Source organism: Trichomycterus rosablanca, chromosome 9, assembly GCF_030014385.1.
Source record: "Trichomycterus rosablanca isolate fTriRos1 chromosome 9, fTriRos1.hap1, whole genome shotgun sequence".
Lineage (NCBI taxonomy): Eukaryota > Metazoa > Chordata > Actinopteri > Siluriformes > Trichomycteridae > Trichomycterus > Trichomycterus rosablanca.
Genome location: NC_085996.1, coordinates 23,278,185 through 23,350,273, shown reverse-complemented (window position 1 = coordinate 23,350,273; position 72,089 = coordinate 23,278,185). Strand labels below are relative to the sequence as shown.

The following is a 72,089-nucleotide window of genomic DNA, read 5'->3' as shown; positions in this document are numbered from 1 at the left end:
CTCTAAAACACTATTCCAGAGTATGAGAAGAAAAAAACACCTTTCACTGGAAGAGCTGCAAATAAACCTAGGTAATAAACATAAGTACTGCATCAGCTGAACAGTGACTGAAATGGGCCACAGTCATGGCAAAAATGTGCTTCAGTATTTTTTTCTTTTGTTTGCATTGTAACACCACAAAAAGCTGAGGGAAGAAAATTAAAATCTGCTATCGCTCCACATGAAATGGTCTGGACAAAATTACTGGCATCTTCTTAAACTTGTAAGGAATGATTATATTTCAATCATGTGATGCCCCTTTAATTTGTACTTAAACTCAAGTAACTACTAGGTGCTACAATACAGAAACCACACTTTCAATCAGTTTTAATGAAAGAAATTCGACTCAATCTTTGTCTGGTAAACCACAATGAGAAAACAAAGAAGAGCAAAGAATTGTAGCCTTAAGATTCTTTCGAACGATTTTGGTACTCACAAGTCTATTTCTATAGAACTTAACATGCCTATGTCCACTGTGCACATCATTATTAATAAGTTTACAGCCCATGGCACTGTAGCTGACCTCCCTGAACGTGTACAAAAGAGAAAAGCTGATAAAAGTGCAAAAAAAAAAAAAAGATTATTCGAATGGTGAACATGTAGACACACGGTACAAGTGTCAGCTGCACTATCTGTCATCAACAGAATGAAATATGACATGATAGGAGGCCCAGGAGGATCCCACTGCTAAAAAATGCCACATTTCAGTTTGCCAGAACTTACAGTGCCTTGCAAAAGTATTCAGCCCCCTTGAACTTTTCAACCTTTTGCCACATTTCAGGCTTTAAACATAAAGATATGAAATTGTAATTTTTTGTGAAGAATCAATAACAAGTGCGACACAATTGTGAAGTGGAACGAAATTTATTGGATATTTTAAACTTTTTTAGAAATAAAAACCTGAAAAGTGGGGCGTGCAATATTATTCAGCCCCTTTACTTTCAGTGCAGCAAACTCACTCCAGAAGTTCAGTGAGGATCTCTGAATGATCCAATGTTGACCTAAATGACTGATGGTGATAAATAGAATCCACCTGTGTGTAATCAAGTCTCCGTATAAATGCACCTGCTCTGTGATAGTCTCAGAGTTCTGTTTAAAGCGCAGAGAGCATCATGAAGACCAAGAAACACACCAGGCAGGTCCGAGATACTGTTGTGGAGAAGTTTAAAGCCGAATTTGGATACAAAAAGATTTCCCAAGCTTTAAACAGTGCCAGTGATAGCTCAGTGGTTAAGGTACTGGACTAGTAAACAGAAGGTTGCCGGTTCGAGCCCCACCACCACCAAGTTGCCACTGTTGGGTCCCTGAGCAAGGCCCTTAACCCTCAATTGCTCATCGTGTTCCACTCATTGTGTAAGTCGCTTTGGATAAAAGCGTCTGCTAAATGCTGAAAATGTAAAATGTAAATGTAAACATCTCAAGGAGCACTGTGCAAGCGATCATATTGAAATGAAGGGAGTATCAGACCACTGCAAATCTACCAAGACCCGGCCGTCCCTCTAAACTTTCAGCTCAAACAAGGAGAAGACTGATCAGAGATGCAGCCAAGAGGCCCATGATCACTCTGAATGAACTGCAGAGATCTACAGCTGAGGTGGGAGAATCTGTCCATAGGACAACAATCAGTCGTACACTGCACAAATCTGGCCTTTATGGAAGAGTGGCAAGAAGAAAGCCATTTCTCAAAGATATCTATAAAAAGTCACCTGGGAGACACACCAAGCATGTGGAAGAAGGTGCTCTGGTCAGATGAAACCAAAATCGAACTTTTTGGCCACAACGCAAAACGTTATGTTTGGCATAAAAGCAACACAGCTCATCACCCTGAACACACCATCCCCACTGTCAAACATGGTGGTGGCAGCATCATGGTTTGGGCCTGCTTTTCTTCAGCAGGGACAGGGAAGATGGTTAAAATTGATGGGAAGATGGATGGAGCCAAATACATGACCATTCTGGAAGAAAACCTGTTGCAGTCTGCAAAAGACCTGAGACTGGGACGGTGATTTATCTTCCAACAAGACAATGATCCAAAACATAAAGCAAAATCTACAATGGAATGGTTCACAAATAAACTTATCCAGGTGAAAATGGCCAAGTCAAAGTCCAGACCTGAATCCCATCGAGAATCTGTGGAAAGAGCTGAAAACTGCTGTTCACAAACGCTCTCCATCCAACCTCACTGAGCTCGAGCTGTTTTGCAAGGAAGAATGGGCAAAAATTTCAGTATCTCGATGTGCAAAACTAATAGAGACATACCCCAAGCGACTTGCAGCTGTAATCGCAGCAAAAGGTGGCGCTACAAAGTATTAACGCAAGGGGGCTGAATAATATTGCACGCCCCACTTTTCAGTTTTTTATTTCTAAAAAAAGTTTAAAATATCCAATAAATTTCGTTCCACTTCACGATTGTGTCCCACTTGTTGTTGATTCTTCACAAAAAATTACAATTTCATATCGTTATGTTTGAAGCCTGAAATGTGGCAAAAGGTTGAAAAGTTCAAGGGGGCTGAATACTTTTGCAAGGCACTGTATCTGAGGTAGCCACAATCCTTACAGGAGAGTATCCTGTGGAAATAAGGCCTTCGAAAAAAAGAACAGTGCCTAATGTCAAACATAGTGAAAATTCACAGATGGTTTGGGGTTGCTTTGCTGCTACCAGCACTTCATGCCTTGATTGTATGCACAGCATTATAAAATCTGAAGACTAGCAAAAAATCCTGGAGCATGTAAACTCCACAAAACTCCATCAAACGGTATGGCTCGTCCAGCAGGACAATGACAAAAGTATACTTTAAAGGCACCCAGAAATGGATTAATCCAAAAAGCAGAAAAGATCTAAGAGACCTGGAACAGTTGACAAAAGAATAGTGATCCAGAATTTCAATAGAGAGGTGTAAGAACACATTTATAGTTACAGTTAGAGATTGATTCCAGTTACTGTTTCCAGTTACTGTTAAAGAGTGTAACCAAATATTATATAAAATATAGTCGTTTAAAAAAAAAACCTAGATTCAGTTTAGTGTTGCTAATATAAACAAGCTACTGTACATTTTCTGAAAGTAGCAAAACCAGTAATGTCTACAACCAGGAGTTCAAAAGACCTAAACTGGTATTGTGTTTTATTCTGTAATGCCATTCATGTAATGCAAAATCATACAAAAGATAAATACATTGGCTTATTCACATGTACAAGGAGTAATCTTATAATTATAGCCAGACTGAGTAGTCATTTAAAACACTAAAACCTTGTGGCTTAAACCATGTTTCGGCTAAACTAAGAAAAGTAACGCTATAATCTCAAAACAAGTCTGTGTAATTTTAAGTGTCATTTTTTACAATAGCACATGCACCATCAACTGTATATTTACTGACAAACAGTAGACCCTTAAATCCTATTTAACCTGTTACAACAGAAACCACTGACACACATTTAGGGTTTTCATGTACCGACATTCACTAGTGTTCCCTGCTGGCCGACACTTAGTTTTATGTTATAAAACAACATAACCTCTTTTACATAGGTTTACCCATTTTTATGGTTAAAAATATGCATCTATAGGCGCCTAGGTGGCGCAGCAGGATATTCCGCTAGCACACCAGCTCCGAGATTCTGAACTCCTTGGTTTGACGTTGCCACCGGTCGCCATTTAGCGGGCATAATTGGCAGTGCCTGCAAGGAGGGATGACCGGAATATGTGGGCAGGTCTTCAAATGCTGTATAAGAACCCTGATTGGTGGATAGAGGCGCCTGTACAGAGTGCATGGGTGGAAAAGGGTTTCGTTAAGCAATATACCCTCATCAACCACAAAAAATCGGGGATCCCCAGCAGCGGAAGAAAAATGGACTATGCTAAATTGGGAGGAAATAAAAGGCATAAACATATTAAAAAAAAAAAAAAAAAAAGAAAGAATACGCATCTAAAACACAAGTCAAAGTTATATTTAAAGCCTGTTACATACGCCCTAGTCCCTCAGCCGTGTATAATTTATGTATTAGGATTTTAAATGTCATGTTTTACACTCTTTGGTTACATTAATGACAGGACCGATAGTTACTGGTAGCAAAAGATTCAGGTTCAAGTCTTTTATTGTCAAATACAGTCATGGACATTTTTGTATCTCCAATTCATTTACATTTACATTTTCTGCATTTAGCAGATGCCTTTACCCAAAGCGACTTACAGTAATGTGAAAGTATACAGTCTGAGCAATTGAGGGTTAAGGGCCTTGCTCAAGGGCCCAACAGCAGCAACCTGGCAGTGGTAGGGCTTGAACCAGTGACCTTCTGATCACCACTCCAGCACCTTAACCGGTAGGCTACAACTGCCTACAATTCACCTCACTTGCATGTCTTTGGACTGTGGCAGGAAACCAGAGCTCCCGGGGGAAACCCACGCGGAGAACATGCAAAGTCTGCACAAAAAGGACCCGGGCGCTCCACCTGGGAATCGTCCCAGGCGTATATTAAAGAAAAGAAATTAATACAACAAACATGGATAGGTGGGGCAGTGGGCAAGAGGCACGTTTAAACCTCCACACAACACTTTGTTTCCCAACCAGGATCCTAAACTGTCCATTCAAAACTTCACACTTGCTATAAACGTAGTAATTTGTACCTGCATGGATAACAGAATGGAGTGTTTTTTTGTATTTAACAAATAACAAAGCTGCATATAGATTCAGTACACTGGCTTTAGGAAAACAATAAACATCTGGGGCATTAACTTGCTCATTCTCACAGCAATATCACCAAGAATCAACACTAAACCCTTTATTTCTGAGTGCTTATTTACCTCCAACGCCTGCTACCACAACTTTAACCGAACAAACAACTTACTTAAATCAGGCCTGCAAAATTAAACAAACATGTGTTACCTGAATAAAACAGTTTACTCAAGCCAAACAGGCAAAAATTAATAAAAAATAAATTAGCTAATTAACACAGTGCACGGTAGCACGAATTCAACAAACTGTATACATATATTACAGGCCAACTAGGCTACAAAAACAAATTAGGGCAAGGGCAGCTAGCACCAGAGCTTTCTAGCTTAGCTTACTAATATTTAGTTATAGCTACCCTCAGACTTAGCGAAAGTAAAAAATAACACTCACATAAGAATTAAATGTATAACGCAGAGGAAAAATCACTCACATAAGACTTAAATAAATAACGCAGAGGAAAAATATATCACTCACCTCATTCATTACCAGTAACTTGATGGAAAAAGTAGACGAAGCTAATAACAACAAACTAATAAAGGACACAAAGCTAATAACCAATGGAGGTGTTTACTAAGTAAACCTTAAAGATTTAAATAAACCTCATTTTTTAATGTTTTCTAATTAAAATGCTTAATTGACTCCAATTCACTCACCAACTCACCAGCTTACAAAACCAGTAAATGATCCTGTTTGACAAAGTAACGGGATTTGACCATCCTCATCTACTATTTATACCCCAGTAAAACAAGAAATCATAGATGACAGATAATTTGACTGGCTGTAGAAAAAAATAAAACTACTTGCACTTAAATTACACAAATACTAATACTGCTGGGTGGTTTGGTGGGTCGATATGAAACACTGTCACCTCACAGCAAAAAGGTCTTGTGTTCGATTCCCAGGTGGAGCGAACCAGGTCCTTCTTTGTGAAGTTTGTATGTTCTCCCCATGTCTGTGTGGGTTTTCTATGAGGGTGCTATGAGGGTGTTTCAACCACGGTCCAAAGACATGCAGTCAGGTTAACTGGAGATACAAAATCATTTTAGGTATGAGTGTGTGTGTGTGTGTGTGTGTGTGTGTGTTTGCCCAGTGATGGACTGGTGACCTGTCAATGGTGTTTCCTACCTTCGCCCAGTTAATTTGATCCACTGACCAGGAAAAACTGGTGGTAAAACAAACAATGAATAAATGAATGAACGAACTAATGCTGCTATTTATTAAAAGCAGCTACAGCTACACAGGATATTAGAATGCTTTTATTTGTCATATATACACATACAGGTGTACAGTATAACGAAACTCTTTCATATCCCAGCTCAAAAGCTGCAGTCAAAGCGCAGGAGCAGCCATTGTACGGCGCCCCTGGAGACGAGAGGATTAAGGGCTTTGCTCAAGGGCCCAAAAGTGGCTGCATGGCAGACCTGAGATTTCGAACTCTAAACCTTTGGATTGATTGCCCAAAACTCTACCCACTAGGCTACCACTGTCCCGACATATATTGTGATATATGTTGTGATTATAAACTTGTCCTAAGTTTGTGTGCCCTACCAAATCAAGCATCTATGCAAGAAGGGCCCTGGTCAGGGAGGTAAGAAAGAACAGAACTCATAAAGTGCTGAAAAAATTCAGTGCAGAGATTAAAGCACATGTTGGACAACAACCATCTCTGCAGCACTTCATAAATGAGGCCTCTATAGCAGAATGGCAAGTGTGGCCAATGTTAAGTAAAAGGTGTGTGACAGCCTGCTTGGGAGTTTTATAAATGGCATCTAAAAGACTGGCAACATGAGGAAAAAAATCTCTGGTCAGATGAGAGAAAAACCTTGGGTGGTTAAAATCAGGCAACAATCAACATGTTACGGGTGTGTTTCTCAGCAGCAGGGACTTGAGGGACAGATAAAGGCAGCCAAATACAGGAACATTTTTAAAGAAACCCCCTCCAAAACACACACACAAACTCAAATTGGGGGCAACAGTTCACCTTTCAATAGCCAAAACAACACTGGAGGGGCCTTGGGGCTGGTCTCTGAATGTCCTTGAGTGTCCCAGCCAAAGGCCACACTTAAATCCCATTAAACTCAAGATCATATGAGTTCACATAAGTTCACATATGATCTCTATCCAGTCTGACGAAATTTTAATGTATCTGGCATGATGAATGGCATATTTCCAAATCCAGGTGTGCAAAGATTGTAGAGATGTATCCAAGAGGAGTTGCAGCTGTAATTGCTTCCAAAGTATTGAATAAACGGTCGTATTACTGTTGTAAAAAGATTTTAATACATGGTTTCACTTTGTCATTAGTAAGTGATTATGTTTAGATTTATGTGTACAATGGCAACTGTATTCATTCAAAGTCAAATTCACAACACAGGAAAGTGCAAAAAGTCGGATGGTCTTAATAATTTGGCCCACTCTTACTAGCAGAATTGTTTTAATTAAAAGTAATTTGATTATCTGAAACATGTGGCTAAAAAGGATTAACTCATTCTGCATGGAAAAAAATTAAATAGCTCTAGTTTCTAACTTTACACCTTCAACAAGAGATAACAGGTTATTTGGTTACACCCATTGCTACCAGGTGTTTAAAATCAATTGGAGAAAATACGTTATATGTTACCAACTTTGCAGCAACCGTATCAAACAACTTTGTAATATAATGGGATGCCAATTGTAACATTAGTGCTTGACTTTTTTAACAAAAAGGCAAAAATTTCCATAGACAAGCTCTAAAATCTTGTAAAACATGTAAAGAAATCCTACAACAGTGGGGGTTGTTATAGCTGCAAAGAGAGGCCAGCTCATTATTAATGCCTGTGGTTTTGGAATGGGATGTACAATAGCTCATGGTATCCACATACTTTTGGCCATATAGTGTTAGTATGTTTAATTCTTTTAAATAATTATTTTGGCAGGACTAGAAAAGCATCTCAGAATTCACAACACACAAAATTTTGAGATATTGCCTGTTTTATATAACGTTATACAATACTTTTTCAAGTATTCGAGTATTTGTAGGATTCCAGTAAGTTCAAACCAGTATGTCCAGAATATTTTCCGCTGACCTTATTCATCAACATTTCATTGTTTCTCCTAGCAAAAATGCCAGTCACTGGTTGTTTTTAATCTAGACATTTGTATGTTTAATAGGCATGCAACGTCTAAGTTACCAGTGTGCTGATCAATATTATTTTTATCATCATCATCATCATATTATCAGGATAAAGACATACAGAAAAAATTAAACAGCAATGCCTCTGTTATGTGAACTTTTGTAGCTTTTAAGCAGAAACCTAAATCTGTCCCTGTATCAATGCAATATTATGATAGCTCTGCACATCCACACACTACTGTAAAATCTGTTTTTTTAAAAAGGCCATTTTTAGGGCATCACATGCAGTTAAATTGCCTTTGGAGACACATTATTAACTGTCAAATACACAATAAATGTTTGTTCTTAAGTACCTTAGTGAGTCTGAAGCAGTACAAATGAACCTATTGTATGAAGTAGAATCAACTGATCTCTCGTTTCCTGACAAACTTCAGCAGTAGAAGTACAAAAAGAGTGTTTCAGAACTAAAAAACATCTGAACATTGATTTGGAGAGCAAAAACATACTGTTTTCTAAACAATAATTTAATGACATAAAATAACATTAAATTACACTCATCTTTAAAGTCAATCAGTCACTACAGAAACACTATACCATGATGTAAGGACATTTAAAAGAAGTGTTTGTTTGTTTATTAAGTTTATTAATATCATGTTTTACAACTTTGGTTACGTTCATGACGAACGGTAGTCACTCATTACACAAGGTTCATCAGTTCACAAGGTTATATCGAACACAGTCATGGACAATTTAGTATCTTCAATTCACCTCACTTGCATGTCTTTGGATTGTGGGAGGAAACCGGAACACCCAGAGAAATGCCGAGTTCACACTACATGATTTTCCAAGTCGTCAGGTTGCTGTACAGTTCACACTACACAACTGGATCTCTTGTAATCAGGAGTCTTTCAAGTCGGTGTGGCTTTCACACTACACGACTGATCGGCGTTAGTGGGTTTTACAGTACACGATCTGTTACCAAGTGGAATCGCAGGCGGGCTTCTCTGGTCTCCCAAACTACATTTTGTCATGAAAACAAATGCGAGAAGTGACGAAAGGTTTAATGATACCACGTCCAAAAATGCACTTCAACAAGTAGCGAGCGATCAAAATTTGTGCACTGATGTGCAGCGTAAAATCAAGGAGAAAAATAAATGAATCCGAGTTGATTTGGCTACGTGAGCAGCATGGATTGTTCTATAATGAGTTGGAGGTTAATAAATATTTTTTTGCAATGCAGCGTTGGTGTTATGTTTTGTAGAGAACGATAAGGTCAGAAATACTGTAAAACTTGTGTGTGTGCTGATGTATTCTGATATAAACTACAGTATATTACGCCCCTGTTCCACCTTTTTACAACTCCTTCCCTGCGTTTCCCCTCACACCGTATCTTGCGTTCTCATTGGCTGTTCGACATAGCACTCAATGCCAGTTGGGCGACTCATATCCAGATATTTAACATGCTAGATACAGTATATTTCTTCAGTCACCGAGCGTTCGGTGAGCATTTGGCGAGCCGCTTGGATCGAGTTGTTGAACAGTTCACACATAGCGATTGAGAGCCGAGTTTCGATCACCGAGCGAACACTGAGTTGCTTCCGAGCCGGCAAATCTAGCACCGACCAGTCGACGAGCGAAAATCAGGGCAGAAATCGTGTAGTGTGAACTAGGCATAAACACACGCAGACATAGGGAGAACATGCAAACTCCACACAGAAAGGACCCGGACCGCCCAACCTGGGGATCAAACTGTGGACCTTCTTGCTGTGAGGCAGCAGCGCTACCATCTGAGGACATTTAAAAGAATTGTAAAAAGCTGTTAAAATCAGTCTAAAAAGGGGTTACAAAGTTATTTTTAAGGCTTCAAAGCCCAATGAGAATAACTTCCTGTAATCAGAGGAAACTCAGAACATTGGTAAACTATTCTGGAAATGTCTGTCCTAAATTGTTCAAAGGCTTAGTGACAACTTACAATATTTAGGAAGTTACAAATTATCCCAGAACTTTAACTTAAGCTACAATCAGTGTTCATAACACCACAATGCAAAAAAGTGCAATGCAAGTGAACATGTGAACATGGGAACATGAGAGGGCAGCAGTTGGGATACCCTTGCAACATAAATGCTGATCCGACACATGCAAAAAACACCTGTATGGAACCCAAACCTTTCATGCTGTTTTATGGTTAGACTAATTAAAATGTTAACATTTTGGCAGCAAGGATCTTAATCTACCTGCTGCTAAAGCTGAGCCAACCAGCTGTTAGGGGTCATCTGAACTTTTTGCAAGGTTAATATGCATGTTCGAGAACTGTTTATTAGATTAATTCAATTATGTTTAACCAAATGTGTTGTTTTGACTCATAATCCCATAGTGCAATATCATGTTTTATTTAAAGTTCTGAAATCATGTAGTGTAATTAATGCAATTACAAAAGAAAAGCAGGAGGTCAGTTTCTTTCTGCAAGACTACAGTGAGACTACAGCTGGTTTCAACTCCCAGGTGGAGTGGTCAAGGTCCTTTCTGTGTGGAGTTTGAATGTTATCCCTGTGTCTGTGTGGGTTCTTCCGGGAGCTTTGATTTCCTCCCACAGTCCAAAGACATGCAAGTGAGGTGAATTGGAGATACTAAATTGCCCATGAGTGTTTGACATAATTAGTCATGTGTAACCTGTAACTACCCGTCCGGTCATGAATGTAACCAAAGTGTTAAAATGAGATTAAAATCTTAATAAAGAAACAAATACACAAACCTTCTGAGCTTTAGCTAATTAACATTAAGTGTATCTGTTCTATTTTCCAGAATAAATGCTTCACTGTATAGTTTATACAGACCATTTGGTAAAAATTTCCTATTGACCCTTTTGACCCTTACTATTGCTTTCCTTATAAGCATGCGTCACCCTGGGCTTTAGCCTTGATGACCTAATGTAGCTCTGCGTCACTCTCTAGAGGTCTTTCACATCAATCTCCCGGTGAGAAGAAACCACATTAGAAAATAAGCAGTAAAGGTTTATGCAGGTGTTTCTTCTGAGAAAACATGACGTGCTGGTAAACTCACTCTCTCTCAGCCAGTTATTGAATTAAGCAGGATTCAAAGGTGCTGCTTAGTCACTTTGTGTTTTCAGCAAGTTTCAATAGTGGGAAATCCTTCTTGTCTTATCAGATGGATGAACAAACAATAAGCTTGGACTGCACTTGGATGGTCAAAAGCACCGGATATGGGACAGCAAAGGTATTTTAGCTGATATTTTATCAAGCAGTGAAGACTTTTTGCAGCAACATTATGGTATAAATAAACATTGCAGATGCAAGACAGGATCTTTCCACAGTCAACACTTTAAGGATCAGTAAAAGTGTCCTTGAAAAACACTTTAAATAATACTATAGTTTGCTTTTGGAAGCAGATGTCCAGCCTTGGGATTGAGCCAACATCCTTTTGTCATTATACCTTATAGCCATTTATTGGAATCACAGGTGAGGATTTTGGGCTTGAATGTGGTCATTTAGTTATAAAAACCCATTCTGTTATGTTGTGGTTTTTGCGACATTGCTTTTTTGAGTGTGCTGCAGAGTACAACTGATTCTGTTTTACAGTAGCACTTCACACAAAGCACAATACCAGTTGACTGAGCTTCAGCAGGGGAAAAACTGGTTGACTTGTTATTGTAAATAATCACATCCTATGAGACAGTAATGTTAAAAGTAAAATGTTTGTCCAGGGAGATTGCATTTCCATATGCTATATGCACCTGTTAGCAATAGCAGTGTTATTGGTACACCCTGTGAGACATGTCAAGCCTTTTATCAGTAGGTATGGCTTGATAGTCTTATACAAGGGCAACACTTTAGGGGCATACTTTCTGCATCACTGCGGGCAGCACGGGATGGTCCTCCCAAATAGATGGTCCTGGATTCAATTCCCAGGTGGGGCGGTCCGGGTTCTTTCTGTGTTGAGTTTGCATGTTCTTCTGGTGTCTGTGTGGGTTTCCTCTGGAAGCTCTGGTTTCCTCCCACAGTCCAAAGACATGCAAGTGAGGTGAACTGGAGATACAAAATTGTCCAGGACTGTGTTTGACATTAAACTTAAACTGATGAATCTTGTGTAAGCAGTAATTACCTGTCCTGTCATGAATGTAACCAAAGTGTGTAAAACATGATGTTAAAAATCCTAATAAAATAAAATAAAAAAAATAAATTCTGCATCCCTGCAGTGCCCAGATGTTTTTTGATCTGATGCCTGTAACTAAACTTGATCTAATTTGATCTTCAACATCCCACACAAGACTATACCAAGTCCTGTTCTATAAGTCTCGAGTGTTTATTTACAGTGTATATTAACAAGACATTACAGACACATGACAAATCTTATACAATAAAACATGTCAATGATTTGCAAAATAGTAACTGTAAAATAAATATACAATAATGAAATGCACAGAACAAACATTCTCTTCAGGGAACAACAAAAAACTCTACTGTAATCTGTCCGAAAACAGACCTACTGAAATTCATGCATGAGATGATGACCACATAGCAAAGTTTCATCAGTCTACATGTGATTAGATGTTTGATATATAAAAGATGTACCAGATGTGACCAAGGTTGCTTAAAAACCAGCTATTTAAGGACCATAATGCATACACACAGTCGATGTTGAATATGGTAGAGTAACAGGTATGCAATGGATATGCAAATAATATATTAAATAATATGAAAACCATGAAAAACAACAAAATAGTCGCACTTAAATGTATACAGCATTCGCAAGAACGTACCACATTGCCCATAAAAAATAATGACTCTTGAATTTTACACATACTTACACAAAGAAAGCTAAAGCAAAAAAGGACAGTGGAATCATATCCACGAACCAGTGGGAAGTTTTCAATATGAAGTGTGTTTGACTGTTTAAATGATAGCGGCTTATCAGTGCTCTGGTGTCTAACCAGCAAAATGACCTGCATTATGCTACAACACATTCACTCTTATGCACACATACACACACAAGTGCAGACAGCAGCCTGAGCCAGATGCCCCTCAAAACAATGTCGCAGTGTGGGAAGAGAGAGACGGAAGTGAAGGAGATGGGACAGAGAGCGGCTGGGATCTCCCCGACATGAGCACTCTGGAAGTAGCACTTCCGCAGGAGGAAGCAGCTGGACACAAAGAACAGAATGAGAGTAAAAAGAAAGCTGGGAAATCAGCTACTGACCAGGTGCCCTGACTACTGATGTTGCAGCTTGAACTACCTGGCATGGTCTTAATCATTCACTCTTGTTGTGTCTAGTCTCGCAGAGCTAAACCTGAACTTATGAAGAGAAGATACATCTGGAAAAACAAAATGCTTTAAGAGAATTGTATTAGGGTTAATCTTGTCAATCTTGTGGCTTGTAAGGGTGGAGCTCAAATCAGTTACTGTGACTGAAAGGGGACTCATTCCAAACCACACAATGCTGCACTATATAGTATGCCATGTGTGCACTACCAATAATATTTGGGGTGCAGCTGGAAACAATTCAATTGTGATTGATAACACTGCCTGCCGGATGTAAGTTGCATGGCTACAATATCACAAATAAGACATGTATATATTTAAGCATGTATATTGTATTTTGAGTGTGAATCAGTAAAAGTAAACTTTATATTTTGGAAGATATAAAGCAGGCTACAGCATAACATCTGTACATGATAAAAAATAATTAACAGCTGTGTGTCACCTCTGGCTTTCATAATACAGAAGGAGTACATGTGATGTTACAAGGAGAGACAGCTACTTACATTCGTAAAAAGACAAGCATTAAGGTTTTTGATTAATTAACAGTTCTGTTATCTTCCTAAAATGATAGCTTGTGATTGTTAGCTTGCTTGCCTACCCAAGTCTGAGCTGTTGCTGTGCTTGTTTTATAGATTTAAATTGTACAGTGTTAAACAGAATTGAGTTTTAGAAAAACAGTAAGCGGAGCCTGCTCATATTCGCCACAATTAATAGCAAACTTTTTTCCAAGAGTACCTCCAGACATGTTTACTAAGGATGAGAAGATCCTGGTCCTGCAAGAATTTGCGTTCTGTAATGCAACAACTGCACTTTTTCCAAACCTTGGATGTCTCCAAATTTCTAGTGGACTTCTCCACTCTTCCCAAATAGCTGACATTCGCTCTACCCCCTTTTCCATTGGCTGTTTCTATGAAGAACATATCGTTCACCCCTTATTTCTAACTAGCGTAAGCATCCTGCTGGCTCTCTTATTGGCAAAAGAACAGTTCTAAGTGGTACCTGAGGCATGACAGTCTGTGGTGTATTGTTAAAAGTCTGAACACTGATAGAAAACACCTACAAACGGATTAAACTCTATGTATACTGAGTGAAGATTTTCAGAACACTTATTGCTGAGAGAAAAAAAAACCTAACACAACAGAGACTTCTGTTCGCCTCTCAGCGAGACAAACAGAAATGCTATACATTACATACAATAACTTGCAACAAACTTCAGTAAAACATGTACATATGTACAAAAAGTCATTCTGTCTCTCAAAACGTTTCAACTGGAGTCTCTTGAGGCATTCTTGCAGTTACTCACTAAATGACCAATGCTTCAAAAGCTACTGCTTCTTTCATCTGCAGTTCCTTTACTAAGCGCTGATTTATACTTCTGTTTGCACACAGGTGAACATACGCAGGTGTCGTGTGCAGACCTTAAGCACCGGCGTCTGTGCATATAGTCGTGTGTAGGTCACTAAGGTGGCATGCAGCATTGCAGTAAACACATTTTAGAAGTACAAAACGTGAGAAAGGAAGTCGAAATCTTAACCGTTATATCTGTACAATCTGTAGATATAAGAAGTCTGTAGACACGTGTAATGGAAAAACTGCAAACCTGCACCATGCAAAAGTTTCTATGGTAGCATTTTCCAAGGTGGGGCGAATTCCAAATGGCCTTCCACTGTCTATGTCTTTTTTTCTTTCTATTTTTATTTATGCATAGTCAATTTGTCTTCCGCAGCTGGGGGATCCCTGATTGCAGTCGAGGTGGGTATATTGCTGCTCACGCATTCTGCACAGGCACCTCTCTATCTGCTAATCAGGGTCCTTACACAGGGTTTGAAGACCCCACCCATATAGTCCGGTCAACCTGCCTTACAGGCACTGCCAATTATGCCCACTAGATGGCACCCAGCCAACTGGTGGCAACCGATAAGTTTAGAATCTCGCCGCTGGTGTGCTAGCTACTTATCCCGATGCTATGTCTGCGCACTAAAAAGGGTGCAACATCATAACTTCAACCTTCTCTGTAGGTAGTACAGTAAGTACCTAACACAGTCATTTCTAATAAGGATTTAGGATAGGTTTCAGATAGCACACTGACATTTTCAAATTGAAAACCAAAGGTAATGCAAAACTAAAAATGATTATTATTGTTGTTGTTGTTAAGATGTGAAAACAGCACTAATCACATTCCAAACTAGAGATTGATCCATATAGTCCGGTCATCCCGCCCTGCAGGCACTGCCAATTATGCCCGCTAGATGGCGCCCAGCTGACCGGTGGCAACGCCAGGTTTGGAACCGATGAGTTCAGAATCTCGGCGCTGTCGCCTCTCAGGTGGCGCAGCGGTAAAAACGATGTTCACCAGAGCTGAGATCTCGAATACATCGTATCGAGTCTCAACTCTGCCTTCCGGCTGAGGCTGAGCGGCCACATGAACAACGATTGGCCTGTTGTTCAGGTAGGGGAGGGATTAAGCCGGATGGGGAGTCTCTCTCAGACTAGAGGGTGTGGCTCTCCGTACACAGCGCTGTACTGCACTGCACTCGTCAAGTGTAGGTGATAAGATGTTTGATTGCTATGCACGTGTCGGAGGGGGCGTGGAGCAGTCTCGTCCTCCCCAATGAGGAGCATGGACCAGCATTAGTGAGAGGATGATTGACGGGTAGAAATTGGATGCGCTAAAGTGGGAGAAAAAGGGGAAACAATTTAAAGGAAAAAAAAAGAAAAAAAGAATCTCGGCGCTCGTGTGCTAGCTGAATATCCCACTGTGCCACCTGGGTGCCTACTGTCTATGTCTGTGGACTAAAAAGGGTGCAACATCATAACTTAACCTTCTCTGTAGGTAGTACAGTAAGTACCTAACACAGTCATTTCTAATAAGGATTTAGAATAGGTTTCAGATAGCACACTGACATTTTCAAATTGAAAACCAAAGGTAATTTGGGAGGGATGTATGCTGGCTGCTCTGCAGTTAATGCTTATCCATATTCTTAAACAACCCCCTCCCCCTTTCATTGAGATGCAAATGTGCGTATGTACACCCGTGCAGAAATATAAATCAGCCTTAAGCCTTAAACTAGACAGTGCTACCTAAATATCCTACAAATGTGCATGAAAGAAAAAAAAGATTTCTTGTTGAATTTGTGCCTTTGAAAATTTTTTTTGAGCATTCAGCCACCTCTACGAAGAAACTAGAGGAAGAGTACAAAGTGCATTGATCGTTTAAAAACAAGCCTACCTGAAACTAGTTTGACAACTCTGCCAGTAATTTGTATTTGGGCAGCCCAAAGGACTGTACCCTATTTGTTTTTTTAAAATGTCACACAGTACTTGACAAAATCCTTCACATAACAAATTGCGCATAATACTGATCTTAAAGCTCAAATGTTATTCAACCCAGAAAAGTAAAAAAGTATATGTTAGCATATGTTGCACTTCAGCATTTTGAGATGCTAAATCGGTTTCTTGATTAAAAAAAATGAGAACAAAATATAGATACTAATTACAGACGTTCTTACATAAAGGCAAGGATATCAATACAATCTTTACACTATACCCAAAGAAACCACTATAGTATCTAAAACAACAACTATCAGAGTTTCTAACTCAGACCCCACACTAGTAGACAACAAACCATCACGTAACCATTCATTTTCACTAATTGCTTCATCCTTGTCAGGACGCTGGGGGTCTGGCACTCTCGGAAACACTAACTGCACTAACACTCAGGGGCAAGTAGCAGTTAGTTCACCTTCTGTATGTTTTTAGTAAGTGGAAAGCAACCATAGTACCACAAACTACCCAGAAGCAAGAACTGAACCCAGGACCTGAGGAACCATGTTGCTGTGTGTGGTGCCAACTCTGCTAGCTGCACCACCAGGCTGCTTGGTAACCATTTATTTCTTATGCAAGAGTATGACATGAATGCATCATTCGGGTGACAGCAACAAGCAACATTTAAATAAAGATTTAACAGGTAAATGTAGTGACAGCAGTAACGGCTCACTACACACCCACAAAAATCAAACCTGACATGGTTAACTTGTCACTTTCTGGTGTGAACGTGGGGTTATTCGGATTTATGCAGGATTCTTGATCTTTTAAAGTCACTGCAATAGTGTAATGACGAAAGTTACAAACCACAAACTTCACTGTTAAGATGCTTGTAATTTAAATATAAGCAAAAATGATACTAAACCTAAAGCTGATAATGTGCAATGGAATAATACTAGATAATTTTCTATTGCATACTGTTCTGAAGCTGCCTGTAACCATTATTCCACTCCCAGTACAGACTGCAATTTAAAAACAAAAACAAAGAAAAAGACTTCAGTTTGAAGCGAATCATGTTGGAAAAGACATATTTATATATAATGTATATTAAGGTGTGCCTTTGAGATCAGTGTATAGACTTACTATTCAGAATAAAGGAATAAAAGCATATAGTCAATTGCAAACTTTCCAGTACCGATATGGAGTAAAATAGTACCATATAAGGACCAGGTTAGGCCTATTAAGAAGAAGTTAATGTGTCACAGAGTCAACCATGTTGGAATTTTAAAGATAATGAAGATCTGAGACTTTCTTCAAAAGAGAAAACTTCATGCCACAAGATCCCTTTGCCCACGATCCTGAAGTAATGGAGGAAAAACTGAGAGCTGTAAATCTCCTACGTACATCAGTTATGGAGAAAGTAGGATAATCTGTGACTGCTTTTTGTCCCTGGTCTGTCTGAAATGTGTAAAGTCTTAGTGGGTGAACAAGCAGTAATTTGGACCCCACAAAATTTAAAGCAGGTTGGTTTTGCCTGAAGCTGTTCATGCACGTGGCTGCCTAGATGCTACTGCTTCCAAGAAAACATCATCACTGGACAAGAGAGGCTGAGTGGGGGTGCTGTGACCGCTTCCCGAATTCCGACGTGAAGAGTGAGAAACCGGCTCCTCTCTGTGAGCCGTGACCAGAGGCAACCTGGAGCTGAAGTTCAGATAGATCTGGAGGAGAAGAAGATTTAAATAAGACAAAGAAGAGTGATGCAACTATAAACTTAGCTCTGTGTGGATGTAAACAGCGTACATGTTTAGTGCTGTCTGAGATTTGCTGTTCGACGTTCTCCACTATCTTGCCAAAAGAGGGTCTCCTGGAGGGATCTGGATCCCAGCATGACTGCATGATTTCATACCTGATAGAACAGAGCGACATATTATTTGAATATTCAGCACAAAGCAAATGTTTATATACACTTTTGGGAGACATGCATGTGATCATAGTCTGTAACTTAATTGGAACCCAATTCTTAGATCAAATGTAATCTAAAACCAGCAAAAGACAGGTCTACCACACATCTCCTGGAACATGGCAAACAATGTACACAATTACCAGAGCTTTACATGACAATTGGCTTAGAAAAATCCATCCTTAAATAAATCTGGACTGAAGTTTCACATGAACAGCCACAACCAACAGTCTTTAACCACCATCATTTTCTTATTTTATTTTTCCAATACAAATATCTCTGGATTTTCCATACTGAACAAATATCTACCCCTCTACACCTACAACCCCTGCACACACTTACATTTCACTTGGTGCAAACTCAGGTGAATCCATTCTGTAGCCCTCTTTAATCAGCTTGTAGAATTTGGCATCCACAGGCATACCAGGATAAGGACTGCTTCCTGCAATTTCAGACAATAACACCACGTTAGGTTCTATTCCAGTTCTACTAAACCACAAAGTCTACTGCTTTATTAAAGACTGCTTTATAATATTTAGTGATGTTCTATAGTACTAAAATGTTACATACATTAAGCAACGTTTTTAAATTTTAGACAGTAGACATAACAAACATACCTAGAGAGAAAATCTCCCACAGCAAGATGCCATAGGACCAGACATCACTCTCAAAAGTGTACACACACTCAAAGATGCTTTCTGGAGACATCCACTTCACCGGTAGGCGAGCCTGCACAAGATGAATTAATCAGTAGGGTGTATTAAAATTTACTGCTTAAGTATTTTTGGAAGTTCTGACTTGTAAATGCTGTCTAGTCTGCTTTGTTCTTGCAAAATGTTTTAACAAGTTAATAGTACATGTTCAAATATAGCATATACACATCCATAAAGTGTATAATGTGGCTTGTGCCATGGCAGTTACATTACTTTAGAATAGAATAATAAAGAGTCAAATGACAGCACTGTCAATTTAATTTTCTTTTGCTTTTTTAACATGTTATAATTGTACCTTATTCTCACCTGTTGGCTAAGGGGTTCAGCTAGGGCCACCAAGCAAAGAGCTACACCTAAAACAACTGATCAGCCATTTAAATACATATAATAGGCTAGTTTCTCTAGTTTTGGGACAAATTATGTTTTCTAGAACCCCCGGACATGGGCGAGTACACTGGGTCTCTCCAACGTGTGATCTCTTCATGATGGAAAGGATGTGAGGCTTAAATAAATACATTTTGAAATAAAAAGGTAGACAGATATTTGTGCTAAAAACTTACATTGCCCTTGACCACATAGTCGGAATCAGTAGTAATGTCACGGGCAAGTCCAAAGTCACATATCTTGGCAACTCTACCCTGTGTAAGGAGGATGTTTCTGGCTGCCAGGTCCCTGTGGATACACTGAAAACACACACACACACACACACATACACTCAATTAGTTACAATTACAACTGAGGTTATAATGAAAGATTAATTGCTTGCAGATGATTTTATGGGTACTCAAAACAGTGACTTATCCAGTTAGAGAGTCTTTAATCGGAGAGGACAGCAATTTGCCAAGTCCATAGGATTTTTCCTGTAGACCATGTAGCACTCTTTTGCTAATGTACCGCAACCTCCCTAACACCAGTATATTCAGCTCAGTATATTTCAAATGCATGGTCAGTAATAAAAGTATTGTCCTAGGATGTCTAGCCTGGACCCAAATAAAATGTATAGCATTTAAAAATTTTCTATATGCACATAACTGTAGCAATAACTTTCAATAACATTCAATTCAATTCAATTCAATTTAACATTTTTGTATCCAGTTACCAGATTGTATTTCACCTCTACTGCTGCAGACCTCCACTCCTGACAAAGGAGGGCCATAACTAACACAAGCCCCCTCTGACACAAGTACAGTAGCTGACTGCTTCTTTTCACCTGCACCAGACAGGTTCATATGGAGATCTGTAAAGCGCACAGAGAACCACACACCGATCTCCATGATCCTCTCCATGCAGGCACTATACCATGAGTATAGGAAAATACATAGAGCCACCTGTCTGAGCCACACAAGCCCAAGCACTTAAATGGTCAGAAAAGAGCCATTTATGGAGCAATAAATTTTGCAAGAATGCAAACAAAATGCTCCCACAGTTGTGTTTTACAAGCACATAAAATCTCCAGGAGAAATAACAGCCTGTTCCTAAAAGACAGTATTTTAGCTTTAATAAGACCACCAGGAGAGTATCAGTTTCTACAGCAATAGCTGATTATAAGGAATGATTTTCAGGGTAAAGTGTCCTACTCTTCAAGAAACTGTATACAAGCTGCACTGCAACAAGAACCATATGTATGCAAGATGATACAGCAGAGAGTGTAAACCAATGTGTTTTGACACATATGTAAGTGTGTACATGCATGCTTGTGAACATGTACTAATGCAAGCACTGGTAAGGTGAACCATGACTGGACAACGTGATCCTCCAGCTTTGTGTGTGAGCAATGGGAGGACCTAGAGTATCATGTCACTAACATATAAGATGATGGAAGAGAGTGACCTACATTTTTGGAGGCCAGGAAGTCCATTCCTTTGGCCACTTGATAGGAGAAGCTGAGGAGGTCTTCAGTGTCCAAAGCTACAGTGTCCTCTTGAAGAACATCACTAAGCACGTCACATTCAATGTACGTCCCAGAACCTGAATAAGAGAAATATGTGTTATATAAAATGCTGCACAAGATGTTTTTTTTCAGTGAAACAAGACAAAGGGAAAAAGGAAATTATATGAAGAGAAACTAGACAGAAATAATTTGTATCATTGAATATACCTCCAGTGCATGTATCCAGTTCTAATTTACACAATACATCTTCTGACTTTGTGTTTAGCTCAGTGGTTAAGCTACTGGACTACTGCCAAGTTGCCATTGTTGGGCCCATTAGCAAGGCCTCTAAACCTCAATTGCTCAGATTTGTATGAATGCAGAAAGATACAGATGATAGAAGAGAGATTCTCAGGGGAAAAACGTTGAACGCATGAATAAATAAGCTACAGAGCCATAGAAAACACCTCAGACATTTCTACAATTGCTTATGAAGTTTATGAAACCATAAATTGTTACCATACAGGCGAACACAAAAGATTACACAACATAGATCCAGACTAACAATAAAGAAAAAAGAGAAGCCAGTATTCACAACATCCAAAAACAGCTGCAGTATAATCTAATATCAGCAGAAACAGCAGTACACAGTAAAGCAATGAACAACACATTTATTTGCTATTTATTCATAATAATATAGTGTTGCTTTTCTGCAGGTGGTTCTGGTGCATTACATGCCATTAAAAAATGGAAGGGTGTACTGGTACATATTAGAGGATAATATAACCGCAATGGCCAACAAGCAAGGAGTGTGTGAGGGCGGCACGGTGGCTAAGTGGGTAGCACTGTCGCCTCACAGCAAGAAGGTCCTGGGTTTGATACCCAGGCGGGGCAGTCCGGGTCCTTTCTGTGTGGAGGTTGCATGTTCTCCCTGTGTCTGCATGGGTTTCCCCCGGGTGCTCCGGTTTCCTCCCACAGTCCACAGACATGCAAGTCAGGTGAATCGAAGATACAAATTTGTCCATGACTGTGTTCAATATAACCTTGTGAACTGATGAACCTTGTGTACTGAGTCATTGTCTCCCAATTTAGTGTAGTCAATTTGTCTTCCACTGCTGGGGGATCCCTGATTGCAGTCGAGGTGGTTATATTGCTGCTCACGCCTCCTCCGACCCGAATACAGCCCTTAGCGGAACCCCTTTTCACCCATGCATCCTGCGCAGGCGCCTCTTTATCTGCCAATCAGGGTCCTTACACAGCGTTTGAAGAACCCACCCACATAGTCCGGTCATCCCGCCCTAGCAGAACCGTGTCTGCTGCCGGCACTGCCGATTATGGCCGCTAGATGGCGCCCAGATGACCGGTGGCAACGCAGAGTCTCGAACCGAGGAGTTCAGAATCTCGGCGCTGGTGTGCTAGTGGAATATCCCGCTGTGCCAGCTGGGTGCAAAACATTACAAATTTAAACAAGTAAAAAGAATTTGTCAAGAAAAGGTTCCAATTGTGTTGGATTAATTCTTTCTCCTGATGATTTGGTTTTCACACATACTTTTTTCGTTTATATCTAAGTACAAACGTAAAAAGATTTTTTAACAGTGGTCTATTACTTGTTTTACTTATAGAAAGAAACAGAAATAAACTAGAAGTAACTAGAAAGAGAAGAATAGACAAGAAAAAATGCAAGTAAAAACAAGATTTAGAGAACAGAAGCAAAGAGAAGAAAGGAGATTAGACAGAGAAAAAAGAATATATAAAATGTGAAAAGGCAAGAGATCAGTCAAAAAGGGACAAAGCCTAGGTAAATCAAACAAGCAGATAACCAGATATCAAAGAAAAGAAGTAAGAAGAGAGGTGAATACAAAAGTGGACTATACCTTTATGCCCCGACTGTTGTTCCTTAGTGGACCGAGCTCCCATAACCGAAGGCCTCATAGTCATGTAGCCATTTTTATTGTCCCTGCAAGAACAAAAAAATTACAGAACTTAATAATACTTTTCATCTCTAAGATAATTTTATTTCAAAGAGAATAGCAAAAAATAACTCATAATAATAATCCTGACTCTCACCCTGACTCTGGATATACCATAACGTTTCTATAGTAAGAGTCCTCTTCCATTCTGGAGCAGCAGAAGGAGTCGCGCTTTCTGCGCAGGAAGTTCAACAGGTCACCAAAGCAGCAGTACTCAGTTATCACTAGAGTTGGTCCTGGGGGGTCAATTCAGTCACAGTCAGATGTCAAGCACATGCACAACTAAACAAACATTTTAGGTACTTTTTGGCAGAAGCTTTTATCAAAAATGATGGCATGATGATAAGGAACTTGGGTCACTGATTAACAGGAAAAGTGAAGCAGCGCATACAGGTGAACATAAAGCAGCACACATACACAGCAGAATGAGGAATTGTTAACAGTCATTGTGTCTGTTCACTTTTTTGCTAATCTTTTGCAAACACTTGTTTTTTTTAACCCTTATAGACAGGTTTGAACTGATTAAAATTAAACCTAAACATTGTGGAGTCTGTAAATATAATAATTTGAAAGAATACTTGTTTAGGTGGATTAAAATTGTACAATCAAAGAAGAGAAAATTATTTCATTATTTTCCAGTAAACTTTTTGTCTCTCACCTCCGACAGTGCAGGCGCCCAGTAAATTGACAATGTTAATGTGATTGCCGAGGTAACTGAGCACCTTCAGTTCTGACATCAGAGCTTCTTTCTCAGTGGCATGGGCGCTGGCTGTAACACAAACAACCAACAGACAAATGAAGAAGAAAGCTGAAACTTAAATTCTGAGACTACAGCTGCAGCAAATTAAAGTATTTTCGTTCATTTATTTTCGCTATTATTGCCTTTGGCATGAAAAAAAAAATTATTATATACAATCGTATGCACCTGCATGTGTAAGTGTCATGACTATTTTATAGCTTTGTCTAAGTGTACTTTCAAACCTGATCCTCAATGTAAATTACATATTATGTTACTGGCTTAAGGTATGTAAGAGGTGTCTTTCTACACGCAATCTGGTCCTAGAGGTAATGGAACCTGATCTTGTAAGGACTATCGATCTTGGGTTCTTGGAACTGGAGGCCTGCTTAAGCGTGCAATCTTATAATCAGTTTTCCCACAGTTTTATTTACCTGAGTGGCTGGTGGGCGTCAGTAATACTTATTTTTTTACGACTGAGACACTGTGGCCTGGATTCTTTACTATACAATTACAGCTCTTGTTTAGAAAGTTATAGAAGGTTGGAACCCACTAAACATCAGAATAATGGTTACTTGGTTAAGCCTGGAAAGAAAATATACATGTTTTTGTGTTTCCACTAATTACTGTCAAGTCTAAATGATAAATATGTATAATATAATAAAGGAAATATAGGAAAAAATTATTTCCATACCATGTGAGCATTGGATTATACAAACTTGCCCCTTTTTGCAAAGTTTATGGTATTGGGAAAAATGTTTCGCATTCATTGTGATTGTGTGTCAACAGCAGCCAACTGAGCTAAACTAAAATCAGTCCTGGTAAACGCCTGCCTTTTATTAGTAGTTCAGTCTAGACTATCCAGACTTTAAATACCCAAATTTGTCTGATATCCACCATGCTATAGGCACCGGTCTACCATCTGCATATTTTAATGCCTTAAATGAAATAATTTTTACATTAAAATTTTTTATTATTTCATTAATTAACCGCTTTATCCTGGCCAGGGTTTGCAGCAGGTCCAGTTCCCTTGGAAAACACTGAGCACAAAGCAAGAATACCCTGGACAGGTCTATCCTGTCTGTGTAGACGCTTGGCCGACCAGTAGCACTGATCATGTGATTAAGGATAAAGCTGATCATGTGGTTTAATGGAAAGGATGAGATTTTTAAAAATCTGACCTTTCGACCTTCAGTTTCACTAATGTGCTTATTTGCTTTTAAGAAGTTCCAAATACCAAGAAATTTGGAAATATATTATAGTAACTATATATCATAATTTATATATATAATGTGTTTTTCTCTTATTTTTTCCAATTTCCCGAATTTCTTTGAGGTGGGTATATTGCTGCTCATGCCTCCTCCGACCCGTGCGCAGCCCTTAACGGAACACTTTTTCACCTATGCACTCTTACACAGCGTTTGAAGACCCCAACCACATATTCTGGTCATCCCTCCCTGCAGGCACTGCCAATTACGTCCGCTAGATGGCGCCCAGCTGACCGGTGGCAACGCTGAGTTTCGAACCAAGGAGTTCAGAATCTCGGCGCTGGTGTGCTAGCGGAATATCCCGCTGCGCCACCTGGGCGCCTACAATATAATTTTCAAAAAATATAATTAATATATTTTAATTATATTTAATATATTTTAATATAAAATAGTTTTCAAAAGTTCAAGATTTACCCGAATTTTGTTGATTATATCATTTCTAATTAAAACCATCTAATTCAATTAAATAAAAATGCAAAAAAAAGCATTTTTACTAGTGGTCCCCCACTCTACAGCTCAGTGACCAGAGACAAAATTTGAAACCAGATGTCCAGAACCATGGAGCTGTGTGGCACTTATATCCACCCAGTTCTGATAAGATTACCTTTTTGCCTTAAAAAAAAACACAATTAAAATGTTTGACAATGTTTAACAAACAGTTCTGTAAGTATTTAACATTTCTCTTTATATTTTTTCTACTCACGTTTTAGCATTTTGACTGCCACAGTCATCACTGTATCAGCTTTTGACATTCCATACGCTGTAGCCTCCACCACTTTTCCAAATGCCCCTGAGCCCAGAGTTTTGCCTGTAAATGTAGAACAGCAAAACATTCGTGACATGCACACCTGTTCCAGCAGAGCTTTCCAAAACAGATCTGAGATAAACATGAATTTCTGTTAAACACTATTGAGGTAATAAATACTAAGTGCTAGGCGTTGATCTAAATTAAACTCTCCCTGTGGCCTTGGTGGCATGTCATGCACTGCTCTGGCAAGCACTCAAATGTAGTCTAAGAAGTCAACAGTTTCATCGCTGCATGAATTAGAAACTGGAGATTTTGTTTTGTGATAAACATTTGTGGAAAAAATACATCCTTAATGCTTCTATGCTTACAAATATAACCATTCCTGCTGACAGGACCCTGTAGGCTTGAAGTCGTGCCATACTTTCATAAAAAACAATAAAGATATGATAACAGTATGTTCTGGAACTGTACTAAAAAGCTTTACAAATAGTGTTTTAATAATAGAAGAACCAGCATTGACTGATTACACCAGTGATAAGCAGTGATAAGAAAACAGCTGACCGAAACGCAGCCTGTCTCGCGGAAACTCCCACTGGTGGTCGTACGGAAGCTGTGTGGGATCAATGTAGACGTAGTTGTTGCCATGGATTCCCTCAATGACTTTCCACTGAACCTGGTACTTTGGTTTCTAAAAGAGGAAAAAATTATGGATTTTAAGGAAGAGACACAGTGAGAGGTAATTGCACTAAAGTGTTCCCAAACCCAGATCAACACGATGGTCAGTTATTGCCACACCAAAACATTGCTGGCACTTCTGCTTTTTTCCTGCAGAGCAATAATTTATTAGGTGGTGGGTCATTCTCAGCACTGCAGTGACACTGACATGGTGGTGGTGTGTTAGTGTGTGTTGTGCTGGTATGAGTGGATAAGACACAGCAGCGCTGCTGGAGTTTTTAAACACCTCACTGTCACTGCTGGACTGAGAATAGTCCACCAACCAAAAATATATCCAGCCAACAGTGCCCCGTGGGCAGCATCCTGTGACCACTGATGAAGGTCTAGAAGATGACCAACTCAAACAGCAGCAATAGATGAGTGATCGTCTCTGACTTTACATCTACAAGGTGGACCAACTAGGTAGGAGTGTCTAATAGAGTGGACAGTGAGTGGACACGGTATTTAAAAACTCCATCAGCGCTGCTGTGTCTGATCCACTCATGCCAGCACAACACACACTAACACACCACCACCATGTCATTGTCACTGCAATGCTGAGAAAGCTCCACCACCTAAATAATACCTGCTCTGTGATGGTCCTGTGAGGGTCCTGACCATTAAAGCACAGGGTGAAAGCAGGCTAAAAAAGTATGTAGAGAAATAGATGGACTACAGTCAGTAATTGTAGAACTTCAAAGTGCCTCTATATGGTAAGTGGAGCTAATAAAATGGACAGTGAGTGTAGAAACAAGGAGGTGGTTTTAATGTTATGGCTGATCAGTGTTTGTATTTCTAAGCATTTCCTTTAAAAAGTGCTTGCTGAGTATGTCTTTTACACCTGCCTGCAAACTTTTAAGATCACAATCGCTTTTTTAGAAACACCTGTACATAATCAGGTTATTATCCGATTGACCAGCAGGATGCTACAATGCATACATATAAGATAACGTTATTGGGTCAACAGCTTGAGTTCATCTTCACATTGAACCTCCTAATAAGGACAAAAATAGAATCTGGGTGACTTTAGCCATGACTTTGCCTCTATGTAGATACCCTTCATGAATAAATACCTGAAATTACATTCCGTAATATAGTCCAATAAATGCATTAAGTAGTGGTTTGTTAAGTAAGATCTTACCTGCATATACTTGTAAACGAGAACGAGCAGGATGAGGCAAAGGATCATAGCTGCAGCAACAAAGCCAATCAGCAATGGATTGAAGAGCTCATGGGGAACAGAACGTTCTGAAGAAAAAAAGCATCAGAATTAGGACTGGGTGATATCACAATAACTATTGTATGCAAACAAAAATGAGATCTGAGAGATTTTAACCCCAGTGCAGAACCTTAGTACAAGATAGAACAATACTGTGACTAAAGACACGAAGACAAAAAAGTGGGCAATTAATAAATACAAATTAATTATAAGATCTGTAACCAGCTATGGAGAAACATGGGGATTGCAAAGAGATGAGAGCTGGATGTTGCGATTTTGTCTGCTGCCATCAATGTGCCCAAACCAAACTTTATGTGCTTCCCGGTTCGGCCCTAGGTAAGGCCCTGACTACAACTGCTTTTGTCACTTTTCGCTCTTATTTTGGCTCCGTCTCAACTTTTTTGGAAATTGTTGCAAGCATTAAATTCTAAACGTGTATGTATTTACATATGCAATGACTTTTAGGAATTAACAAGAGGATAAACAAATCACAGATTTTTACAAAACATCCAAACTTTTTTGGAAATAGACAATTCACTGCACCTTGAAATGCCTTAATTCAAAGATGTAGTATAAGACAGTTGCCGGGCTGGGAAAAATAACTTTTTATCAGTATTGCATTATTCATCAAAAAATGAGCAAAATCAGCATTAGAACATGATCTTCCACTGGTAGCCATGCATGATAATGCCTGATTAGCTTTGCAAACATTTCTTTATAAGGTGTGTCATAGTGTTTTGTGTTTTCTCCCTCTCTTTGAGTTGGGGTGTGTGTTTGGATGTTATTTTTTCTGCTTTGTACTCTGAGGTGTAATAAGCTCTTTAGCTATAAGAAGCTTTCCTTCCATTTCAAATCAGAGAATGCAAACTCAGCAGGAAGTAATCTCTTGTAAACCTGCCATTGGCTTTTACCACCCTCCCCTATCCCTGTCTAGTCGTCCCTTCATGTCCCACTGTGACAAAAACATTGACAGCTACATGTCATCCTTTTCCTACAACACACCTATAAGAAAGAAGCAGATTCACATGTGCTGTGTTCAGCCTTCTGAACAGACCAGAATGAGCCCCACAATGTTCACCTGCAATAACAGTTTAAACTGAGGGAGTCTGAACATGTTTGTCCTGCTCCACTGAACACAGTTTATGCTGGCAAATGGACCCAGACAGCCCCTTCCACTCCAAAGCTCTAATCACTCAATCCCCAAAAATACTGACAACCTCCTCCATCCAAAACAAATAGTCTTCCAAAGCCCCGGACCACCAAACCGTTCACTATCTCATAAGCAGCTTTTAAAATGTTTGTTGATTGCAAGCAATGCAAATATTTCTGATGAAGAGGTAAAGTGTCTGGTTGCCTAAGATTATCAAAAACAACTCTACCTTACGTAACACTAAACAAAAAAGTTTCTGTAACAACTAATAAGAAGTTAAGAGAAGGTGGGAACAAAATGTTCACAGGAGACATATAAATAGGAAGATTAAATTTCATGTTAACACAAACTCTGTAGGAAATCCCACAAACAATGGATTTAGTGTTATTTCAAACACGTGTCTTTGTTTAACAGCTGTCTGTCTCTTCTTTGTATTTAATGTCAGAATGATTGGCTAATAAAATTGAGACAAAAGACTATGAATAATCTCGTCTCTGGCACAAACAGCTAGCAGCTGAATGAGTTTTCCGCCTTTTTATTACGTCCCTAGGTTTAAATTAGTAGGAGTCAGTACCTATATCAGTCTTGTATTGACCTTTGTTTAAACATGTTCCAGTAATTGCCTGGGAACTAAACCAGGTTTTTACTTACTACACTGTTGTCAGTAATGCCTACCTGTTGAATAACACATTTTACTGTAGGATAATGAGATGCTATAGTAAAACAATAGCATCAGCTTAATTGCAGTTTTATATATAAATGTGTGTGTGTGGTGAGGCCAAAGGTCTGAGACCACTAGTCTAGAGGCTACTGATTTGCATTTTTCTTAAACTAAATACATTGTTTTACATTATAAATCATTATGAGTGAAATGATAAATCTGAAATGTACATGCATTTCAGAATTTTTTTGATATTTAGTATAATCATATTTTAAATAGGTAAAATGGCTTAAATTTCTGAGGTTTTGATGAATAGATCAGATCCATAAAAGTAAGTGTGTTTTTTTAACGATTGAAAACAATTAGTGACTGGGGAGCGATGGGCAGGAGGAGGTAGATGAGATCATGTTCCCTGACCCCCACTAGACTAATTGTGAAAGAGCAACACCATAACTGTTGAGTAATAGTGTCTCTCAGCACTGATGCTGCAGTGTTGCCTGATGCTTTTATCAAATATTATATTAATATATTTTACAGTATAAAGTGTTTACAGAAAACAAATATTAACCAATTCCCTTAAACAGATGACCCTGGAACCTGGTCAGAGGTTTACTTTGTATTTTCTTTTCCAACAAGCTTAAGTGTTAGTGTGTGTGTGTGTTTGTTCTTACCACTGATTGAAAACAGTGTGTACACGATCTCTCCTTCAGCTGAAGCCACACACTCCAGGGTGGGGTAACTGCTCTTAGTGATGTTTAAGCGGCTTTCCACTGCTCCCTTCCCAAAGGGGGGGCTAGTCATGGTTACTGTGATGACATCCTCCTCCTCTTGGGTGGCATTTAACAAATTAGAACACCTAAAATTTTACATAACAAATACCTATTCAGTAAAGCACTTAACGTTCATAGACATGCAACGATGAATGTCAAGAGCAATTACACACAATTACCAAAACACAAAAAACATAAATGATTATAGTAATTAGAAACATATTTCTAACCAATTTAAAAAGCATATTTTAAGACAACTTCAACCTACATACCAAGGTAATAGGGCACAGGTAGACATATAGTAAATAAGAGTCGTCTGCTGGTAGTATTTTATCTTACTCTTGCCCCTTCATTCGAGTTTAACTTGCACCAACATGTTAGGCAGGGATAACACAAACACTCTGGAATCCAACCCTATCTAACATCTTAAAAATTCCAAAACATTCCGTAATCATCAATGGACTTTGGTCAACTTCAGTTTAAAATCCTATTTCATGCATCCTGTCATCACGTAAGTTTAGAAAAAGTTATTCAAGCTTCAGAGCGAAGATAACCTAAATATGCTTGGAATGTTATGTGAAATATGGCATCACCCCACCAGCTGAAAATGTACTATGAGAAATCAGTGAAGAGATGCAATTTAGTGGTGTGATTTGCACAGCATGGCTTACAGCAGGCAGAACAAAGTGCTCCTAATGATGGACTGCACAGAGTCCACTATTATCCAAAGTGGGTTATGTTTTTTCAATAAAAAATATCTAAATGTATTTCAGTATTCATTTACTTTTACTGGTAAAACTGAAATAAAACAAGTACAACTGAACTTTAAATAATTGGTTATAGGTAAAAAAGTAGAGAAAATACAATATAAGTAGCTAATTACTCATAGATATGCCTTCTTCTGTCTTCTCTGACACACCTGCTAGGTAAGCTTTTTGTTCCACCTGCCGTGGAGATTTGCAGTGTGGCTCGATTATGTAATCATGCCCTCCTGCCTTGCCAAATACGGCTGGTGAAAAGGGCATGGAGGTGCAGAAGCAGAAGGTATGCCTTCTTGCACCTTAATTCGCCCCAGATGAAAGTTTTTCTATTTCTAACGGTTTCATCCTCATACATTTGCCAGCAGCTCTGTTGGAAAATCTACTTTCTTTTTGAAACTGGGATGTCAGGCTCAGTCTGGTCAGATTTTCTGCTGAAATAGGATGCCAGCATACTTTGGGTCTTGAGGCGAGTATGGCCTACAACCACTACCTATTTAAGAAACCCTTTTCAGCGTCACCTAGATTTTTACTCCTTGCCATTTTGATCCAAAACCGAGGTCAACTGTGCATGCTTAGCAGTATCCTGTAGTATAACTGCCTGAAAGCATCTGCACTTCTTACTTTTTTTACTTAACTGTTTTTAATTTCTCTGGATGGTGCTTACCTGGCATGTGGTTGGTCACAGTAATACCATGTGATCTGAGGTGTGGGATAACCCTCAGCAACACAGCGTACTTGTCCATCAACCGGACCTTCGTGAGATACAATTGCTGGTTTGCCTAGAGATTAAAAGATAATATAGTACCAAATGTATTGAGTACCAAAGCAATAGCTGTAGTACATATCACAATAAAAAATATATGTTTTCTTAAAATGTAATTAAACAGTGATGAGGTGCGGGAAACATATCACATTGGTTGACAATACAATAACAAATGAGCAAAACAAAGTTGAGAAATCACATAATTAAGCAAATATGGCTTTGATTCCTCTACAACAACCAAAAAGTCAATCATTTGTTCTTAAAAATGAGTACACAAACTTACTTAAAACATGAACTTCAAACGTTCGGTAAATGACCGCATCACCATTGGAGGCCACAAAGGTGTAAACACCGCTCTCTAATACTTTTAAACGCACCAGTTTCAACTGACTCTGATAACTGTTAAGAAAAAAAAAACAAGAAAAAATGGTCTGCATTATATTTAAACAACTGTAAATGAAAATAAATGTCTACTGAGCAGTGGTGGTCTGTAATTAAAACTGAAATAAACAGTGCTATACATGTACATTAAGTGTGAACATACCTGTGTGCACGTGAGCGTGTGGTGATAACATGGTCGGTTGTATTAGTGAGATTCTGTTGATTGTAGCTCCAGAAGATGGTATGTGGTTTGGGGTAGGCCTCTATTTCTACACGCAGTGACAGACTCTCTCCTTCTCGCACTCTCCATGTCCCGTTATCAGCATGGGTCAGGTTAATAAATCCTTTACCTAACAGATAAAAACACATACATTAACACATCATGTAAAAATGTGCAAACTTTGTAGAGATTTAGGAAAAAAAAGTGTAGAGATTTAGAAACATGATTATACTCTTTGTGTGTGTGTGTGTGTGTGTGTGTATGTGTGTGTATGGATGGATGCATGGATGGATTGATGGATTGATGAATGAACAGACAGATGGACCCACCCATTCATCCACCAATCCATACACCTTTCAAATGAATAACATAGCATATATGTCAGTTTTGGGTAACACAGAATTTCGAGAATGACAATCGTCTCTCTCTCTCTCTCTCTCTGTGTGTGTGTGTGTTTGTTATACAATTGAATGGCAAGTGCTAATCTGATTTACATTTTCTTGCCATGGCTACAAAAGTATGAAAAAGAAAATGTATGCAAGAGATGTCAACATCAAATTTTTCTAAACTTATATTTACATTAACATTAACATTAATTACATTAATAAAAAAGGTGGAAATATGACATTAATTTAGCAAAACTATTTTTGTCCAGAATATCTGCATAGACTGAGACTACATAAAGGTATGTTTATACCATGTTTTCATTCACAGTCTTACAGTTTGTTTGTTTATTTATTAGGATTTTAACGTCATGTTTTACACTTTGGTTACATTTATGACAGAAACAGTTACTCATTACACAAGTTTCATCAGTTCACAAGGTTATATCAAACACACAGTCTTGGACAATTTAGTATCTCCAATTCACCTCACTTGCATGTCTTTGGACTGTGGGAGGAAACCGGAGCTCCCGGAGGAAACCCACACGGACACGGGGAGAACATGCAAACTCCACACAGAAAGGACCCGGACCGCCTCACCTGGGGATCAAACCCAGGACCTTCTTGCTACAGTGCTACCCACTTAGCCACTGTGTCGCCCCCACAGTCTTACAGAAACACATTTTCAACCAAAAGTAATTACAAGCCCTATGTCCAGAAAACTCGGGACACTTTGTAAAATGCAAATACAGAAGAGTACAAAGAAGAGATTTTCATTGTTTTCACTAAACAACTTAATTGTGTTTTAGAAATATGTGATGCCATCTGAGAGCTCGAAGGTCACCCGCAGTCAACAGTGGTTTCCGGCCTTGCCCTACATGGACTGAGACTCTCCGAAATCTTTTTATAGTATCATGCACAGTAGATTGTGACAGACAAATAATCATGTACTGAAAATGCTGTTTTTTAAATGATTTACAATTCTCATAAAAATAAGCCACAGCCAATCTTTGCTTGCATCCTCTTTTTTGAGCCAATCATGATAACCTTACTTGCTACCAGTTTATCTGCTTCTTGTGAAATGTATCAAAATGATGTTCTGATCTTAAATGTTCTAAAACTTTTATACTTATTTTACCCCGTAAAATAATAAAAAACTAAAATTTCTGAGAGAGTTGCAGGCATCAAATGTCAAAATGTAATGTTAAGTTTATGTATTTTTTTTATTTTTGTCAGTTAAATAAAGGTTCAATAGAATTAACAAATCACAGATTCTTATGTTATAGCATCTTACAAAATGTCCAACTTTTCTGTAAAGGGGTTAGTAGAGTCCTCTAGTGTAATCAATTTCACAAGATTAGTGTAACAGAGGTGGGTTTGTACTTTTGCTTAATGTTTTCGTTCACCCCAAAGGTGTTCAGTGGGGTTGAGGTCAGAGCTGCATGTGGCCCATTGGAGCTTAGGGACAGGGTCGCAGCTAGTCTGGCTCCATCCCCCTCTTAGGTATAGCCAATTATGTCTGTGTAGACACTTTTGTATATTAGACCACTGCACCAAATTCTGGAAATTAATTTTGGAAAATTGAAAGGATTCAAGCCCGGATTTCAGTAGTACTAGACTGGCGTAATATACTGCTGTGGCTCTTGAGCGTCCTATTTACAAGTGTATTGAAATAAAACTCTAAACTGCACTATTTCCTTGATTTCAAACCATTTATTGAGGTTTGATTGTGAAAGACGTTATTGGAAATCACGTCTGAACATAAGAAGATCAGTTAATTGCCATATTTCTATGTATAAATAAGCATGTGCCATGTGACATGCGCTCTTACTGTAGACTTCCACACGGACTGTCTCAGCACTGATCCCTTTGTTGTTCTCCGCCTCACAGCGGTAGCTTCCCGAATCCGCTGTCACCACAGCTGCTTTTTGAAGAGTGGCTGTGCGGAAGTGCAGGACGGGATCGGTCAAAAGATGAGAGCTTTGCTGCACTGAGGCTTGCTGTGAAAATATAGAGAGGGCAATCAGTACAGAGTCGTCAGTGTAAAAAAATAATAACTGCAGAGACTCACAAAGGAATATGATATCATATTTCATGTGTGGATTGGTAAAATCTAATATGCACCTCTAATACCATGCACCTCTTGGAATAGGATTTTAATTTGATAATGCAGTTCACCGTTTTCATCAAGATAACTTGCACCACGTTGCATCATACAAAAAAGGCTACACAATTAAAGCGAGATCCCGAACCAATTTCTCAGCATTTGCATATCAAGCCATAAAAATATTGAAGCTCTTTTAAGCATAAACCACTGCAGAGCAAAGGCAAATAAAGAAAGCATATTAAACAGTGTGTCCTCATTCTGGACCAGTTATTTACACAGTTGTTATGCAAAGTATTATGGGTCGCTTCATAAAGGCTGAGCGTGTGTGCAGGCTGGTTTGACAGAGCAGTTGTGCACAGACAATTTGGCTGTTGTCTTACCACTCCAAGAGGCGGGATCCAGTTGATCTTGATGTCACTGTTGACGTTTGAGGTGGAGCAGGTAAGCGTAAGCCTCTGGCCCTGGGTCAGCACAACTCTCTTACCCTCCTGAAGGAGAATACGTGGGGGCATATCTGGAACTACCCAGGCAGCACAAAGACAGATTTTAATAATATAGTCCGAGTAATTACACTGATCAGCCATAACATTAAAACCATCTCCTTACTGACTGTCCATTTTATCAGCTCCACTTACCATATAAAAGCACTTTGTAGTTCTACAATTACTGACTGTTGTCCATCTGTTTCTCTACATACTGTTTTAGCCTGCTTTCACCCTGTTCTTCAGTGGTCAGGACCCCCACAGGACCACCACAGAGCAGGTACTATTTAGTTGTTGTATTAGTCTCAGCACTGCAGTGACACTGACATGGTGGTGGTGTGTTAGTGTGTGTTGTGCTGGTATACGTGGATCAGACACAGCAGTGCTTCTGGAGTTTTTAAATACCGTGTCCACTCACTGTCCACTCTATTAGAAACTCCTACATAGTTGGTCCACCTTGTAGATGTAAAGGCAGAGACGATCGCTCATCTATTGCTGCTGTTCGAGTTGGTCATCTTCTAGACCTTCATCAGTGGTCACAGGATGCTGCCCACGGGCCGCTGTTGGCTGGATATATTTTTGGTTGGTGGACTATTCTCAGACCAGCAGTGACAGTGAGGTGTTTAAAAACTCCAGCAGCGCTGCTGTGTCTTATCCACTCATACCAGCACAACACACACTAACACACCACCACCATGTCAGTGTCACTGCAGTGCTGAGAATGATCCACCACCCAAATACTGTAATACCTGCTCTGTGGTGGTCCTGACCATTGAAAAACAGCATGAAAGGGGGCTAACAAAGCATGCAGAGAAACAGATGGACTACAGACAGTAATTGTAGAACTACAAAGTGCTTCTATATGGTAAGTGGAGCTGATAAAATGGACAGTGAGTGTAGAAACAAGGAGGTGGTTTTAATGTTATGGCTGATCGGTGTACATTAATGCAGTTTTGGTTAGTTTTAGCATTTGAATGTACTTATACAACTGTTTTTCAACCTTTATACCAGAGATTTTTAACCATTTGGATGTAAAGGCACCAACTGACTTATCTGTGAGGCGCACAGCAATCTGGGGGGACGGAAGAGACTTTCTGGCTTGTGTTGGATGCAAATGTTTGACTTGACTTTATTCAAAAACGATTGACCATATTGCATGTTTTAATACAAAGTGTTTTTATAATTACTTTATTAATCTTCTATGCAGTATGTGAACAACATATTGGTTTGTTAGAAACGTGTGTAACTTTACTGTGAGTCTACACTGTCCTCATTGGTAAAAACCATTTTATCTTGTGTAACAATTTTGTCATCTGCAGCTGTTGAGTGGAAACAAAGATGGTTATCATGGTAGCCAATATTTTAAATAAGTTTCCATCCCCAAAGATGAGGTGAGTTCCAGACTTTTGCAAGCTTCACAGATGATCCAGAGCATCTATTTAGCTATAAGTTTTAATATTTTGTTTTAAATTTGTTCTTTCTCAAGAGACCATTGTTTTCATCTCATAGGAACGTGTTCAGGTTTAAACCTGTTTTTTTCCATGCATATTTAGAATACAAAAACAAGGAAATGTTATCATCTATTTCTGACAGCATGCAAAAAAATACAGTAATAAGATATTAGTATGACAAAAATCCTTTATTTTCGTTGTCTTACCCAGTCGCACATTTAGCTGATATTCCTTAGATTGTACCATCTTTCCCCTGAGCAGCCCAACACAGACATAGCATCCTTTATGGTTGGGCTGGACATTGGTAATGGAAATGCCTATCTCTGTGTTGGCAACGTATCTCATTCCAGTGGGCAGTGGCCGTCCATCGCACGTCTCCAGCTGCAGCTCGAACATGCTGGGGTCCGTGGCCAGGCACGGTATGATGGCCGTGTCACCTGCCCCTGCCATGATGTCTGGGATGATAGACTTCCTGAAGGCATTTTCAGGATCTGCTGAGAGGAAGGCTAAATCAAGAACCAATGAAACACAACCAAGGGCCTTAGATTAAGACATGACATTGCAGCAAGAGAGAGAGAGAGAAACAACGAGAGCGGGACGGGGAAAACCAGAGCCAGAGGAGGGCAACAAAATAGGGTAGATAAGAAGAGCGAAAGCAGATCCCCTTAAACACAATACAATGTGGGTTAAATGTCTAGTGGCAAGTTTCAAAAAAAGATATTCCACTTGACCAAAAATATGTGGAAAGTCAAACATTAGCTGAGTTGTTGTTGCTCCTAGACTAGTCCACTTTTATTTACGTATTTATTAATTCATTTATTTGGTAAAGCAGTCATCACATGTACATTAGTCAGGTGATTGACCAAAAACAATTGTGCAAATGGCAGCATGGAAAAACACACAAAAAAAAACCAATATGTAATTGTTGTCTCCAGACAATTATTAGTTTTAGATTTTAGTTTTAGGGCAGGAGCAGGGAATACTAACATATTACTCCAAGCATGGTTATATATTAAAACATAATAAATGTAAAAATAAATGTAATAATTGTGACACTAGTAACCAGTCATGGTTGCACCCAATTGAACTTAACAGTGCAGAAATAAATCACACAGAAACATTTCGCACTAATATCTGTTAACAAACATCAATTACAAACATATTGCAGCGGCGTCGGTATACAATGGATACAAATACATGTCATTTTCTTTTCCCGAAACACATGAATACTATATGCTTTACCTACCTTTAACAAACACATAGATAGTGCTCTTCTCGCCTGAGTGCTCCTCCGAGCACACATATTTTCCCATGTGAAAAGGCTTCGCTCTGGTCACAGTAATGGTTGACAGCCGATTATCCCTCAGCTCTTCCTTAATGGTCCGGCCTGGACGTTCATCCCTGTGCCACTGCACTGGTCCATCACCATGGCAACGCAGAACCAGGTCGCCGTCCAGCGGCACGGTGACCTGGGACCCGCCTGGAATAATTATGGGCCTGGTACTGCCTGTAAAAAATGGAACATATGGGTTCACAAGTCAATACACTTGTGTTCACAAGTTGTAATACTCCAACTGGCACAAACTTTCAATTTTTTTTTTCAATTTAAGTCTTTTATCCAAAATTTCATATCCTTGTCTATGATATAGGATAGATTTGTAAATCGAAAAGAGTTTTCTAGTGGAACATGGACAGTTAAAGAATCTGCTGGTTTATGTCAGATAGGTTTTGCAGACATCTTAAAAGCAGCTATAAAGACAAACTACCAATCTTAATTACTTTATTAGACTGCTATTGAGTAGGTTGGTTTCTTTGCTAAAAAGTATCTACTTTAAGTTACCAAAGTAACATTAGTAAAGGGTGTTTGGGTGCCACAGTGGTAAATTACGCTAGCGCACTACTGTTGGGATCCAGGGTTCAAAAACCCAGCGGTGCTTTCGGCTGGGTGGGCGTCTACATACAGACTATGTCTTGGTGGCCACGGTACCACGATTAATTGGCGTCCAGTCTGAGATGTGATACTGTGTTGCACCAAATGAGTCTGCTCCTTGTGAGCTTTAATTCACTCCTGGTGGGAGTTTTTCTATACATTACGGTTTCTTCATCACAGACTTGACACCTCCTCCTTTGGCGAACCGGCTGTTTCTCTGAAGCTATGATAGGCTTGCTCAGGTCCGGGACTTACTTTCTGTGAACTCATGACGAAACCGCCCTGGAAGAGCGAAGCAGCTTGTGACAACCAGTTTTCATTTCTGCACTATCCATTTCTATCCACTTTGTCTGTTGTGGGCTGCGGGTGTTTTCATCTTTTATTTGTTACTTAGTTTCTGTTATTCTGGCCACCTGTTTTATTTGCGACTGTCCCATTTTTGAATGTTTTTTTTTTAGCCAGAGTGTTGTTCCACCTTGGTCAAGCGTTTTTGCACTTGGGTTCTCTTTCATTCTTGCAGGTGCAGGGCTTCACTTTGCAACCTTGCAAGCTAGGGAACCTAGCACTTGTGGGAGGGAAGTCTTAGCTAGTATGTGATAGTTGGTAAAAAGTTAAAACATCTAGAACAATTTAATTATTGGTCAAGATCATACTTATATCAATATTACCATGCTCGATCTTTGTAGTGAATACCAAAGTATTTACTGTTCAGTATAGTAATTAATAATACATGCACAATAATAACTACAACACAAAAACAAACTCAAAACTGTTCCTTTGTGTAAAATGTATAAATTGTTACATCCGCTGTCTAGATCCAGTCCTGCTTCAGTTTACTACACTCAGGCTCATGCTGACTGACTGAGAAACACACACATTTGCATATTGGCTTGGTCTGTTCCCAAGAATTCTGCCTGCCTTTCTAATCCATTGATTAACCATGCCTGTCATCACATGAATTCCACCACCTTACTTAATTTCTAGGGACAAAACCTATGTTTAACATAGATGGGTGTATATTCTTTATGACCGTAGCAGAGACAGGGACTTTTCCAGCTTTATTATGATGAATTAAACTGTCACACACCTGTTTAAGTAGACTACATTCGTGCCAAACCAAGCAACAGAAGGAAAACATAATATCATCTACTGCCGCACCTGTGTCCACCCCAGCTTCTAAACCTCACCACAATTTTAAACACCTGTTAGTGTTTTTTATTCTGTAATGTGCAGTTTGACCACCTTGTTTAAGTTTTCTAAGTCTTTAGTAAACTTCACGTGTGTGTCCAATTCAATCCTTCATGCACATGACAAAAGAGTAACTGAAATGTCTTAACAAGAATACAAATGTTTGACCAAGGATTTGCAAATGACGGGAAAGCAAAGGATAACACTTAATCAAAATGCAAAACTTTTTACAACATGATAAAAAGCAAACAGTGGCCATTGCAAGCTTTGGGTACTAAGAAAACATCCTGGAGAACATGTACATCTCAGCCTTCCCCAGAAACAGACCATTTCTGTGGAAACGAGTCAAACAGGTAGGCTCATTTGAAAAAAATGGACTGAATGATTGACTGCTTTCATGCAGCCCTTGGTGTCCACACTGAAGCAACATATTCAATCAACATACTGTCATCTATTCAGTCATTTTAACATTTAAAGTATGACACATGATCCATTTTATAAACCAACATTTACCGAAATATTGAAAAATGCATTTTTGCACAAATATGCATTAGAATTTTGATTGTTGCTTCTGAATATAGAAAATAACTCATTTCAAAGATAATTCTTTAAGAATCAGTGTCAAAGCTCTATTAGTCATTGAGATCTCAAAACACATGTGACAGTTGTGAGATTATATTTATTTATTAGGATTTTAATGTCATGTTCTACACTTTTTGGTTACATTCATGACAGGAATGGTAGTTACTCATTACATAAGATCCATCAGTTCACAAGATTATATCAAACACAGTCATGGACAATTTCGTGTCTCCAATTCACCTCACTTGCATGTCTTTGGACTGTGGGAGGAAACCGGAGCACCCGGGGGAAACCCACGCGGACAAGGGGAGAACATGCAAACTCCACACAGAAAGGACCCGGACCGCCCCACCTGGGGATCGAACCTAGGACCTTCTTGCTGTGAGGCGACAGTGCTACCCACTTAGCCATCGTGCCGCCCGGGACTGTAATAAGACTGTCTTAATAATTTGTACATTTTTTACACATCACTTCATCATGATCACGGTCAAAAGCAAGTCCGACAAGTCCGTGAGCACACCCTGGACAAGGCACCAATTTATCAGTGCACCACATGCTCAGTTACGTACTCATACACATGGGAAACGTTATGCTTTGTCCACAATATTGTGAATATTTTTTAAAATGTAGTTTTTCTCTGTATTTTTTAGCCTTTGCTGGGCACCTGCTCAAGATATGGTAGCATTATGGATAGTGCTGCATGACTCTTTGTCTGCAAAACTGCTGAAAGTCCCTATGTAGATGATACTCGAACTGGAGGTAAAGATTAAACAAAGGTTGACAGAATGCTTGTGTTGGGCAGGACCCACTCTACCAGCTGGCCACTGTGCCATTCCTACAAAAACTGACCACATATAAACATCTCGTCTTAAATAAACCTTTAAAAATTGCTACATTTCTGCTACAGTAATTAGATACTAGTGACTGCAAGTGGACCAAAAAAAGATAAGATCAATGGTGAGCATGTGGCAACATGGTTCACTCATACATAAGTATTTGTGTCCATGTGCATGTGACCATGTGTACATGTGAATGTGTGTGTTAGAAGACGGTCGAGTGAGTATGTATTCCCTTGGATTATCTGCTACTCTCATGTTTACTTTGAGTTAGAAGTTCCTGGTTTGCAGTATATGAGGTTCCTTTGTGGCTCCTGTAGACTGCTTATATCAGGATAAATAATATGGCTGAGTGACGGTTATCAGTAAACAAGAGGAGTGAATGCCCCCTGAGACTCAATACGTATTACACCTGTACTAGACAGCAAGTCACAGATAAATCACATGCTTTCAGAACTTTTAGAGGTCAAATGTGATTAAGGTTGAGGTACATCTTAATCATACTGAGAAACATCCAGGCCAGTGAAAATTGTCTAAGGACCATTTTGGAAGAAATGCGCATTGTGGATATATCTTACGTTTGACCAGTTTAGGCAGATTATAAAATCTCTAGTATTTCTACAACTGGTGTCAATCGGCAGACAATCTATTGGCAATCTATTTGGTTAGCAGCTTGTGGGACATATCTGGTAAAACAGATAAACTAGTAGAAACTTGCCCTAGCCTTATGTATAAATACCCCTTATTTGGTATGATTTTTGCAATCTGGCCCCACTCTAAATTCAATAGCTCAGCTCTAAAATATGAGGGTTCTTCAAAAAGTTTCCACACTTTTTAAACTCTATTTATTAAGTCAAGTCAAGTTTATTTATATAGCGCTTTTTACAATAGACATTGTCTCAAAGCAACTTTACAAAATCCAGGACCAACAGATACAAAAAAACAAAAAAAACCCTGTTGAGCAAGCCGAGGGCGACTGTGCGATTAAGAATTTCAAAAACAAATCACTTTGTGCATAGTAACCTTCCTGATACATTTTTCCCAGCATCATACCAACTTTTTAATGCCATCAGCAAAACATTATTGATTGAGCGTGTAGCCACTGATGCACTGCTGCTTTCACATCATCATCACATGAAAATCTTTTTCCCCTTAAAGCTTCTATGAGCGGTCCAAAAAGGTGAAGATCAGATGGCGCTAAATCCGGACTATAAGCTCTCTCTCAGTCTCCCAGACACGACCAATTACTACTCCTCCCGCCCTCACCGTTTCCAACCAAAATATAAAAGTGCGAAAACAACCACTGGCAGTAGAATTATTCCTATTAATGTGCACTGTGAAACCTGTCACCTGTCAGACTAGTCAAAGTTCTGCAAGAGCTGCCCAAGTGAACTGTGAGTGCTGCTATTATAGAAACAAAAACAGTTCAGGCGTAAGCTCACAAAATGAGCTTGTGAGTTGTAACACCCTCTACTTCCATACTACCCACTGCTGCTGCTTCTACTAAGGAAAATCACCCCACAGTCTTGCAGGGCCTTTTGCTAAGGCAAGATTAAAGTCAGAAGAATCTGTTGGTTGATTTTGGCTTGAAGGAAGGGGGAAACATTGGGGTAGCCAGCATACGCCTCCTGAAAGTGAAGCTTGAAGTTATGACTGTAGGTGATGTGTCTGGGCTGGTTTTAGAGAAAAACTGTGGCCATGGCCAGATGATCCATGTCTGGCCTTGTGAGACCTAGAAACCTCATGAATAAGGTTTTTATGCCAAAATGGTGTAAAGCACTTCTCCAATTGACTCTGGAATAGTAGAAACAATCTCTCTGGAGTGTTTCTGATGCCAGGTGAACAATCGGGATGCCCTGGTAAAAGCTACCAGACTGTTTGCATAGTGACATGTAAAGTTTGGTAAAGGAGGAATAATAGACTCAGGCTGTTTTAATGGTTTCCATTGGAGCTGAAAAACCTGAATGCTGCATGATACTGTTTCATTCTGGAGAAATCTGTGCTTACAGTTTTGTGGGAAAAAGGCCTATTTTTTGTTGTGGAACTGGCAATTATGAAGCTCTGAGCTGAACGGCATCCAACATAATAGGTATAAATTCACAAACTGAGTGTCAGACAGACGGCTTAACAACAGGGCCTCCAAAGAAGACGGGAAGCCAATAGCAGCAACTGGACCACGCTTTTGAAATAAGATTTTCCAAAAGCAACAAGCCCGGAAGATGACTTTGTCTTGTATATAGCTGTTTTTGAAATACACTTCACAGAACCAAACTGAATAAGAAAATACGTTTTGTCCTCTGTGAGAACAAGATGGGCCAAACGGCTTCGATTTATAACACAGATGGGTCAGTGATAAGGGCTTAAGTATACACTGAAACAGAAGTAGTCACACATATTTAGTTCCTCTGCTTAATATTTAAAGATGGAAAAGTGTGAAACAGTCAGGTGTTAATTACACCAAAAAGTGTAGGGTTTGTGTTATTGTGGTATTAAAAATGCATTTATTCAATCATAGAGGCACATACAGTGGGGCCAAAAAGTATTTAGTCAGCCACTGATTGTGCAAGTTCTCCTACTTAGAAAGATGAGAGAGGTCTGTAATTTTCATCATAGGTACACTTCAACTATGAGAGACAAAATGAGAAAAAAAAATCCAGGAAATCACATTGTAGGATTTTTAAAGAATTTATTTGTAAATTATGGTGGAAAATAAGTATTTGGTCAATAACAAAAGTTCAACTCAATACTTTGTAACATAACCTTTGTTGGCAATGACAGGGGTGAAACGTTTCCTGTAAGTCTTCACCAGGTTTGCACACACTGTAGCTGGTATTTTGGCCCATTCCTCCATGCAGATCTCCTCTAGAGCAGTGATGTTTTGGGGCTGTCGCTGGGCAACACGGACTCCACAAATTTTCTATGGGGTTGATGTCTGGAGACTGGCTAGGCCACTCCAGGACCTTGAAATGCTTTTTACGGAGCCACTCCTTCGTTGCCCGAGCGCTGTGTTTGGGATCATTGTCATGCTGGAAGACCCAGCCATGTTCCATCTTCAATGCTCTCACTGATGGAAGGAGGTTTTGGCTTAAAATCTCACGATACATGGCCCCGTTCATTCTTCCCTTAACACGGATCAGTCGCCCTGTCCCCTTTGCAGAAAAACAGCCCCAAAGCATGATGTTTCCACCCCCATGCTTCACAGTAGGTATGGTGTTCTTGGGTTTTTCTTCTTCCTCCAAACACGACGAGTTGAGTTTTTACCAAAAAGTTCCATTTTGGTTTCATCTGACCACATGATATTCTCCCAATCCTCTTCTGGATCATCCATATGCTCTCTGGCAAACTTCAGATGGGCCTGGACATGTACTGGCTTAAGCAGGGGGACACGCCTGGCACTGCAGGATTTGAGTCCCTCTCGGCGTAGTGTGTTACTGATGGTAGCCTTTGTTACTTTGGTCCCAGCTCTCTGCAGGTCATTCATCAGGTCCCTCCGTGTAGTTCTGGGATTTTTGCTCACCGTTCTCATGATCATTTTGACCCCACGGGATGAGATCTTGACCCCAAGGGAGATTATCAATGGTCTTGTATGTCTTCCATTTTCTTACAATTGCTCCCACAGTTGATTTATTCACACCAACCTGCTTGCCTATTGTAGATTCACTCTTCCCAGCCTGGTGCAGGTCTACAATTTTCTTCCTGGTGTCCTTCGACAGCTCTTTGGTCTTGGCCATGGTTGACTGTTTGGAGTCTGACTGTTTGAGGCTGTGGACAGGTGTCTTTTATACAGATAACGAGGTCAAACAGGTGCCATTAATACAGGTAACGAGTGGAGGACAGAAGAGCTTCTTAAAGAAGAAGTTACAGGTCTGTGAGAGCCAGAAATCTTGCTTGTTTGTTATTGACCAAATACTTATTTTCCACCATAATTTACAAATAAATTCTTTAAAAATCCTACAATGTGATTTCCTGGATTTTTTTTTTCTCATTTTGTCTCTCATAGTTGAAGTGTACCTATGATGAAAATTACAGACCTCTCTCATCTTTCTAAGTAGGAGAACCTGCACAATCAGTGGCTGACTAAATACTTTTTGACCCCACTGTAGAATCTTCTTCTTCTTTTCCTTGGCCTTTGTCCCGTTCGGTTGCGGTTTGTGCATTTAGCGGCTAGGTATCTATAGGACAATTTAGTGTTTCCAATTAGCCTGGTGGCATGTTTTTGGACTGTGGGAGGAAACCGGAGCACCCGGAGGAAACCCACGCGGACTCCGCACAGAAAGGACCCGGACCGCCCCACCTGGGGATCAAACCCAGGACCTTCTTGTTGTGAGGTGACAGTGCTACCCACTAAGCCACCGATAGAGGCACATAGAATATACACGCAGTATTAGACATACAGTACATCCCTCAGTCTGTCTCATAAACAACTGTAGACAGACAAGTTTGCTTAGAAGAAAATTTGCATAAACAAAAAAGCTAATAGCACATGACATCATGTTATTAATGATAGTCATGCAGAGGCAAGTACAACTGCGACAAGTACAATTTTCTCAAAAACAACAAGCAATATAAAGACAGAATTAAGACAAAATGTTCAATTTAAGACAATTTAAAACACTTGTTCAATTTAAGCTGCAGCCAAATGATCTTTATTATCGTGGTAGTAATATTCATGCACTACAAATAATATTTAATTAACATTGTTCTCCCCACAACCCTGGACCTTCCCTGATTCCCTAAGCTAGTCTAATTTACACTTTTGTGAAGACCCCCAAACATCCTTTATGTTTGTTTGTTTATTAGGATTTTAACGTCATGTTTTACACTTTGGATACATTCATGACAGGAACGGTAGTTACTCATTACATAAGATTAATCAGTTCACAAGGTTATATCGAACACAGTCATGGACAATTTAGTATCTCCAATTCACCTCACTTGCATGTCTTTGGACTGTGGGAGGAAACTGGAGCTCCCAGAGGAAACCCACGCAGACACGGGGAGAACATGCAAACTCCACTCAGAAAGGACCCGGACTGCTCCACCTGGGAATCAAACCCAGTGCTACCCCCGAGCCAACGTGCCACCCAAAATGAAATTTAATTAACATTGCCCTCCCCACAACCCTGGACCTTCCATAACATAGTCTAATTTACACTTTTGTGAAGTGCAGTCACATATAGCACAATACATATTCTATATTTGTCACAAATCCCACCAAAGTGTTAAAGCATTATCATAAACAATAACTGAGGTGATTCAATATTTTATGTAATTAAAAAAAAAACGTGATGCCCTGGTCGTATTTTTCACTTTAATCAGATGTGTTCTATTCAACACAAAATTTTAATCAACAAATATTCATATTGCGCTTGGGTGGTGCACTGGTCTGTGTAGACACCCGGCCACCTTGGGGGTTAATTGGGTGCTGCGTGGATGACCAAAGCCCTGTGTGCCTTGCGCCCATTGAAAAGCTGGGATAGGCTCCACCCCCCCACCCCACCCCCAATTGGATAAGTGGTTAAGAAAGTGAGTGAGAATTCAACAATAAAGTAGCACATGTTCATTCTTATACAAGTATGTTTAATTTCCAGGAGAATACTGTTCAAATACTTTGTGATTCACATAAAATTAAGTTCCTTGTTTATTTTTCACCTAATGCAGTTACATTTTGTTAAATGACATTTTCACGATCAATAAATGGTTGATTTGGCATAGCCACCCGGACACACTGGATGAAATTTGACTATTAACATGTTTTGAAAGAAACCACAGTACAGAAAGGAATCCCACATAAGAGCATGTACACGAGGGTTGAACTGTTGTACATTATATATGAATACAATACCTCCATCCTTTAAAGAGTAAATATAGTGTACATACACCGATCAGCCAGAACATTAAAACCACCTCGTTTCTACACTCACTGTCCATTTTATCAGCTCCACTTACCATAGCACTTTATAGTTCTACAATTACTGACTGTAGTCCACCTGTTTCTCTGCATTCTTTGTTAGCCCCCTTTCATGCTGTACAGAGTAGGTATAATTTGGGTGGTGGATCATTCTCAGCACTGCAGTGACACTGACATGGTGGTTGTGTGGTAGTGTGTGTTGTGCTGGTATGACTGGATAAGACACAGCAATACTGATGGAGTTTTAAAACACCTCACTGTCACTGCTGGACTGAGAATAGTCCACCAACCAAAAATATACCCAGCCCACAGCGCCCTGTGGGCAGCGTCCTGTGACCACTGATGAAGGTCTAGAAGATGACCAACTCAAACAGCAGCAATAGATGAGCGATCGTCTCTGACTTTATGTCTACAAGGTGGACCAACTAGGTAGGAGTGTCTAATAGAGTGGACAGTGAGTGGACACAGTATTTAAAAACTCCAGCAGCACTGTTGTGTCTGATTCACTCATACCAGCACAACACACACTAACACACCACCACCATGTCATTGTCACTGCAGTGCTGAGAACGATCCACCAGCTAAATAATACCTGGTCTGTGGTGGTCCTGTGGGGGTCCTGACCATTGAAAAACAGGGTGAAAGCAGGCTAAAACAGTATGTAAAGAAACAGACGGACTAGAGTCAGTAATTGTAGAACTACAAAGTGCTTCTATATGGTAAGTGGAGCTGATAAAATGGACAGTGAGTGTAGAAACAAGAATGTGGTTTTAATGTTATGGCTGATCAGTGTACATTTCAAAGCATTTCTTTCAAAACAGGGCAACTAAAATCTATTCTGTTAACTACTCCCAGCAGTCCCAAAGGGGGTTCCACCTCACAATTTGAATACTGTGCCCTAAGCACTCAGCACACTCACTGTTACCTTAGTGTTTTGAAAGATGTAAACAGGCCTTACAGGAGTGAGAGGTATGCAAATAAATAGTGCACTAAATATAAAATAGTTCAGTGTAAACATTCACTAGGAGTATTCCAACATACATTTCTGCTTTTCTGCTGATCTAACAACATCACACTACACAAACCTGCTATTACTGAAGAACTGCTTTGTGATTACAATAATCAACCAAAATAGGTGTAGAAGCAAAGCACTGTGTTTAGAACATGCTTAGAGCTTTTCAAGCTACAATCTGCACCCTGTCTTTATGTACTATTTAAACGTAGCTTTCAAATGGGGCAGCAACCCTATAAAACATTAATACTGTGAGAAGAAAACTGGCAAGTTCCTTTGTTCAATGTTTTCACATTCTTTTGTATGGGGAGGGCTTCTTACTAGGGATGCATCGATACCATTTTTTCCCAACCGAGTACGAGTACAAGTACATGTATTTTTGTACTTGCCGATACCGATACCGATACCTATTTAGAATACCGTTTTTTAAACAAAAACACACGTGAGAAGTGACGAGAAGTTTAATGATACCACGTCCAAAAATGCACGTCAACAAGTAGCGAGTGATCAAAGTGTTTGTGCGCTGATGTGATGAAATCAAGGAGGAAAAATGAATGAATCTGAGTGGATTGCTAACACGAATAGCATGGATTGTTCTGTAGTGAGTTAGAGGTTAATAAATATTTTTGCAATGTTGGTGTTTTGTTGTTATGTTTTGTAGAGAACGATCAGGTCAGAAATACTGCAAAACGTGTGTGTGTGCCGGTGTATTCTGATATAAACTATATTAAACCCCTGTCCCACCTGTTTACACTCCTCTCCTGCGTTTCCCCTCACACCGTATCCTGCGTTCTCATTGGCTGTTCGACATGTCACTCATTCCCAGTCGCACATCTGAGATCAGATATCTGACGTGCTAGAAAACTCGAGCGCTCGGCGAGCCGGTCGGATCGAGTTGTTGGATAGTTCACACTTAGCGATCAAGAGCCGAGTTTTGATCGCTGAGCGAACGCCGAGTTGCTCCCGAGCCGGGAAATCTAGCGCCGACCAGCCGCCTGACTAAATCAGGGCAAAAGTCGTGTAGTGTGAACTAGGCATAACGCAGCACTAGGCACACGGTATCGGATGTTTAGTATCGGAGCCTCGTTTGCGAGTACGAGTACAAGTTAATGAACGCAGTATCGGTACTCATGCATCTCTAGTTCTTACCCCACATTTTCTCTCAATCTAGTTGTTTCCAATTTCCCATTGCAATTTTCTTGCTGCCTGTACCACCCCTGCACTGACCAAGTGGAGCTATAGATTATCATCAGCCACTAAGAATGGAGAAGCAGGCTTTGCTATTCTGTGAATCATTCACCACTTGTGCAGGCACCTCAACCAGACGGCAGAGGTTGTATTTGCATTGAAAACATGTTGACCGCCAACCCTCAGACACAGCCAAGTGTGTCTGTTGAACGCTTGACCAGGTCAAGAGCACAGATGCTGTTTTCCTTTTATTAAATCTAATATTTGTTTCTTGACCTGATTTAGCACTTTTATTGGGCTGTTGTTCCTTTCCAACTGGGCTTACATCGATCGGACTAGGAAGTAGCCCTGGGCTGGTGGTCTAATGCAGTTAAGTTAAAAAAATATAGAAACTGTGAAAGCAATTAAAAAAACATGATTATATTAGAAACTGTACAATCTGTACAATGGTCGTGGAGAAACTCCAGTGGCGTACACAGACAGTTGTCCCACAGACACACTCCAGAGGAGCAACATATTAATGCTCATGCATTTGCTCTGGGATGTCAAACAAGCTATTTTCCAGGTATCCACTTACTTTAGGCCATATAGTATAGATTACTTATTTTAGGGATGCCAATATAGGAACCGGTTTCAATATCCTACATTGTTTGTATTAAAACATGTAATACAAATGCACAATAAATCACAATAATGTAAAATATGCATTGTATTCTGTAACTACATAATTGAAATACATACTTCTTTGTGGAAAAATACACACAAATATGAGTTTATTTTAAGTTTACTAAAAAAAATTGCTGAGTGGAAAAAAAGTAATTAGCAACTAAGATTCTCTGTGTCCATCTAATTATAAACAGGGGTAGTTTGACTGCAAACAATGGCCATAAAAATACAAATAAAAAGTCTCAGATGATTTGTACATATCAGAAAAATATATTATAGATTTTAATGCCAGGAATAAGCACAAATTACATGGTACTTGCCATCATTGAGTCCACAGTCAGACAAGCTTTACATCAATATGTGCTTAAGTGCAAGAAAAGAGCCCCTGCCCCAAAATCTGCATCTTAAAGCTTGAATAAAGTTTGTTGCTGATCACAGAGACAATAAAAAAGGTCATAGATTAGTTATTTGTTCACAATAACAAGCAATATTTTGCAATAGTTCAACGCATACTTTACATTATTGTAATTTAGGTTTTGCATTTGTTTTAGATGTTTTAATACAAACAATGTAGCTATTGAAACTGGTCCTATTTTGGCATCCTTAAAATAAGCATTATAAAACGGATAGTTCCGGTCCTAAAATCTGATTGGCTGAGCCGCGTTCGAAGCCGTTGTAAAATTCCCGATAAACGCACACCTATGACCACCTCACATCATTCCATATTAATACACCACTGAATAGAAAAAATTAATGTTATTTTCGCCCTCATGTTGCCTAGCAACACTGTTAATCGAACTATTTTGCGTCGCGGAAGAACGCTTTATTGTAAGTTTATACACAAATACATTTATAAATTAAACATTGTTGTATTTATTATATTTTATGTTGACCGCCGTTTTATAAAAGCAATAAGCCACTCGAGACCGTGCATTACTGTTATGATTTTAGCACGGGGAAAGAAGTTTTAGTTTTAGTTTTCAAAAACGTCATCCCCGTGCTAAAATCACAGTAATGCACGGCCTCTCGTGGCTTATTGCTTTAATCTACACTATATGGCCCAAAGTAAGTGGATACCTGGAAAAACTCATATGAACATTTTCCTGGACAAATTAGTATGCACTCCAATTGTTGCCTAAATCACTGCCAGTCTGAAGACTACACATGCTTCTTGGTAGTATATGTAAATGTTTGACTTCAACTGTATGTCACTTGTAAGACAATTTCTGTCCAATTTCTAAAAATTATGAGTTATAATTGCAAAATTAATAAATAAAAAAATGGCTTGTGTTTCTTGCTCAAATATTCAAACAAACAGATCAGCTACCAATCTATTACCGGTAATACTGGTTACTAGTTATTATAGTATTATATTTTTAAAAGAAAAATACATGATTGACAATGTATCTGAGTACGTTAAGAAATTATTATAGTAGGGTGTCCATACGTTCGGTTTTAGGGCGGACAGACCTGTTTTTCATCTGCTTTTCTGCAGTCGGGCACAATGCCAAAACGAAAAACAGTCTACGGCTCTTGAGGGGTCGGAGCACCACCCTTTCATTTCGAACAGTAAGAAAGATGACTTTCATGCTTTTTGTACCAGAGTATCTCAGGTAGACTCTACATGTGGTGAGTAGAACATTCATTAATATGGAATTTTCTAGTTCATTTGGTTGCATCACAAGTATTAATCAATTAAGGTTGTGTGTGCTGTAGACACTATCCTGACTACCCACTGTATGCCCTCCTTTTTGGGGTAATAGAAGTGGCCACCATATAGGCTACTGATAACTGTGACACTAATAAACATGCCCAACACATCTCAACACATTAAAATAATCTTTGGGTGATTGTTTTGGTCTCTCCTAACTATTTGCCATACTGAAATAGGCTTTCTGTTTGTGTTTAGCACAGAAGAGAACATGCTAAACACAATATAAGCTTCAGTCAGACTGTTAAAAATAAATGATGAGCAGGTTCACCTGACAGACGCTTCCTGTCACGAGCGGTTCTTTAGCTACTTAAACTCCGTATTATAATCTGTACAGCAGTCACAGACCCTCTTTATCTAACGTGCGTAGTTTTTACTAACCGTGGTGAGCAGGTAAATGTAGTAAAGTAGAATAATACAGATTAAGAGCTGTTTATTTGGTCTATGCTGAACTGAACGGACAGGACTTGTGCTATGAATTATTGAGCTATGTTACGTTATCACCCGCGGCAATATCCGGTTTCTCTGGTCGCATTGAGTAACCGCTCAGCTCTGACAGTCCAGGACATATAGAGCTTATAAAGTCAGGTACACAGTGGGAAAAGAATGCTTTAGGGTAAAATAAATGCAACAAACAAAAAATCAACACTGGAAAAACACAATATTTACTTTACAAGTCCAAATAAGTAAATGAATAAACAAAGAAATTGGAAAAACAAATTATATTCACTTTTTAACTCTCTGCCATTGATTAACTGGTTAATCCTGGCATAGGTTGTTACATATAATTTTAACAATAATACAATAATGCTTTTTATTACGCATATGCCTGTATAATAATGAAAATATGCAGCCTCTAAAACAATACATATTAAAACTACATTCTATACATGTTTGCACATATTAGCAAATGCATAATCTTTGTGCATAAACTATAAATAAGCCTACAACTTGTACTAGCCCGCTTGGTTAGTCAATTACCATCAATTATTTATAAATTTTATTTAATGGTCAAAGAACTAAAAACATTTTCTAGACATTTTATATTTACATTTTCGACATTTAGCAGACGCTTTTATCCAAAGTGACTTACATTACTGTGACAGTATTTTGTCTAAGCAATTGCTCAAGGGCCCAACTGTGGCAACCTGACAGTAGTGGGGCTTGAACCAGCGACCTTTCGATTACTAGTCCGCGAGTCTGTAGTTCAACTGCCCTACATATAATGAAGCCACAAGCCACGAGAGACGGTGCGTTACTGCGATTTTATCACGGGGAAGAATGTTTTGGCGAAGCGGAGAAGCAAGCTTTTATAAAACGGCGGTCAACCTAAAATATAATAAAATACAACAATGTTCAATTTATAAATGTTTTTATTTACAAAAACACTTACAAAAAGCATTCTTCCGCGAAATCAGGTAGTCCGTTAACAGTGTTGCTAGGCAACATGAGGGCGAACATAACATTCGCAATAAGCACTCCTCCACAAACACTATTACACTATTTCTTGGACTAATGATTAGGATTACTGTTTATATTAATCTGGACATTTCCATGTATAGTACACGAGTTAAAATAGTGTTCAAACAACTTTGTACTTTTTGGTTTTAGTGGCGTATTAATATGGAATAATGTGAGGTGGTCATAGGTGTGCGTACACAAACTTGTTTGAATGACAGTGTGCACTGTTTAAGAGTACTTTAGTGTTAAACTGAGTATAACTAAGGGGAGCTGCACCAGTGTTTGAGCCCAATTAAATAAATTCCAGCATCAAATTGAGATAAACTGAATGAATTATTTTGTTATTATAATTATGATTAACTTAAAAAAAGAAACAAATTTAAAAAGGCGTTTATCATTTAAGTACTGTGCAGCGTTCAGGTGCGAAAGCTCGTTATGAGAAATAACAGAGAGGCGCAAAGTGTCCAAACAGTTTCCACACTTAATACTGAACAAACGCTTCGTTACCGCTGTCTGTAAAAATGCAGAAGGCTACACAATAATCAATATTAAGGCACCAACAGGTACAAGTCTAAAACCAACCAGGTTAAACTAATTAAGTAAATTAATAAAGTGAAAATGCAGTAATAAGAGTGATAGAACTGAAGCGCGCTGTAACATCCCACTGCTGAGGAACTTCAGAAAGCTCACTGAACGACAGGTAAACCTCTGGCTTACCTGGTCGGAGGAGAAACTGTAACAGGACAGTAAACAGAACCCAGTAGTATTCCATTATTATAATTCCATCTAGCTTGCTCTTGTTTGTGTGTGTTTGAGAGTGTAAGTGTCCGCTCGCTGTCCTGTGCGCTCTGTACTGAAAGCTCTGCTCACAGCGGTTGAGCGTCTTAAAGTAGCTGTTCAACACTAAACGCGCTCGCGCTGATGGGCGGAGCTTCAGAGCAACAACACGAGCGTATGTTTGAAACGTGACAGTCGCAGCTGCGTGCTGACAAGCACCAATGCATGATTACAAGCTGTCAGACTAAAGTGAGTTCCATCCAGGTGATGTCAACTGTGAGATCATAAAATCCGAACAGCAGTCCAATAATGACGAGTTGCCTGTCATAACCCTTTCATACAAGTCATTGTAGGCAAGCCAAATGAAAGTAAGCCTGCCAGTAAACTGTCAGGTGTAGAAGCATAACGTGGCAATACAGCTTGTTAATGTGGCTTCTAAATTCAGTCCTCTTACCAGTGGCGGCTCCTGCCAAATCTCTCTGTGGGGGGCCATCTTCGCAACTATTGCGAAGATGGCCAAGGTGACCCGTTCAATGGGTAAATTAAAGCTTAAATAATTAACATCTTAAGTCATCTGTCAGTTTGCCCTCACAAATAACTTTGAACATGGAGACAGACCAGTTTTACCAATAATCATAAAATGAAGTAAAGCCTTCACCCTAACAATTTAATTCAGTCTTCATCAGATAGCATTTTATTTTAGGTGCAGCAGATCCAGAATAAATATTGGCATCGGGGCTGGTGTGCAATGAATAAAGAAGTACAATTAAACAATTGGGGAGAAGTGCAATCACAATTCACAATTTAAAAATTATATTACTTACTTGTAATTTACTTGTAACTTATATGATTTCCCCCCTTTGTAGACACTTGATGTTTAAATTTGGTCTGGGTGGCCCTAATTCTTAAGTTGCTAATTTATTCTTATTACACGATGGAGTTGCTCCGAACTGAGGTGATGGTAGTCATAGTGATGAGATCGTGACACCAGGTTACGTGTGACGCAAGCACGTAAGTGCGAGCCCTCCCGGAACCCATTCAGATTGTATTGCAGCGCCTTCACATGAGAGTCTATGGGAGCAATCTGAAAGGGGCGGAACTGTACGGAACACAACTCGACGCTAATTGGACTACGATATTCCGAGGCAAGACTGACTCCAGAACAGTCACAGCTGTGATAGAATTTTTTTTTCCCTTTTGTCCTTTGGTGGTGCGTCGCCCGATCGCCCTAAGGAACGAGCCACCCCTGCCTTTTACCCATAGCAACTAGACGTCGGTCAACACATTTCATAGATTTTTGTCAGATTCTTGCACTTCTGGAAAATGGTTACACTGTGGTGTGACACTGGCAACTGGACTTAACATTTTAATTGCTGGGGTTATGTCTTACATAAACAGCTGTAGGAACCAGAGATGTTCACAAGTCACAAAATATGAGTCCGAGTCAAGTCACGAGTCTTTAGGTTAGAGTCCGAGTCAAGTCACAAGTCGATATAATATACACAAAACATATATTGGAAATGTAGCATAGAAATAAACAAATAATATGTAAGTTCAGATAAAAAACAACAACAGATTAGCAAATGTATTTTGCCATTTTACTTAGTGCCTTTACTTTCCTAGTCATTGTGCAAATGAATGTAATTTCCAGTACCATTTAAAAGCTTAAACTGATACGTTTTGTTTTCATTGCAAAACAAAAGCGCACAATAAATCACGGCACAGCAGCCAAAATCCAAAACAAAGAAAAAAAATCATAACCACTGCTTACCTTAGCTTATGTTCTTCCAGATGCTATTAAATGTATAACCTTGTGTTGTCCCATTAGGAATATAATCCGTTATTTTGTAAATGTGCTTATAATTAAAAACCTCCAAATTATTCCCGGTTGTAAAACACTAAATCGTTAGAAAGCCAATCAAGTGTTTTATTGACACATCATCTGTGTGATGCAAACTGAATAAATGCAAATAACAGCATTTCTTACTAAAAAATTTAAATCAGAAGGTGTGATTGGTTCAGAAAGCGGTCTTTCAACCATTAGCGCCAATTCTGTAGGAGCGTTCCATTCACCCCAGTTGTTGCTGTGAAGTGCACTATTAACACTACGTAGGGTATTCCACCATTTTAAGTGAGATTCCAATCCAAAGGTAACAAAAATGTTCAAATGAAGTGAACTTCAAACTGTGTAGGGAGTAGGGAGCGACGCTTCATCACTATGCTGGAAGCTGGCTGTAACATTTACCCATTGCGCTTGTTGCAGGTAAAGACAGCCGGAGCGTTATTAGAGAGCAGAATATTTATAATAATAATAATTGTGTGTGTATATATATATACAGTGTATCACAAAAGTGAGTACACCCCTCACATTTCTGCAAATATTTTATTATATCTTTTCATGGGACAACACTATAGACATGAAACTTGGATATAACTTAGAGTAGTCAGTGTACAACTTGTATAGCAGTGTAGATTTACTGTCTTCTGAAAATAACTCAACACACAGCCATTAATGTCTAAATGGCTGGCAACATAAGTGAGTACACCCCACAGTGAACATGTCCAAATTGTGCCCAAAGTGTCAATATTTTGTGTGACCACCATTATTATCCAGCACTGCCTTAACCCTCCTGGGCATGGAATTCACCAGAGCTGCACAGGTTGCTACTGGAATCCTCTTCCACTCCTCCATGATGACATCACGGAACTGGTGGATGTTAGACACCTTGAACTCCTCCACCTTCCACTTGAGGATGCGCCACAGGTGCTCAATTGGGTTTAGTCCATCACCTTTACCTTCAGCTTCCTCAGCAAGTTTTCGAAGGGAGGGGATCATGCTCTGTTTCAGAATGTCACAGTACATGTTGGAATTCATGTTTCCCTCAATGAACTGCAGCTCCCCAGTGCCAGCAACACTCATGCAGCCCAAGACCATGATGCTACCACCACCATGCTTGACTGTAGGCAAGATACAGTTGTCTTGGTACTTCTCACCAGGGCGCCGCCACACATGCTGGACACCATCTGAGCCAAACAAGTTTATCTTGGTCTCGTCAGACCACAGAGTATTCCAGTAATCCATGTTCTTGGACTGCTTGTCTTCAGCAAACTGTTTGCGGGCTTTCTTGTGCGTCAGCTTCCTTCTGGGATGACGGCCATGCAGAGTTGATGCAGTGTGCGGCGTATGGTCTGAGCACTGACAGGCTGACCTCCCACGTCTTCAACCTCTGCAGCAATGCTGGCAGCACTCATGTGTCTATTTTTTAAAGCCAACCTCTGGATATGACGCCGAACACGTGGACTCAACTTCTTTGGTCGACCCTGGCGAAGCCTGTTCCGAGTGGAACCTGTCCTGGAAAACCGCTGTATGACCTTGGCCACCATGCTGTAGCTCAGTTTCAGGGTGTTAGCAATCTTCTTATAGCCCAGGCCATCTTTGTGGAGAGCAACAATTCTATTTCTCACATCCTCAGAGAGTTCTTTGCCATGAGGTGCCATGTTGAATATCCAGTGGCCAGTATGAGAGAATTGTACCCAAAACACCAAATTTAACAGCCGTGCTCCCCATTTACACCTGGGACCTTGACACATGACACCAGGGAGGGACAACGACACATTTGGGCACAATTTGGACATGTTCACTGTGGGGTGTACTCACTTATGTTGCCAGCTATTTAGACATTAATGGCTGTGTGTTGAGTTATTTTCAGAAGACAGTAAATCTACACTGCTATACAAGCTGTACACTGACTACTCTAAGTTATATCCAAGTTTCATGTCTATAGTGTTGTCCCATGAAAAGATATAATGAAATATTTGCAGAAATGTGAGGGGTGTACTCACTTTTGTGATACACTGTATATTAATTATAAATATAAAAAATTGTCACACGTAACTAATGTTAACTAACTAATGTTAACTAGCTGACGCTAGGGACTCTTTGTGTACGAGTCATAAGTCGAGTTTGAGTAATTTGAAACGAGTCCGAGTCCCCATCTCTTGTAGGAATCCATAGAACTGGTTTTGAAATTTTATCTCCAACAAGCTCACGATCAGGTGTTCATACACAGTTGTGGTCAACATTATTGGCACTCTTGATTGTTTAGTATGAAAAGCCAATATCTTCAGAAATAAGTCACTATGTACCAACTTTGAATCGATTTACCATTTTTTGTCCAAATACATTTAACAAAAAAGTTCACCTTAACATACATGCAGTCATTTAAAAAAAGAAATAACAAAGAAACATAGTATGTTATAGACATTGACAGGATTGAAGACCTCCTGTCTGTAATACTTGGTTGTACAACCTTTGGCTAGAATGACAGCCTCCAAACATTTTGTAACTGTCAGTGAGCTTCTTGCACACGTCTGCGCATTGCACACGTCGGCTGGTAGTTTCTTCCAGGTTTCTAAAGCTCTTGAATGTTTGCAGGGTTTCTTTTTCCAGTAGAAAATTGCAGCTCTCTCAGAGATGATTCCTCTGGGAGGGCAATTCTTAACTCTATTTTTTGAGATGCTCATTGCTGGCCAGTTTAAAACAGTCAATTTTTTTTCTTAACTATTTTTGGCTGTATGTTTTGGTTCATTATCCTGCTGTAGGGCCCATTTTATTCCACTCAAACCTAGTTTTCTTACACTTGGAAGAACGTTTCGCTCTGAAATGCTCTAATAATCTTTTGTAACATGGTCAAAGGCTCAAGTCCCAAAGGCAGCAATGCAGCCCCACAACATAACAAATCCTTTACCTTGTTTCACTGCAGGCAGGGTGCATCTGTTTGGTTTCATATGTCTATAGAAAATTTTCTATATAAGTTTTGGCAAAGTTCAGATGCTCTTTTTTTGCTTACTTTAAGCAGTGGAGTCCTCCTTGGCCTTCGCGCACCTGTTTTGTTCTGTATGTGGCATATGGTACAGGTAGAAACAATCACTCCAGATGTCTCAGCTCGAACTTATTTGTAAATTGTATGTGGTTTACACATTTTGAACCACCATAGTGTATCTATTCAAGCAGTTTCACTAGACACCTTATTTCAGGAGATATATGTTGTACTTTTAGGGGTACAACATATATTTAGGGGTGGCAATTAAGTTGACCACTACTGCACATTTGGCCATATAGTGTATATCAGTAAACAGGAGATTTTCCATGAAAGGTCTTAAGGAAGTGAAAAAAGAATTTACATCAATATATATGAAAGGAAACAGTCTCAAAGGCATGGCGGCCAAAAGTATGTGGACCATGAGCTTGTTGGACGTATTTCACAACTATGGGCTCTACTATGCCCCCTGCCAAATATACACACACCTTAGGACTATAACACTCTCAACACTTCTTGGAAGGCCTTTACAGATTTTGGAGTGAGTTTGTGCAAATGTGGCACATTCTGTCAAAATATTTTGGAGGCCACTTGAGTATCCCTTTGAGATACTGGGAGAACATGTTGAAAACGCCGCACAACGTTCTGGGTCGATAAAATTGAATTCTCCTCTAATGTTTAGATTGCTTCATTCTTGTTTCCTTCGTTGACATTTAATACCCCTATATAATTGGCAGCGATGATACCAATTTAATACTTTACAATGATTATGGTGCTCTTGGAGGCTTACACAAAACTTCTTTCTACATTATTGCTAATAGTTTGATATGTTTTATCTGTCAATTTTTTGAATTGTCTAAATGCCTGTATTCAAACTTTAGACATGTATTTTTGTGGTTCTTTTTGGATTTTGCATTGAGTGTAAGTACAGAGATCATCACCAGGGAGTTTATTGCTTATTGTTTTTTGAGGGGAATTGTTGGTCCTGCTGTTTTAAAATCCTCCTGCCAAATTTTCTCATTTTTCTCATTCATCTACTTTACTTGTCATTATTTAAAGAGCACACATCTTTTGTGGCATACTTGTATGGTTAGAATTGGTGGTTCCATGAACTTTTCTAACCAATTATACTGACTTTTTTGGCTCTGTAGCCATTTTCAAGCTATTTTAAGTTTTGTTTATTTATTTTGTTCCTGAGAACTTTACAATATTCATGCACCCTCAGTTTTTAAAAGGTCAAAAAAAAAGAAAGAAATATATCTATTTCAGTGACAAATGGTGTTAAGAAATGAAGACACTTAAACGTGTTTTTTCACTGGATATAGAGCGGAACAGACATGCAGGCATTTGCAGGATTTGGACAGCAGGCACGTTCAAACCAGACACAGAAAGAAATAATTTATTGGATCCAATTACATAAAAACAACTTATTGTGTAAATGTTTGAATAATTGGAGTAACCAAAGAAACTTCATGGAGACGTAATGACACAAACTGTGCCTTGCACAAACATACAATAGACACGATACCTGCTTCAACATTGTGCCACTGTGCCTCCCTGCTTTGTGTACCAAAACTTGGTCAGTTACTTATAAGTCAGTTTTGTCAGTTTTTATAAGAAACTAGTCACTAGTCACATTCTCTACACACAAAATTGGAACATAGTTGAGAATTTTTTCAGACTGGTGGTGTACCAGTGTGAGAAATGGTGTGTTTTCTTGTTGGCTGGTTTACAGCTGAAATAAGAATGTGGGACAGAGTATTTTCTTCAGCAGGAATGATAATGTGTGGCAGAGTGGCTTAGTGGGAGCACTGTCGCCTCACAGCAAGAAGGTCCTGGGCTTAATTCCCAGGTGGAGCAGTCCGGATCCTTTCTGTGTGGAGTTTGCATGTTCTCAGAGTGTCTGTGTGAATTTCCTCCAGGTTTGCTCAGTCCAAAGACATGCAGTCAGGTTAACTGGAGATACAAAATTGTGTGTGCGAGTGTGTGACCTGTCCAGGGGGTTTCCTACCTTTTTATCCAGTGAATTGGACCCGCCGCAATGCTGAATAGGATGATAAAACAGACAATGAATGAATTAATGATAATGTCACAATACAAGTCATTCCAAACAGATTCCATAAAAACATGACAGTGAGTTAAGTGTACACAAATGACTGTCCCAGTAGCAGGATCTGAATCCAGTAACTTTATATATTTGGTCGAACATTTCCTAAAGCTCTGTGATTCTAGCAAACCCTATGGAGTAAACTTTTTCCGAACGTGGCTGGCCTAACAACATTCCAGCAAAAGCACATCCAACAACACATCCATGGCGGAAAAAAAACAGATTTACAGCTCAGCATCTGCAGTGCCGCCTCTAAGAGTTGCTTAGAGGAAAAATCACTCCTATCCAAGACTAACATAGATGCTCTGTAGCTTATTGTGTACCATGTGACTGTTGTTTATGCTGTTGTCAGATCATCCTGCAACTCTCTAAAAGGTACCACTGACTTATCTGTTACTTATCAGTGGTAGCCTAGTGGGTAGAGCTTTGAGCTATCAATTGAAAGGTGGAGAGTTTGAATCTCAGCTCTGCCATGTAGCCACTGTTGGGCCCTTGAGCAAGGCCCTTAACCCTCTCAGCTCCAGGGGCGCCGTACAATGGCTAATCCTGTGCTCTCAAACAAGCTGGGATATGTGAAGAAAGAATTTTGTTGTATAAATGACAAATAAAGGCATTCTATTCTGTATAAAAGCACACTGTGAAATCTAGCATGTCTCACCTTTCCAGGGAAGATTTGTAGACTCATTAGCTTTTCATTTGTGACTCATCAAACCACTTGTGCTAAAAGAGATGCTTAAGGTGTTTGCTTTGGATCTTTTGATTGTTCCATTTAAGTGCTGTTTAATAAATCTGTCCTGCTGGCCAAGAGGATGGCAAGCTGACACTTGCCTCCTCTGACACGCCTTTTGCATTTTCACACCAGCCAGGAGCAGATTCTTACAGAGTGTCTCAACAAGTGCAGTGGACCATGCTACTCCCTCTCACTGTTGCAGTTGCAAGGAGGTTAATCCCTATATATGCATCCCTCTCCAGACACAGCAAATTATGTTCATTGAGCACCCTGTCATGTTAGGGGTTTAAATATTATATTTGTACCAAAAATAAACCTTTTTATGTTTTATAAACCTGCCAGTAAAAAATATAGGGTTTAAAATTATACTACTACTACTACTACTACTAATAATAATAATAATAATAACAACAACAAGACTGACATGTCTTGTATGCTGTCCAGAAGAGGTGTGCTTACCTTAATCCAGAGACAATAATGATGTATTGGTAATGGTGCATCTGCTAAATGCTTTAAATATATACACCGACCAGACGTAACATTATGACCACTGACAGGTGAAGTGAATAACACTGATTATCTCTTCATCATGGCACTTGTTAGTGGGTGGGGTATATTAGACAGCAAGTAGACATTTTACCCTCAAAGTTGATGTATTAGAAGAAAAAATGGGCGTGCGTAAGGATTTGAGTGAGTTTGACAAGGGCCAAATTGTGATGGCTAGACGACTGGGTCAGAGTATCTCCAAAACTGCAGCTCTTGTGGGGTGTTCCCGGTCTGCAGTGGTCAGTATCCAACAGATGAGCTACTGAAGCTCAAACTGCTGAAGAAGTTAATGCTGGTTCTGATAGAAAGGTGTCAGAATACACAGTGCATCACAGTTTGTTGATATGGGGCAGCAAAAGGGGGACAAACACAATATTACGAAGGTAGTCATAATGTTATGCCTGATCTGTGTATAATTGTAATGTGCCAAAACGCCTTGCTGACCCATATACATTTTGGAATCAAGTTCTGTGGATTAATTAGTCAAAAGTGGAACTTTTTAAAAGAGATGGGCATTGTTACATCTGGGGTAAAACTAACAGCATACCAACAGACAACCGTGCTTGAAGTATTACGGTGTGGGGGTGCTTTGCTGTGTTAGGGCCTGGGGACATGACAGTTTACAAAACCAGAAATCCTGCTCTTTTCCTAGAAAATTAAAAAAGATCATATCTGGTCATTAGTCAGTGATCTATAGCCCAGGAGCAATTGTGTTTTTAACATGCATTTCAGACAGCCTAATACAGCACAATTTAAATCTTATGGCCAAAGATTGTATGTTGAGTTATTGTGTGTTCCCTGTTAATCAGTCCCAGTTTTGATTTTGCAAGCTGCATCCATCATGCTCTGGGCACAAGGCAAGAATACCCTGGACAGGGCACCAATCCATTGCACAGCTTCAGCCAACCCCTCAATCAGACACAGCCAACTATAGCCAATGGCAAGCCAATAGCACCACTGATATTTGAATCGGGATCTCAGAAGTGGTGGGCTACCATAATAGACCACTCCGCCACCCGAGCACCGTGTGACCCAGCTAATTTACCTTTATCTTACCTCAACCAAGTTTTAGTAATGTTTTAGTATACCATTAATAATGGCAAATTGTGCATATAGTCTAGAAAGGGAAAAATGAAGATAATATAAAGGAAATAAGCAAAAGTTGACAAAACAATAAATAATAAATGTATAAATAAATGAAGTACAGTAGACCCTTGACTTACGAATTTAATTGGTTCAAAGTCAAAATGTTCGCAAGTTAAACCTATTTTTCCCATAAGAAATAATGTAAATAGAAATAATCCGTGCCAGACCTCCCAAACCACCCCCTTACCTAACCCTTCTAATGTCTTAAATGGTCTTTATTTGTTATAAATACAAGTAGATTTTCCCTTAAACCTTAAATTATAGAATATACATTCCTGTAATAAACAATAATAAACAAAAATACACAGTAGTACTGTATTGTACATAAAAACACATCACATCACATTTCAGTACAGTACGTGTGCTGTACCATACACCATAATGAATTGGGGCCATTTTGATATTGAATTTTACAAAATATAAAGAAAACACCCGAAAGACACTGTCCGAATGTTCGCTCACTGTTTATATATATATATATATATATATATATATATATATATATATATATATAGAGAGAGAGAGAGAGAGAGAGAGAGAGAGAGAGAGAGAGAGAGAGAGAGAGAGAGAGAGAGAATCAACTTGTTCGTGATGTCACGTGTTTTGTTTGCGTGTGAATTTCGGTTTGTAATCCGGAATTTGTTCGTACGTTAAGTTGAAAAAAAAAAAAACGCTCACAACCCAAAATATCCGTATAGTAAACGGTTCGTAGATCAAGGGTCCACTGTAAGTTTTAGCAAAAACGGAAAATGATCACTGATGTTTGGAGATCAGAGATTCAGACCCGAGTGATGCTATTTTTATCTGTGACACATAGACCTGTTCTATGGGTGAGGCCTGGGCAAAATTTCTGTCTTCCCTATTGATTAAGCCAGGAGTAAATAATATCAGGCATTCCCAAACTGAAGCCGTGTCTTTAAAGAAACGTACAGTATTCTAGACCTCAATCATCAGTGTTGGACCTATACACCGTTGAACTAGCCAACTAGCCAACTGCAGAAAACGTTAAAATGTTCATCTATGTTTATTAAATGATTAAATGATCTATTGGTATTGAAATTTGACAGGAATTAAAAGGAGTTATTTAGGGATACTTGTTAAAAATGTAATCATAATTTAGTAACAAGTATGTTTGCAAATTGAGTCAATAGAAATTAGTCTTGTTCTTAGGTTCTCATCTCATTAATCTCGAGTAATAACTTTATCCCTACCAGGGTGTCAGGACATTCAGAGCTTGTTCCTGGACACTGAGTGCAAGGTAGGATTACACCCAGGAAAGTGCTCGAATATATTGCAAGGAATAACACAGTTAAGCATGTATTTATACTCACATTTAGGAGGGTCGCCAATCTACTTAATGACTTGCCATTTTGGGGAATTTAGATGAACTACACATGAAAAACACAAGAAGAACTTATAGTACCAGGAGCTAAACCCAATACCCTATTTTCTGCACCACATAAATTTAAAAAAATCACAAATGATGAATTCAGTGCCTGACAAACATGAGTACAAAACAAGGTAACATGCACGATTGAACCAATAAGCATGGAGCTACTTGCCATGTCATTATTGCTATAATGCATGTTTGTTTGGGAAGTGGCTTTGGAAATAACACAGAAGGGATTGGCTCAGTTCGTTAGTGGTTTTTAAAAACTGTGTACTCAAAACAAAGATAGCTTTTTAAAGCTTTTATCAATGTTCTCCCTTAAGGTACATTAGTGATGTATTTGTATTATGTTACTCCTTCTTCTGGTAATATTAATGCATGGACACATGGTATAGTTTTCATTTACCGTGATATACTATATGTGTCTATACTATATGTGTCTTTACTGGAGGCTTTGTAGACCTGATAAATTATAACCACTTGAACCACGCTAAAATTAACTGGACACACACTTAAACAGCTCATATGTCTTTACGGATGCTTTTGAAAAGAGCTGATCAATACTGGTGCAGTATAAGGGTCAATGGTTAGCCTTAAGAGGAACATGATCTCAATCTAAATTAAATTAGACCATTTTAAAATATCCCCTCATAACACCCTTTATTGATTCTTATGGTCAATCCAGACTAATGTATACTTCAATCTAGTACAAGGGCCCGACATTTAAGCACAACATACACAACCCAGGGGAGAACTTGCTGCTGCTGAGGTAACACTAATCTGTCATGTTGCTGTTAACCACTCAGGTTCAGTTAAAAACACTGGTTTGCACCTTGAAGGACTTCATTAAATGTGTCACAAGACAAAACAACGGCCTAAAGCACCTTGATCCTTTGTCCATGTAGTTCTACTGCAGCCAAGATTAGAAACATGACCCTTTTAAGCTCTGGACCTTCAGGTTTCTCCATAGATGTTTGTTGGGGTCTATTATTTAGCTGGAGCACTCAAGGACATTCAGACACCTCCCCCAAAGTCATTCCAGCGCTGTTTTACATACACACTACTAAGTGACATTATGAGTTGTCAAGATGAAATTCACCCAGTTTGGATCAGACTGTGGTTTTAATAATTTACTTTGTTTTGGAATGAATTTCATCAGTGGGTTTAAGATTTTGGTTTTCATTGACTGTTGTTACATAATTTTGTTCTTAACAAATTGCACAAGTATCAGTAAACATTTTAACTTTAATCTTTCATTCATTAAGATCCTTAATTATTTTAACAGTGTACATATACACCGATCAGCCATAACATTAAAACCACCTTGTTTTTACACTCACTGTCCATTTTATCAGCTCCACTTACCATATAAAAGCACTTTGTAGTTCTACACTTACTGACTGTAGTCCATCTGTTTTTCTGCATGCTTTGCTTTGCCCCCTTTCATGCTGTTCTTCTCTTACAGGACCACTACAGAGCAGGCATTATTTGGGTGGTGGAGGTGGAGAAGCTGTGGCTGATCACTCTGCAGGATCTCTCTCCAGCGTTAACCAATCAGGATCCAATCATTCTCAGCACTGCAGTGACACTAACATGGTGGTAGTGTGTTAGTGTGTGATGTGCTGGTATGAGTGGATCAGACACAGCAGTGCTGATGAAGTTTTTAAACACCTCACTGTCACTGCTGGACTGAGAATAGTCCACCAACCAAAAATATCCAGCCACAGGGCCCGTCTCTGACTTTACATCTACAAGGTGGACCAACTAGGTAGGAGTGTCTAATAGAGTGGACAGTGGGAGGACACGGTATTTAAAAACTCCAGCAGTGCTGCTGTGTCTGATCCACTCATACCAGCACAACACACACTAACACACCACCACCATGTCAGTGTGGCTGCAGTGCTGAGAATGATCCACCACCTGAATAATACCTGCTCTGTGGTGGTCCTTTGGGGGCCCTGACCATTGAAGAACAGGGTGAAAGCAGGCTAAAAAGTATGTAGAGAAACAGATGGATTACAGTCAGTAATTGTAGAACTACAAAATGCTTCTATGTGGTAAGTGGAGCTGATAAAATGGACAGTGAGTGTAGAAACAAGGTGGTGGTTTTTATGTCATGGCTGATACTTAGTTATAAAACTGCAAAAAATATAAATTATTAATCAATTATAAACTGGATGCTAGCTAACCACATATAGCTTGTATATTAGGTACTGTACTTAAAGGAATCAGTTTAATTGGTTAGATTTATTAGAATGTATATTAAAAAAAAAATTACCATCATTACTATTATTATTATAACAAAAACTGCTGTTAAAAATTAGCCAGCAATTTTTTTTTACTGTCTGTAAAGAAATCAGAATCGGAATCAGCCTCAGAATTCATGATCAGCACACCTCTACTATTCATCTGTTCAGTCATTGTTTTGCGTGGGTAGATATAAAAAAGAGGCAGCTGAGCCTGCGGCACATTGGCGAATGTTTGTCTGTGTGGATATGCAAGGCGCACTCATGCATCCTAGCAGGCTTCGACAGAGGAGCCTCTGTGTGTGTTTGTAAAGTCACCCTACACATGTCTGCAGGCAAAAAGCAAAATGTATTTTTGCTCTGTTTTATCTTTCCAATCTTAATCACATGACCTGGCGGCAAGCGTGAATACGCGCTACAGTGTGTATTTTCTTTGTCTCATGCAAGCTAATGTACACACAGCTTCCTGTAATAATGTTAGTGTGGCCACACAACATATCTTACCCTTCATATCATATAATAAAACATTTTCAATCACTGTTACAGGTTCATCTAATTGTTTTGTCTTAATTTAAATTTAAATCGAGTTGATTGCAGTTTAATATTTCTAGAAAACCTTTTTAACAAATGAATGCTATTTGCCAGTTAAAAAAACTGAATTAGCCGCTCAGGTGGCGCAGCAGTAAAGTACGCTAGCACACCAGAGTTGGGGTTTCGAATACATCGTATCGAATCTCAGCTCTGCCTTTCTGACTGGGCTGGGCGGCAGCATGAACAACGATTGGCTGTTGTTCAGGGTTAGAGGGTGAAAAAGTCGGATCAAAGGTCCTCATGGTGCAACTGCAACCCCTGCTCGCTGACTGATGGCGCCTGCACAGGGCTGAGGAATAATGCTGATGGGGGTGTGGCCCTCCATACACAGTGCTCGTCAGTGTATGAACTCGACTCGTGCAGGTGAAAAATGAAGTCTGTACTGACTGTACGTGCCGGAGGGGGCATATGTCAGTTTAGAGGTGTCCTCAGTCCGGGTCAAATCAGTATAGAGGACGCAATCAGGGTAATTGGACATGACTAGATTAGGGGAGAAAAATTGGGGGGGAAAGTGGGGAAAAATAGAAGAAAAAAAAAAACTGAATTAACATTTGAGTTCTTTATTAAACCAAACTCTTGGCCAACATACTTATAGTTTTGGAGCGAAAAAAAAAATCAACTTTACAGCCTGTTGTTGTAGCAGTGCATGTGATTTTGTAAACATCACCCAAAGCTACTGCTGTCCCTTCTCTCCTCCCAGATGGACAGACATGAAGGCCCCATTGTTCACATCTGCGATCCAAACCAAGGGAGCGTGTGAGAACCTTTTAAGCTCTATGTAGCGACCTAAACCTATTTTGTTAATAAGAATGCATGGCAATTTTGTCCCTATCTGGACATTTGATTGAAGGTAAAAATCTAATTTGAACCTAACTGTACACAATCTATTTTTCAGTTTTGAAAACTTGGAGCCAAAATTGGAGCCATTTGTTTGTTTATGACTAAGGCCCTACCTAATTAACAGCCGTGAAAATTGCTTCACGGAGAGTGAAATGAGCCTTTTCCCGTTTAATATGCAATTTGCTGTAAAATTCTAAATTTAAGGTTTGTGGTTTGTGATTTAGCATTTTATCCAGAGCGACTTACAGAAGTGCTTCCATAGTAAACATTACCTTACTCTAGTTTAAGTAGAACAACAGTCCAAGAACACAAATCTGCTGAAATCCTGTTAGAACCAAAGTTAGTGTTTTTTTTTGTTTGTTTTTTTTCTTCAAGAAGTGAATAACAGTGTTAGTGAGTAAGTACAAGTCAGCTTAAGTGCTTGGTAAAGAAGTGGGTTTTTAATCGTTTTTTAAAGACAGCAAGAGACTCAGATGTTCGGACAGACAAGGAAAGTTCGTTCCACCATTTGGGTGCAAGTACAGTGAAGGTTTATTGCCTTACGTTTACTGGTTACTTTGCACTATTAGGCGGTCTGAGCATTTTTAGAGTTTGCTGAGTTTATAAAGTAAGAAATACACTGTACATAGACAAACTATCAGGAGCATAATACTTTACTGGGCGCCAGCAGATTTGTATTTTGGCACTGTTGTCTACTTAAACTAGAGTAAGGTAATGTTTACTATGGAGGCACTTTTGTGCTGGATAAGAGCAGTTTCTAACTTCATGACTTCTTTTTGTCCTGACAGTGCTGCAAAAATTGTGGGTTCTTGGTCTTAGGAACACTTAAAGACATAGATATTGTTTTATATCCTAGTCCTAGTTTGCTGCAGCAAAGGGTCTGAACATCTTTATAAAGAAGAGATTGCAGTTTCTGACTTATTTTCTCGTTAAATAAAGAGTGATGAGTAAAAATGACTGTTATATTTATTCAAAATTAAATACACAACACAAAGTAAAAAAATCTAAGTACTTTCTGAATAGACTGTATGTTTTCCCAATATTGGTGTGATTTTCTCCAGGTACTTCAGTTTCCTCCTATCTCCGAAAAACATACAGAAGATGAATTGGCTACTCTGAATTGCCCCTAGGAGTCAGTGAGTGCGTGAATGTGTTAATGTGTGTTGCCTTGGATTAATTCTCTGTTCAGATTGTATTCCTGTTTGCAACCAGTTTTTCTAAACCAACCACAAGCCTTATCAGAATGAAGCAGTTAGTGAAAAAAATGAGTTTATGCAAAAGCATGTTTTAAATTTTGGAGTGCTGTGTGTGTGTGTGTGTGTGTGTGTGTGTGTGTGTGTGTGTGTGTGTGTGTGTGAGTACGTGTGAGAATGCATGTGCATGAGAGTAAAAATTTAGCTGTCTGTCTTCTTTAAAAAATAGTCAGAGCAAAGAAAACTGGGAAGAGAGTAAGGTAAGCATGAAAAGCTTTAGTTTAGTTAGGTGTTGTTTAGTTAATGTTCGTTTACTTTGAGTTGCTTGGAAGCAGCTTGAAGGGTCGTGTATAGCACTTTGTAAATGTTGAAGAAGGGTGTTTGCTGTGGTTTGGGTGTAATGACACTGTAACAGTAAGGTACGATACAATTAAGTACACTAATTAAGCACTTAAGTTTGACTTTTAATTAAGTACACTGATCTTAATCAAATAGTTTTTTAACAGACCACTCACACACAAACATATCATTATGTCAAGTTCAGATGTTACTAAAAAGTAAACCTAGGTGGTAACATATTTTTCCAATGTTAACTGTAACACAGATAAGAAACCTTCAGAACCAGCTGAGACTGTCAATGCACCAGCAGCACCCCAACTCCAGGAACAGACACAGCCCATGAACAAGTGTGCTGGCATTGCACACCAGCAGAAAACCAGACTAAATTGAGCAGTCCAGTAGCATTGTTTTAGAAAGAAAAAAACAGGTTTGCCAACAAAGGAGCTGGCAAGTCTGAGAAAGCATGATATATAGAAAAACGCCCACCTGGAGCAAATTAACGCTTTAACAAATATGGCAAAGCAGAAGAATAGAACTCCCATAAGACTCTCTGCCAAACCCATTCAGCAGCTGAGCCATGTTACAGAGTCATTAATAATCTTATTGGGACAATGAGGAATAACCTACCGGATAACCTGATAGAGGCTGGGACAAATGTGTTAGTGTCAACTATAGGAAGATTATCTAACAACCAAGGACTTGTGTAAAACTCACTCTTGACCAAGGAACACATGATAGGTTGTCTGGAATACAACAGGAGGAATTTCAGTAGGTCTGCAGAATTCTGACACAGAAAATCTCCGGTGGGATTTAAAGAAAGCAGCTGCAGCATGTAAGCCATCAAACCTCAATGAGCTGGAAACTTTTGCATGGGAAAAATGGGTAAAGATTCTACAAGAGGAATGTCAGAAGTTGTTAGCACATACAGAAATCACTTATTAGATGTTCCACCAAATAGTGAAACTAAGGGTTGAATATTAGTGCACATGGACACTTATCAAGAGATCATGTTTTTCATTTAATCTTCAAATTGTTTGTATGCATCAATAAATATTATCTATACTTAGAGAATATAAGAGAATATATCAACTATAGTCACCAGACTGCCTTTTCACTGATAAATCATGCACCTCTGAGAAATATGGTATTAAGTTCTCCCCTCTGCATAATACAGACACAATGATGCCTTTATAAAAGCTCTGGAATTACATATACATATCTTTTTAAAGTATGCAATGATTATAAACAGGAACATGATTGTTTAGTAGTATAAATGTTAGAAATCCCCTAAAAACAATCACTGGAAAATAAATTACAGTAATAAAAGAAAGAATATCTAAATGATACTCAATTTAAACGTTACAGACAATGCCCCCTTGGTGCCACTAATTGAATAGAAGCATCTTTAAAGCTTTTATGTCACAAACAACATTTAGCAATCATACAACTATTGGTGTATAGCCATCAGGTGACCGTAGTATTGTTTACTGTATACTCTAGTGTAGACTAGAGTAGGATGTACCTATTATAACAAATGCCACTGGTTCAACAAGTAAACACTCGCAGTTCAGTGTACACAAGGGGGAAAAGAAAGAGTTGTTTTTGTCTTTTACAAACAGGATCCAGGATACAACCAGGATAGGCTGTAACAGTTCAAAATACCTTTTTAAATAAACAAATTTGTATTTAGTCCAAAGAAGGGGGAAAATCTTACAAAATTCTATAATAATAATAATAATAATAGTAAACTTTTACCATATTTTACACAGAAAAAATCAGTAACTGTAAAAAAATCCAGTTACACTAGATATTTTAAGTTTTCCTAAAGACTATATGTTTTCCAAAAAGTAATTAATTAAAGAAATACAGAAGTACAAAAGGATCAGCAAGACATGTTTAAATTCTTGTATTAACAAAGATGCCCCTCTGGCTGTTGGTGTGGTTCTTAGGGTAACGACTGTAAACCATTTTGACCAGTGGTTGCGTGTGGGCATGCCTATGATTAAACAACTATGGCATGCAAATAGGTGTGACCTACTGACAAAGGTACAGCAATGTATGCTGACTGCAGAAAACGAATCTCAACATGAAACCAAAGTCCAAATCCTGGGCCAAATTCTGCCAATATTTGTTAA

The 72,089-nt window shown here is 39.1% G+C and overlaps 1 protein-coding gene across 1 annotated transcript; it reads right to left on the bottom strand.

Moving 5' to 3' along the window:
• Positions 1-17,658: 17,658 nt before the first annotated feature.
• Positions 17,659-54,008, bottom strand: kita (KIT proto-oncogene, receptor tyrosine kinase a). Its single transcript, XM_063002106.1, has 21 exons — positions 53,947-54,008; positions 37,991-38,251; positions 36,951-37,250; positions 35,192-35,331; positions 34,536-34,704; positions 32,265-32,451; positions 32,004-32,119; positions 31,622-31,736; positions 30,098-30,282; positions 27,538-27,644; positions 26,244-26,370; positions 25,638-25,742; positions 23,589-23,699; positions 23,028-23,166; positions 22,835-22,917; positions 20,925-21,058; positions 19,651-19,773; positions 18,995-19,106; positions 18,720-18,819; positions 18,218-18,323; positions 17,659-18,135 (listed from the first exon to the last, which is right to left on the bottom strand). The coding sequence occupies exons 1-21, from the start codon at positions 53,999-54,001 to the stop codon at positions 17,962-17,964; spliced, it is 2,949 nt and encodes a 982-aa protein (XP_062858176.1). The 5' UTR covers positions 54,002-54,008; the 3' UTR covers positions 17,659-17,961.
• Positions 54,009-72,089: the final 18,081 nt, after the last annotated feature.

Coding starts and splice junctions, on each gene's coding strand:
- kita (XM_063002106.1), bottom strand. CDS start 54,001: ATGGAATACTACTGGGTTCTGTTTACTGTCCTGTTACAGTTTCTCCTC. Junction 35,332..36,950: donor TCAGCTAAATGTGCGACTGG/GTAAGACAACGA, acceptor CTGCCTGGGTAG/TTCCAGATATGCCCCCACGT. Junction 18,820..18,994: donor GTGGGAGATTTTCTCTCTAG/GTATGTTTGTTA, acceptor CTGAAATTGCAG/GAAGCAGTCCTTATCCTGGT.